Source organism: Sminthopsis crassicaudata, chromosome 3 (genome assembly GCF_048593235.1).
Source record: "Sminthopsis crassicaudata isolate SCR6 chromosome 3, ASM4859323v1, whole genome shotgun sequence".
Classification (NCBI taxonomy): domain Eukaryota; kingdom Metazoa; phylum Chordata; class Mammalia; order Dasyuromorphia; family Dasyuridae; genus Sminthopsis; species Sminthopsis crassicaudata.
This window is the reverse complement of record NC_133619.1, coordinates 200,180,175-200,252,263: the sequence shown is the minus strand read 5'-3', so window position 1 is coordinate 200,252,263 and position 72,089 is coordinate 200,180,175.

Genomic DNA, 72,089 nt, shown 5'->3' with positions numbered 1-72,089 from the left:
CTTGTTGCACAGGAAGAATTGGATTCAGAAGGTAAAAATAAGAGTTTACACTCATTTCCCAGTGTTCCTTTTCTGGATGTAGCTGATTCTGTCCATCATTAATCAATTGGAATTGGATTAGCTTTTCTCTATGTTCAAGATATCCACTTCCATCAGCATACATCCTCATACAGTATCATTGTTGAAGTGTATAATGATCCCCTAGTTCTACTCGTTTCACTTAGCATCAATTGATGTAAGTCTCTCCAAGCCTCTCTGTATTTCTCCTGTTGGTCATTTCTTACAGAACAATAATATTCCATAACATTCATATATCATAATTTACCCAACCATTCTCCAATTAATGGACATCCATTCATCTTCCATCTTCTAGCCATTATGAAAAGGGCTGCCACAAACATTTTGGCACATACAGGTCCCTTTCCCTTCTTTAGTATTTCTTTGGGATATAAGCCCAGTAGTAGCACTGCTGGGTCAAAGGGTATGCACATTTTGATAACTTTTTGGGCATAATTCCAGATTGCTCTCCAGAATGGTTGCATTCTTTCACAACTCCACCAACAATGCATCAGTGTCCCAGTTTTCCCACAGCTTCTCCAACATTCATCATTATTTGTTCCTGTCACCTTAGCCAATCTGACAGGTGTATAATGATATCTCAGAGTTGTCTTAATTTGCATTTCTCTGATCAATAGTGATTTGGAACAATCTTTCATATGAGCGGAAATAGTTTTAATTTCATCATCTGAAAATTGTTTGTTCATATCCTTTGACCATTTATCAATTGGAGAATGGCTTGATTTCTTATAAATTAAAGTCAATTCTCTGTATATTTTGGAGATGAGGCCTTTATCAGACCCTTTAATTGTAAAAATGTTTTCCCAATTTGTTACTTCCCTTCTAATCTTGTTTGCATTAGTTTTGTTTGTGCAGAAACTTTTTAATTTGGTATAATCAAAATTTTCTATTTTGTGATCAATAATGGTCTCTAGTTCTCCCTTGGACAAAAACTCCTTCCTTCTCCACAAGTCTGAGAGGTAAACCATCCCATGTTCCTCCAATTTATTTATGATTTCGTTCTTTATGCCTAAATCTTGGATCCATTTTGATCTAATCTTAGTATGTGGTGTTAAATGTGGGTCCATGCCTAGTTTCTGCCATACTAATTTCCAGTTTTCCCAGCAGTTTTTGTCAAATAATGAATCCCAAAATTTGGGATCTTTGGGTTTGTCAAACACTAGATTGCTATTTTTATTCACTATCTTGCCCTGTGAACCTAAACTATGCCACTGATCAACCAGTCTATTTCTTAGACAATACCAAATGGTTTTGGTGACTGTTGCTTTATAATATAGTTCTAGATCAGGTACAGTTAGACCACCTTTACTTATTTTTTTTTCATTACGCCTCTTGAAATTCTCGACCTTTTGTTGTTCCATATGAATTCTGTTGTTATTTTTTCTAAGTTATTTAAATAGTTTCTTGGAAGTCTGATTGGTATAGCACTAAATAAATAGATTACTTTAGGGAGTATTGTCATCTTAAATATATTCGCTCGGTCTTTCCAATTATTTAAATCTGACTTTATTTCTGTAGCAAGTATTTTGTAATTTTGCTCATATAATTCCTGACTCTCCTTTGGTAGATATATTCCCAAATATTTTATACTATCGACTGTTATTTTGAATGGAATTTCTCTTTGTATCTCTTGCTGTTGGATTGTCTTGGTAATGTATAAAAATGCTGAGGATTTTTGTGGATTTATTTTGTATCCTGCAACTTTGCTAAAATTCTGAATTATTTATAATAGCTTTTTAGCAGAGTCTTTGGGGTTCTCTAAGTATACCATCATGTCATCTGCGAAAAGTGATAATTTGATTTCCTCATTTCCTACTCTAATTCCTTGAATCTCTTTCTCGGCTCTTATTGCTGAGGCTAGAGTTTCTAGTACTATATTGAAAAGTAATAGTGATAGTAGGCAACCTTGTTTCACTCCTGATGTTACAGGGAAAGGTTCTAGTTTATTGCCATTACATATGATGTTTACTGAAGGTTTTAAATATATGCTCCTTATTATTTTAAGGAATAGTCCATTTATTCCTATATTCTCAAGCATTTTTAGTAGGAATGGATGTTGGATTTTATCAAATGCTTTTTCTGCATCTATTGAGATGATCATATGGTTTTTATTAATTTGGTTATTAATATGGTCAATTATACTAATAGTTTTCTCAATATTAAAACAGCCATGCATTCTTGGTATAAATCCCACTTGGTCATAGTGTATTATCCTGGGGATGATTTTCTGAAGTCTATTTGCTACTATCTTATTTAAGATTTTAGCATCAATATTCATTAAGGAAATTGGTCTATAGTTTTCTTTGTCCGTTTTCAATCTACCTGGTTTAGGTATCAGAACCATGTCTGTGTCATAGAAGGAATTTGGTAGGACTCCTTCAATCCCTCTCTTTTCAGATAGTTTACATAGCATTGGAGTTAGTTGTTCTTTAAATGTTTGGTAGAATTCACATGTAAATCCATCTGGTCCTGGGAACTTTTTCTTAGGAAGTTGGTTAATAGCTTGGTCTATTTCTTTTTCTGAGATGGGACTATTTAGACTACTTACTTCTTCCTCTGTTAATCTGGGAAAGCTATATTTTTGAAGGTATTCTTCCATTTCATTTAAGTTAGCGAATTTATTGGCATAAAGTTGAGCAAAGTAGCTCCTAACTGTTGTTCTAATTTCCTCTTCATTAGTGGTGAGTTCGCCCTTTTCATTTTCAAGACTCATAATTTGCTTTTGCTCTTTCCTTTTTTTAATCAGGTTTACTAAGGGTTTGTCTATTTTGTTGGTTTTTTCATAGAACCAACTCTTAGTTTTATTAATTAATTCAATAGTTTTTTTACTTTCAGTTTTATTAATATCACCTTTTATTTTTTGAATTTCAAGTTTTGTGTTTGTCTGGGGGTTTTTAATTTGTTCCTTTTCTAGCAATTTTAGTTGTAAGCCCAATTCGTTGGCCCTCTCTCTATTTTATGCAAGTAGGCCTGTAGAGATATAAAACTTCCCCTTATTACTGCTTTGGCTGTATCCCACACATTTTGGTATGATGTCTCATTATTGTCATTTTCTTGGGTGAAGTTATTAATCATGTCTATGATTTGCTGTTTTACCATGGAAATAGTTTCAATTTCATCATCTGAAAATTGTCTGTTCGTATCCTTTGCCCATTTATTAATTGGAGAATGGCTTGATTTCTTATAAATTAAAGTCAATTCTCTGTATATTTTGGAGATGAGGCCTTTATCAGAACCTTTAACTGGAAAAATGTTTTCCCAATTTGTTACTTTCCTTCTAATCTTGTTTGCATTAGTTTTGTTTGTGCAAAAGTTTTTAATTTGATGTAATCAAAATTTTCTATTTTATGATCAATAATAATCTCTAGTTTTCCTTTGGTCACAAATTCCTTACTCCTCCACAAGTCTGAGAGGTAAACTATCCTATGTTCCTCTAATTTATTTATGGTCTCATTCTTTATGCCTAAATCTTGGACCCCTTTTGATCCTATCTTAGTATGTGGTGTTAAATGTGGGTCCATGCTCAGTTTTTGCCATACTAATTTCTGATTTTCCCAGCAGTTTTTGTCAAATAATGAATTCATAACCAAGAAGTTGGGATCTTTGGGTTTGTCAAACACTAGATTGCTTTTTTTATTCACTATCTTGCCCTGTGAACCTAACCTGTTCGATCAACTAGTCTATTTCTTAGCCAATACCAAATGGTTTTGGTGACAGAAGCTTTATAATATAGTTCTAGATCAGATATAGCTAGACCACCTTCATTTGATTTTTTTTTTCATTACTTCCCATGAAATTCTCGACCTTTGTTCTTCCATCATGAATTTTGTTGTTATTTTTTCTAGGTCATTGAAATAGTTTCTTGGAAGTCTGATTGGTAGAGCACTAAATAAATAGATTAGTTTGGGGAGTATTGTCATCTTTATTATATTCACTCAGCCTATCCAAGAGCACTTAATGTCTTTCCAATTATGTAAATCTGATTTTATTTTTGTGACAAGTGTTTTGTAATTTTGCTCATATAATTCTTGACTTTCCTTTGGTATATATATTCCTAAATATTTTATACTATTGAAAGTTAATTTGAATGGAATTTCTCTTTGTATCTCTTGCTGTTGGATTGTGTTGGTAATGTATAAAAATGCTGAGGATATATGTGGATTTATTTTGTATCCTGCAACTTTGCTAAAGTTCTGAATTATTTCTAATAGCTTTTTAGGGTTCTCTAAGTATACCATCATATCATCTGCAAAGATATCAATTTGATTTCCTCATTACCTACTCTAATTCCTTGAATCTCTTTCAATGCTTTTATTGCTGAGGCTAGAATTTCTAGTACAATATTGAATAGTAATGGTGATAGTGGGCAACCGTGTTTCACTCCTGATGTTACTGGGAAAGGTTCCAGTTTATCACCATTATATATGATGTTTACTAATAGTTTTAAATATATGCTCCTTAATATTTTAAGGAATAGTCCATTTATTCCTATACTCTGAAGTGTTTTTTAGTAGGAATCAATGTTGGATTTTATCAAAAGCTTTTGCTGCATCTATTGAGATGATCATATATTTTTTGCTAATTTGGTTATTGATATAGTCATTTTATGCTAATAGTTTTTCTAATATTGAACCAGCCCTGCATTCCTGGTATAAATCCTACTTGGTCATAGTGTATTATCCTGGGGATGATCTTCTGTAGTCTTTTTGCTAATATATTATTTAAGATTTTAGCATCAATATTCATTAGGGTGCTTGGTCTATAATTTTCTTACTCAGTTTTCAACCTACCTAGTTTACGTATCAGTACCATGTCTGTGTCACATAAAAGGAATTTGGTAGGACTCTTTCAATCCCTATTTTTTCAAATAGTTTAAATAGTATTGGAGTTAGTTCTTCTTTAAATGTATGGTAGAATTCACATGTAAATCCATCTGGTCCTGCGGATTTTTTTTTTAATTGTATTATGATTTTAGGGTAAAGTTTGGATTCGCTCCTATAAATGACACTCTCAAACTCAATAAAAAGGTAAAAGTATAAAAGTTTTAATCAAACAAGATAAAATACGGACAAGTCAGACTTACATAAAAAGCAAATAATAATGAGAATAACTAAAATAACAACAATAATAGTTAATATAATAGATAGAGGAAGAGAATACATCACCAATTCAAGGGAACCTCAAAAACTCATGGCTGGGAGTCCCGTTTCAGCCTCAATTAGCTTGAATTGTGTAAAGATTTTTCCGCGCAAAGCGTCCTCCCCACGGATGAGACTCAGTGGAGATGTAAGATTTTTAATCTTATATACCTCTCTTAAACAAAGAGGGCTTTCAGCCAGGAAGTCTGGCATGTGTACATGTATAGAAATATGTGACCTTCTAGTGTTTTGACTTACTCCATATATCATCTTGACATAAGTGACCATCTGGTGTTTTGACCCATTCTATATTATCTATACTTTGATGTATTTCCTTATCAATTGTGTATGCTCAGGGAGGAAGCCAACCACCCTAAGCATAAACATTCCCAGGAATGGCTAGTTCCTGGTATCTATTGTCAAGGGCATATAGAGTTCATAGAATGGTCAAATTCCCATAATTTAGAAGCTCAGGCCTGTTAGATTTGAGTGAGCTTACAATTCTAATATGAAATTTTAATTTCTTATTCATTTTGCCTTAAGATCACGAAAATAATAAGAGGACTGAGCTAATGGGATAAAATTAGAATAAATTGTTTTCATCTTCCGATACATATAACAATTACACATACATAGTATTACAAAAAAGAATAATAATAATGATATGGGTATGGCCAAACTATTAAAATACATGGTAGCACTACCTAATCTGAATAAGAAGTCATACCAATGATGATTAGTATCTGACGTCACTAAATGAGAGGCCTCGATAAGCTGTCCTGCAGCTATATGAGTCTATATTCGATGTTCATTTAAAGTGCGCTGATTAGACTATAACAGTTTCTTCATAACTAAAAACTTGTTCAGGATATCCACAAGAGGTTGTAGTGACAGAGAGACATTGGGTAAAGGAAGAGGCTTGGGTACCCAGGTTATTAGAAGCTATGTTGCGAAGATACCTCATATATCATGGAGAAGTTATTCACAGGATACAGTGTTAAATCACACAAATTGGATGAATGTGAGAGAAGGCAGGGTTCCATCTGCCAAAACATCATCCCACAAACAATCCCCATATCAGTTGCAGTACAGTCAGACAAAGTGTGGGTTACATTATTCAGATCTATGCAGTTTCCATACAGTTTCCATATATATGAGTAAAGCAAAGTAATTAGATAAGACAAAAGGTAACACATGAAATTGACACATAACAGCCCAAATCTTAACTTGACAATACACAATAGTTCCAGTACACCAAAGAGAAGTACACATAGCATTTTCAGGTCATTCTTTTTTTTCCATGCTTCTGGTAAATTAAATATATAATTCCACATTGCAACAATCTTTGAGCATTTTCTTTTTGTATCAAGGTATACATATTTTGTAAAGGGCATTTGGTCCACTTAAATAATTTACTAATTTTCCAGTAAAACCCAAACTAGTAATAATACTATAATTAAAAAACTTGTAAGAATTGGCCTTGACATTTTAATGTATTTTGGTGGGGTAGGATCATTGTGGGCAACTAATTGAGCATTTACAGTCAAAGCTTGAGAAACATCTTGCCCAGCACTGCGCAGTCTGCTGGCCAGGGTCTCAAGGTCTATTGAATTAACTATACCCAAACCAGTTCCAGCACCACCAAATAGGGTATCATACCAGGTTCTTTTCTTTCTAACACAATTCATCAAAGGAGGAAAAGTTACATTATTGGTACAAGTTTTTAGGAACTCTTATGATTGATGGAGGATGTTTTGTAGGAGGGGGAGGTGTCAGTAATAGATATTTTATCTAATAGTGAGGCTTCAATACCGTTATCAAGATTTTACATGCACAGTTCATCAGTTGCTTTTCAATGTTGGTCTCAGCTTGTTCTCTGCATTCAGTTGGGAAGTCCACACCCTCGGAGTCCACCAGTCCTTTAATTTTGATGTGCTGAGTCCACTCTCTTTCCTGTGTAGCACTGCTATATCTGGATCAGGATCAGTCCTTTCCAGCTCGGGGTCAGCTTGTCCTCCTTCCATGTCCGAACCAGGACCCTGTCTCCAAGCTAGAACTCATGCACTGTTGAAATCCTAAGGGAGGAGTCTGAGCAATAAGCCTGTTTAGTTGCAAAGTTTTCAGATGTTACAGTAAAGACATAACATATTTCCTTAAAAACAAATCCTTGGTTTCAAATATTGGATACAAGGAAGAATTTTGAATCCCTTTTGGATAAGGGTGACCATACAATAATTCATAAGGTGACAATTCCACATCTTTTCAGGGTTTTTTTTTTTAATTCTTAATAAGGCAAGGGGAAGGCACTTGGTCCAGGGCAATTGTGTCTCTAACCCCAATTTAGTCAGTTGCTGTTTAATTTCCTTATCCCTCCTTTCCACTTTACATGATGAGGGAGGATGCTATGGGGCGTGTAAGTCCCATCATATTTCTAGAGCTTGGGCCACAGATTGGAGGATCTTAGCTGTGAAACAGGTGCTTTGGCCTAAATCTGCCTGCTCCACCATCCCATACCCTGGAATGATATGCTCAAGAAGTACTTTTACAATTACTGAGGCTGTTGCCCAGGCAAGGGGAATGGCCTCCACCCATAAGGTCAGATGGTCCACTACGACCAACAACTATTTGAGACACCCCACTGACAGCAGCTCGGTAAATCCACCTATATGCTTTGGAAAGGCCTGATACCAGGAGACCTTCTTCCTTTTAGACTTGTCATTGGGCCATCCTATTCATTCTCTGACAAACAGGACACCCGCTGACCAGTTGTCTGCCATTGTGTATAAGCCAGTGCCACAAACCTAGTCAGCACCACATCACACAGGTCTTGGACATCCCAATGACTGCCCTGTTGTAAATGTTGGAGTACATGTCTCATACCTGCTGTGGTCAGTACCTCTCTGCCATTAGGGAGGAGCCAGTGCCCCTCTTTTATCCTTCTGAGCGCCAAGGCTTTATATTTCCTGCTTCTCTCTTGGGGTAAGGGAAGGTGGAGGCATTAGAGGCAGAAATGCCAGAATTAGCACCATCATCTCCTCCATACTTATAGATTCCTCTTCTCCAGGCCGCTTTGCTTCCTCATCTGCAAAGCAGTTTCTCCTTATCTCAAATGAATTTCCTCTTTGGTGCCCCTGCACATGAATCACTGCAGCATTCTTAGGTAACAGAAGATTAGTCAAAATTTCAGTGACCAATGCCCTGTGTGCCAATCCCTTTCCTTTACTGTTTACCATTCCCCTTTCTTCCCATATTTCCCAAATATATGAACAATTCCCCAAGCATATTTTGAATCAGTCCTTCAAGCAATTTTAGAGCTTGATTTACTACATATAATTCACAAATTTTGAGCTGACCACTCTTTTGGCAAGAATCCAGCTTGAACCAGAGTCAAATCTTCCCATTAACAATAGCATAACCATTTTTCCCTTTTCCCATTAACTATTTGTGAAGAACCATCTATGAACTATTCAGTGCCTTTCAGCAAAGGGACTTCCTACAAATCTTCCCTAATCTTAGTTTGGTAATCAATCACATTTGGACAATCATGTTCAAGGGACACATGTTCCCCAGGGGAAGCGGATAAGAACATGGCTGGATTAAAGTTATGGTCTGGTGAGAGTGCCAAATTATCTCTTTCCAATAATATTGTTTCATATTTTAAAATCCTTGAATCAGTTAGCCACCTCCTGGCCTCTTTGATTCAGAATTGATTGAACCTGGTGCAGGACATTCACTATTAAACTATTCCCAAAGGTTAATTTCTGACTTTTCTTCTACCAAAAGTGCTGTGGCTAGCCTCGCTTTAATTGTGATAACACTCCTAAAGTCACATTGTTTACTGTATTTACATATTGAACTATATCAGGCTTCTCTTCCAACAAAAATAATGCATATTCATCAATCCAGATTCTACAATACTCCACCAATCCTAGATATCTCTGGAGACTCTTTTTAGTTTTAGGCTTAGTAATTTGAAGAATCCCCTCCACCTATACAGGATCTAGTTTCTTTTTTTCCTAAGCTTATAAAATGGCTTAAATATTTTACCTCATGTTTCACAAATTGCAATTTGTCTTAAGAAATTCTCAGTCCCTGTGCTCCTAAATAATTTAACAAACTGATAGTGACTTGGACAAGGTCACTCTTTTTCTTCCTGTCACAAAAAGATCATCTACATTTTGTAAGACTTTTAACAATAAGAAATTTATCCCAGAATGTTCACACAATTCTTATATACCCAAGTAGATGTTTCCTAAGTTGAACATTATACCAATTATTTTGCTTTTAAAATACCCAATACACAGAAAAATCCCAAATTACATATTGCCATACCAAAAACATTTTCAAAAGGACAAAGGCAAGAACTATTATACTTGGAGTCCCTTTAAATAATTGGAATCAATACAATTAATTAAAACTTCTATTTTCACATAAAAGAATCTGAAAAGTTCTTAAAAACATCAATTAAACTTTTTTTTTAATAAATAACCCTTTCAGACTATATATCACATTTCTGATCATATGCTTTAAACACAAAAACCATTATATATCTAAGGAAACAAATGTTCAATAAATTAACATCTTGTAAGAGCAGCTTGACCCCTTTATCAGTTTGCTTTCTTCAACCAAAAACAGCTGCAGCTTCCTACTGCTGTTCTCCCCCTGTAAAAATACATCCTGTCTCACAGTCATCTCTCCGTGACTCCCCTTTCCAACTAGTTCCTTGTTTTCCCCACTGATTTCTTCTTGAAATCTTTTGCTCCCACTAATCAATCCTTCTTAAATCACCTTCATTCTCCTGTCCCATGTCTCTGTCTCTCTCTTCCCAATGCTTACATACTTAAACCTAACACTTCCAAACCAATAACTCTTCTGACTTCATTTAAACTATTAATTGCTTTTGTAAATCAATCTCCCTTGTCCCTTTTCTTTAATCACCTTTTTTTTTAAACTTCAAGATTCATAACCCATAATGATAACAAATTACCCAATGTTTCAGAAGCAAACCAAATAGTTTTTTTTTTTTTCCTTTCTTTCTTCTGCCTGTGTATTTCAAGGTCACTAGTAAGAAGCTTCCCAGGTGGTATTAAGCAGATAAGATTGTATTGCCGTTACTCTTCTTTAGCAGACTTTGAAAATCTGCTTTTCAGAGAAAACTTCCCCACCAGTTTAAAATAGTCAAGTTTTTTTTTTTTTTTTACTTACAAATTGGTACAACAGATTAAAAAGTTTAAAATCACAAACAATTTTATATTAAGTAACATTAAAATAATCAATTCCCAAATTTCTTAATCATTGTTTTTAAAACTTAACAAAGCTCTTAAATCACCAAAGCAAACTAGAGGCTTTTCCTAGGGACCCCCGCTGCCAGAGAGAAGTTTGTTTCACCTTGAACATTCTTCCCTCCCAGAATCCAAACAGAGCTTCTCTAAACTTCCAAGCCCATTTTAATGCATTTCTCTGCCTTCACAGGGAATGCCTAGATATTCCATAATTTAAGACCACTCTGAAAGAATTACTATCCTGAATGGATTCCAATTTCCCCAATTCAGCCTGATATTTTTCTAAGCCTGTAACACAGAAGCTGTTCTTATCTTATGAGCTTGCTAACTTTTAACACAGAATAACAACAACAATAAAAAAAAAATTCAAAGCAGACAAACATACACAGACAGACACAGAGCTCGATTTTTCTTAAAGAGACGCATTTATACAGCGAATCCTGCCGACTATGCCAATTTATTTATTATTATTTTAGGGTAAAGTTCGGATTCGCTCCTATAAATGACGCTCTCAAACTCAATAAAAAGGTAAAAGTATAAAAGTTTTAATCAAACAAGATAAAATACGGACAAGTCAGACTTACATAAAAAGCAAATAATAATGAGAATAACTAAAATAACAACAATAATAGTTAATATAATAGATAGAGGAAGAGAATACATCACCAATTCAAGGGAACCTCAAAAACTCATGGCTGGGAGTCCCGTTTCAGCCTCAATTAGCTTGAATTGTGTAAAGATTTTTCCGCGCAAAGCGTCCTCCCCACGGATGAGACTCAGTGGAGATGTAAGATTTTTAATCTTATATACCTCTCTTAAACAAAGAGGGCTTTCAGCCAGGAAGTCTGGCATGTGTACATGTATAGAAATATGTGACCTTCTAGTGTTTTGACTTACTCCATATATCATCTTGACATAAGTGACCATCTGGTGTTTTGACCCATTCTATATTATCTATACTTTGATGTATTTCCTTATCAATTGTGTATGCTCAGGGAGGAAGCCAACCACCCTAAGCATAAACATTCCCAGGAATGGCTAGTTCCTGGTATCTATTGTCAAGGACATATAGAGTTCATAGAATGGTCAAATTCCCGTAATTTAGAAGTTCAGGCCTGTTAGATTTGAGTGAGCTTAAAATTCTAATATGAAATTTTAATTTCTTATTCATTAATAATTTTTATTATATATTTTTATAAGATTATCCCTTATATTAATTTTTCCAAATTATTCCCCCTCCGTCTACTCCCTCCCCCCGATGATAGGCAATCCCATACATTTTACATGTGTTACAATATAACCTAGATACCATACATGTGTGTAAATACCATTTTCTTGTTGCACAATAAGCATTAGATTCCGAAGGTACATGTAACCTGGCAGACAGATATTAGTGCTAACAATTTACATTCACTTCCCAGTGTTTCTTCTGTCCATCATTGATCAACTGGAAGTGAGTTGGCTCTTCTTTATGTTGAAGATTTCCACTTCCATCAGAATACATCCTCATACAGTATTGTTGTTGAAGTGTACAGTGATCTTCTGATTCTGCTCATTTCACTCAGCAACAGTTGATGTAAGTCTCTCCAAGCCTCTCTGTATTCCTCCTGCTGGTCATTTCTTACAGAGCAATAATATTCCATAACCTTCATATACCACAATTTACCCAACCATTCTCCAACTGATGGACATCCATTCATCTTCCAGTTTCTAGCTACAACAAAAAGAGCTGCCACAAACATTTTGGCACATATATGTCTCTTTCTGCTCTTTAGTATTTCATTGGGATATAAGCCCAGTAGTAACACTGCTGGGTCAAAGGGTATGCACAGTTTGATAACTTTTTGGGCATAGTTCCAAATTGCTCTCCAGAATGGCTGGATTCTTTCACAACTCCACCAGCAATGAATTAGTGTCCCAGTTTTCCCACATCCTCTCCAACATTCACCATTATTTGTTCCTGTCATCTTAACCAATGTGACAGGTGTGTAGTGGTATCTCAGAGTTGTCTTAATTTGCATTTCTCTAATCAGTAGTGATTTGGAACACTCTTTCATCTGAGTGGATATAGTTTCAATTTCTTCATCTGAGAATTGTCTGTTCATATCCTTTGACCATTTATCAATTGGAGAATGGTTCAGTTTCTTATAAATTAGGGTCAGTTCTCTATATATTTTGGAAATGAGACCTTTGTCAGAACCTTTGCTTTTAAAAATATTTTCCCAATTTGTTACTTCCCTTCTAATATTGTTTGCATTAGTATTGTTTGTACAGAAACTTTTTAGTTTGATGTAATCAAAATCTTCTATTTTGTGATCAATAATGATCTCTAGTTCTCCTCTGGTCATAAATTCCTTCCTTCTCCACAGGTCTGAGAGGTAGACTATCCTCTGTTCCTCTAATCTATTTATTATCTCCCTCTTTATGCCTAAATCATGGACCCATTTTGATCTTATTTTGGTATATGGTGTTAAGTGTGGATCCATATCTAATTTCTGCCATATTAATTTCCAGTTTTCCCAACAGTTTTTTCCAAATAATGAATTTTTATCCCTAATGTTGGTATCTTTGGGTTTGTCAAAGATTAGATTGCTATAGATGGACCCTTTTTTGTCCTTTGTATCTAATCTGTTCCACTGATCTACCGGTCTATTTCTTAGCCAATACCAAATGGTTTTGGTGACTGCTGCTATATAATATAGCTTTAGATCAGGTACACTTAGACCACCTTCCTCTGAGTTTTTTTTCATTAGATCCCTTGCAATTCTCCACCTTTTATTCTTCTATATGAATTTTGTTGTTATTTTTTCTAGGTCATTGAAATAGTTTCTTGGGAGTCTGATTGGTAGAGCACTAAATAAATAGATTAGTTTGGGGATTATTGTCATCTTTATTATATTCACTCAGCCTATCCAAGAGCACTTAATGTCTTTCCAATTATGTAAATCTGACTTTATTTTTGTGACAAGTGTTTTGTAATTTTGCTCATATAATTCTTGACTTTCCTTTGGTATATAAATTCCTAAATATTTTATACTATTGAAAGTTAATTTGAATGGAATTTCTCTTTGTATCTCTTGCTGTTGGATTGTGTTGGTAATGTATAAAAATGCTGAGGATATATGTGGATTTATTTTGTATCCTGCAACTTTGCTAAAGTTCTGAATTATTTCTAGTAGCTTTTTAGGGTTCTCTAAGTATACCATCATATCATCTGCAAAGATATCAATTTGATTTCCTCATTACCTACTCTAATTCCTTGAATCTCTTTCAATGCTCTTATTGCTGAGGCTAGAATTTCTAGTACAATATTGAATAGTAATGGTGATAGTGGGCAACCTTGTTTCACTCCTGATGTTACTGGGAAAGGTTCCAGTTTATCACCATTATATATGATGTTTATTAATAGTTTTAAATATATGCTCCTTAATATTTTAAGGAATAGTCCATTTATTCCTATACTCTGAAGTGTTTTTTAGTAGGAATCAATGTTGGATTTTATCAAAAGCTTTTGTTGCATCTATCGAGATGATCATATATTTTTTGCTAATTTGGTTATTGATATAGTCATTTTATGCTAATAGTTTTCCTAATATTGAACCAGCCCTGCATTTCTGGTATAAATCCTACTTGGTCATAGTGTATTATCCTGGGGATGATCTTCTGTAGTCTTTTTGCTAATATATTATTTAAGATTTTAGCATCAATATTCATTAGGGTGCTTGGTCTATAATTTTCTTACTCAGTTTTTAACCTACCTGGTTTACGTATCAGTACCATGTCTGTGTCACATAAAAGGAATTTGGTAGGACTCTTTCAATCCCTATTTTTTCAAATAGTTTATATAGTATTGGAGTTAGTTGTTCTTTAAATGTATGGTAGAATTCACATGTAAATCCATCTGGTCCTGCGGATTTTTCTTTGGGAGTTGGTTAATAACTTGTTCTATTTCTTTTTCTGAAATGGGACTATTTAGACTATTTGTTTCTTCCTCTAATAATCTGGGCAAGCTATATTTTTGAAGGTATTCTTCCATTTCATTTAAGTTATCGTATTTATTGACATAAAGTTGAGCAAAGTAGTTCCTATTGTTTTAATTTCCTCTTCATTAGTGGTGAGTTCTGCCTTTTCATTTTTAAGACTAATAATTTGCTTTTCCTCTTTCCTTTTTTTAATCAGATTTACTAAGGGTTTGTCTATTTTGTTGTTGTTTTCATAGAACCAACTCTTAGTTTTATTAATTAAATCAATAGTTTTTTTTTTTTACTTTCAATTTTATTAATCTCACCTTTTATTTTTGGAATTTCAAGTTTCATGTATATCTGGAGGTTTTTAATTTGTTCCTTTTCTAGTAATTTTAGTTGTAAGCCCAATTCGTTGGCCTTTCGTTCTCTATTTTATGTAAGTAGGCCTCTAGACACACAAAACTTCCCCTTATTCCTGCTTTGGCTGCATCCCATACATTCTGGTATGATGTCACATTATTATTGTTTTCTTGGGTAAAGTTATTAATTATGTCTATGATCTGCTGTTTTATCCAATCATTCTTTAGTATAAGATTATTTAGTTTCCATTCTTTTTGTCTATTTTCCCCTGGCTTTTTATTAAATGTAATTTTATATTTTATATATTATAAATGCATTGTGTTCTGAAAAGGATGCATTTACTATTTCTGCCTTACTGCATTTGATTTTGAGGTTTTTATGTCCTAGTATATGATCAATTTTTTTATAGGTTCTATGAACTGCTGAGAAGAAAGTATACTCCTTTCTGTTTCCATTTAGCTTTTGCCAAGGATCTATCATATCAAACTTTTCTAGTATTCCATTTACATCTTTGAGTTCATTCTTATTTATTTTGTGGTTTGATTTATCTAATTCTGAGAGTGCAAGGTTGAGATCTCCCATTATTATAGTTTTGCTGTCTATTTCTTCTTGCAGCTCCCTTATTTTCTCTTTTAAGAATTTAGATGCGGATCCACTTGGTGCATATATGTTTAATATTGATACTGCTTCATTATCTATGCTTCCCTTTAGCAGCATATATATATATATCTTTTAATTAGATCAATTTTTGTTTTTGCTTGATCTGAGATAATGATGGCTATTCCTGCTCTTTTGGTTTCACCTGAAGCATAGTAGATTCTGCCCCACCCTTTTACATTTATTTTGAATGTTTCACCTTGTTTCAGGTATGTTTCCTGTAAACAACATATGGTAGGATTCTTCCTTTTAATCCAATCTGCTAACTTCTTCCTTTTTATGGGGAACTTTACCCCATTGACATTTATGGTTAGAATTACTAATTCTATATTGCTTTCCTTCTTGTTAACCCCTGCTTATGCTTTTCTCCTTTCCTTCTCTCTTACCCCCCTAGCCAGTATTACACTTGTGAGCTGGTGTTTTTTTTTTTTTTTTTTTTTTTTTTTTTTTTTTTTTTGGTGCTTGCTTTTCACAGCCCTCCTTTTTTAGTATCCCTCCACCACCTTAAAGTTCCTTCCCTTATTTTACCCCTTTTCCTCATAATTTCTCTATTCCCTTCCCGTTAGCTTACTCCCTCCCTTTTCACTTTTTCCCTACCAATTTTCAATGAAGTGGAAGAAGTTTCACCATAAATCAAATATGTCTATTGATGCACACTATGTTCATCGCCGTCCTTTCTTTCTCTCAGATATAATAAGTTACGTTTGCCTCTTTATGAGATGTAGTACCACCACTTTACCCTTTTTTATGATATAATTTCCTTTCTACTTCTAGTTTCTAGGACAAATTATACATGTGTTCTTTACTTATCTCTTTGGCAGAAATATGGTTCTTTTTATCTTTTTAGAAATCTCTTGAGTTCTGTATTTTAAGATCAAACATTTTGTGTAGATCTGTTTTTTTTTGTGTTTTTTTTTTTTCATCAAGAATAGATGGAATTCATTTATTTCATTAAATGTCCATCTTCTTCCCTGAACAATGTTGCTCATTTTTGCTGGGGAAAAGAAAAAAAAAGAAAGAAAGAAAAAAAAAGTTATGCTAATTTTTTTTCTTCTTTTCCTTTTCCTTTAAAATATTATTTGTCATATGGGATTGTTCATTGTGATTCAGAGAAGGAGGAATAGTGGAGGATATTATTGTGCTATTTTAAATCAAAAGACATAGAAAATATTTAAAGATGCTAATGCAATAATATCTAATTTGGGGGTATAACTCATTTCTTTTTCTTAGACAATAATTCAGAACCTTTAAAATAATGGATTTATTATAAGGACTTCTACATTGTTACATTGTAGTAATTACATAATACTGCTTGATAAAAACAGAGAACAAACACATAGTCTTTGTATAAAATTTCAATTAAAACATATACATCCATGAAGATTGACATTAATAAATTGAGTTTATGATTGATTCTCAAAATTATCGCTACAGAATAAAATCATAATATATAAAGGTGGTCTCTTTTGAACCCAACTTTTAAATTTATTTTTATTATTATAACTTTTTATTTACAAGATATATCTATAGGTAATTTTTCAGCATTGACTAGTGCAAAACCTTTTTTTCCAACTTTTCCCCTCTTTTCCCCCACCCCTTTACCCAGATGGCAGGTTGACCAATACATGTTAAATATTGAACCCAAGTTTTTATAAACTTCTGAGGCATAAGCACAGGAAAAAAATGGGGACAACATATTAATTGCTTCTTTTACTTATCAGAATCTTTTCAAAGATAAGGAAAAGAGCAGCATTGTTTTCTATAGCTCAAAACTCTGAATATGGAATAAAGAAAGAAAGGGTGAGATATTAAATTGCTGATGTTCTCTTTTTCAGGAAGGGAGTTAAAAAATAGAGAGAAAAATATGAAAATTTCCAGTAAGATGACACAGTGAATATTAAGGACTAAGTCCAACTCTTCTACACCACCTCAAAATGAAAAATGGACTGAATAAAATAAAACAACAAAATGAGGAAAACTGGTATGTAAACTTAACCAGATAATCTTTTTTTTTATTATATATATATATATATATATATATATATATATATTTTATAATATTATCCCTTGTATTCATTTTTCCAAATTACCCCCCCTCCATCTATTCCCTCCCCCCGACGACAGGCAATACCATACATTTTACATGTGTTACAATATAGTCTAGGTACAATACATGTGTGCGAATATCATTTTCTTGTTGCACAATAAACATTAGAATCCGAAGGTACATGCAACCTGGGCAGACAGATATTAGTGCTAACAATTTTCATTCCCCTCCCAGTGTTTCTTCTCTGGGTGCAGCTACCCCTGTCCATCATTGATCAACTGGAAGTGAGTTGGATCTTCTTTATGTTGAAGATTTCCACTTCCATCAGAATACATCCCCATACAGTATTGTTGTTGAAGTGTACAGTGATCTTCTGGTTCTGCTCATTTCACTCAGCATCAGTTGATTTAAGTCTCTCCAGGTCTCTCTATATTCCTCCTGCTGGTCATTTCTTACCGAGCAATAATATTCCATAACCTTCATATACCACAATTTACCCAACCATTCTCCAACTGATGGACATCCATTCATCTTCCAGTTTCTAGCTACAACAAAAAGAGCTGCCACAAACATTTTGGCACATATATGTCTCTTTCCGCTCTTTAGTATTTCTTTGGGATATAATCCCAGTAGTAGCGCTGCTGGGTCAAAGGGTATGCACAGTTTGATAACTTTTTGGGCATAATTCCAGATTGCTCTCCAGAATGGCTGGATTCTTTCACAACTCCACCAGCAATGTATTAGTGTCCCAATTTCCCCACATCCCCTCCAACATTTGTCATTATTTGTTCCTGTCATCTTAGCCAATCTGACAGGTGTGTAGTGGTATCTCAGAGTGGTCTTAATTTGCATTTCTCTGATCAGTAGTGATTTGGAACACTCTTTCATGTGAGTGGATATAGTTTCAATTTCTTCCTCTGAGAATTGTCTGTTCATATCCTTTGACCATTTATCAATTGGAGAGTGGTTCGGTTTCTTATAAATTATGGTCAGTTCTCTATATATTTTGGAAATGAGACCTTTGTCAGAACCTTTGTTTTTAAAAATATTTTCCCAATTTGTTACTTCCCTTCTAATCTTGTTTGCATTAGTATTATTTGTACAGAAACTTTTTAGTTTGATGTAATCAAAATCTTCTATTTTGTGATCAATAATGATCTCTAGTTCTCCTCTGGTCATAAATTCCTTCCTCCTCCACAAGTCTGAGAGGTAGATTATCCTCTGTTCCTCTAATCTATTTATTATCTCCCTCTTTATGCCTAAATCATGGACCCATTTTGATCTTATCTTGGTATATGGTGTTAAGTGTGGATCCATATCTAATTTCTGCCATACTAATTTCCAGTTTTCCCAACAGTTTTTTCCGAATAATGAATTTTTATCCCTAATGTTGGTATCTTTGGGTTTGTCAAAGATTAGATTGCTATAGATGGACCCTTTTTTGTCCTTTGTATCTAATCTGTTCCACTGATCTACCGGTCTATTTCGTAGCCAATACCAAATGGTTTTGGTGACTGCTGCTATATAATATAGCTTTAGATCAGGTACATTTAGACCACCTTCCTCTGAGTTTTTTTTCATTAGTTCCCTTGCAATTCTTGACCTTTTATTCTTCCATATGAATTTTGTTGTTATTTTTTCTAGGTCATTAAAATAGTTTCTTGGTAGTCTGATTGGTATAGCACTAAATAAATAGATTAGTTTGGGGAGTATTGTCATCTTTATTATATTCACTCGGCCTATCCAAGAGCACTGAATGACTTTCCAATTATTTAAATTTGATTTTATTTTTGTGGCAAGTGTTTTGTAATTTTTCTCATATAATTCCTGACTTTTCTTTGGTAGATGGATTCCCAAATATTTTATACTCTCAACATTTGTTTGGAATGGAATTTCTCTTTGTATCTCTTGCTGTTGCATTTTGTTAGTGATATATAAAAATGCCGAGGATTTATGTGGATTTATTTTGTATCCTGCCACTTTGCTGAAATTTTGAATTATTTCTAGTAGCTTTTTAGCAGAGTCTTTGGGGTTCTCTAAGTATACCATCATGTCATCTGCAAAAAGTGATAATTTAATTTCCTCATTTCCTACTCTAATTCCTTGAATCTCTTTCTCGGCTCTTATTGCCGAGGCTAGCGTTTCTAGTACTATATTGAATAGTAATGGTGATAGTGGGCAAACTTGTTTCACTCCTGATCTTACTGGGAAAGGTTGCAGTTTATTTCTATTGCATATTATGCTTACTGATGGTCTTAAATATATACTCCTGATTATTCTAATGAATAATCCATTTATTCCTATACTCTCAAGAGTTTTTAGTAGGAATGGATGTTGGATTTTGTCAAATGCTTTTTCTGCATCTATTGAGATGATCATATGGTTCTTATTAATTTGATTATTAATATGGTCAATTATATTAATAGTTTTCCTAATATTAAACCAGCCCTGCATTCCTGGAATAAATCCTACTTGATCATAGTGTATTATCTTGGAGATGATTTTCTGAAGTCTTTTTGCTAATATCTTATTTAAGATTTTAGCATCAATATTCATTAAGGAGATTGGTCTATAATTTTCTTTCTCAGTTTTCAACCTACCTGGTTTAGGTATCAGTACCATGTCTGTGTCATAAAAGGAGTTTGGTAGGACTCCTTAATCCCCTATTTTTTCAAATAATTTATATAACATTGGGGCTAATTGTTCTTTAAATGTTTGGTAGAATTCACATGTGAATCCATCTGGCCCTGGGGATTTTTTCCTGGGGAGTTGATTAATAGCTTGTTCTATTTCTTTTTCTGAAATGGGACTATTTAAGCAATTTATCTCCTCCTCTGTTAATCTAGGGAGCCTATATTTTTGGAGAAAGTCATCCATTTCACTGAAGTTATCCAATTTATTGGCATAAAGTTGGGCAAAGTAACTCCTTATTATTTCTCTAATTTCCTCTTCATTGGTGGAAAGATCCCCCTTTTCATTTGTAAGACTATCAATTTGATTTTCCTCTTTCTTTTTTTTGATCAAATTTACCAAAGGTTTATCTATTTTATTGGCTTTTTCATAAAACCAACTCTTGGTTTTATTTATTAATTCAATAGTTTTTTTACTTTCAATTTTATTGATTTCTCCTTTTAATTTTTGTATTTCGAGTTTAATTTTTGGTTGGGGGTTTATAATTTGGTCTTTTTCTAGCCTTTTAAGTTGTAAGCCCAATTCATTAATCTTCTCTTTCTCAATTTTCTTCAAATAAGCCTCTAAAGATATAAAATTTCCCCTTATTACTGCTTTAGTTGCATCCCAAAGATTTTGATATGATGTCTCATCATTATCATTATCTTGGGTGAAATTGTTAATTGTTTCTATAATTTGCTCTTTCACCCAGTCATTCTTTAAGATGAGATTATTCAGTTTCCAATTACTTTTTGGTCTATTTACCCCTAACATTTTACTGAATGTAGCTTTTATTGCATTGTGGTCTGCGAAGAAGGCATTTATTATTTCTGCCTTCCTACATTTAATTTTGAGATCTTTATGTCCTAATATATGGTCAATTTTTTGTATAGGATCCATGAACTGCTGAGAAGAAAGTATATTCCTTCCTATTGCCATTCAGTTTTCTCCAAAGGTCTATCATACCTAGTTTTTCTAATGTTCTATTTGCTTTTTTAATTTCTTTCTTGTTTGTTTTGTGGTTTGATTTGTCTAAATCTGAGAGTGCAAGGTTGAGATCTCCCACTATTATAGTTTTACTGTCTATTTCTTCTTGCAGTTCTCTTAACTTTTCCTTTAGAAAGTTAGATGCTATACCACTTGGTGCATATATGTTTAGTATTGATATGGCTTCATTATTTATGCTACCTTTCAGCAGGATATAGTTTCCTTCCTTATCTTTTTTAACGAGATCTACTTCTGCTTTTGCTTGATCTGAGATAAGGATAGCTACCCCTGCTTTTTTGGCTTTACCTGAAGCATAATAGGCTCTGTTCCAACTTTTTACCTTTACTCTGTATGTATCTCCCTGCTTTAAGTGTGTTTCCTGTAGACAACATATTGTAGGGTTCTGTTTTTTGATCCAATCTGCTATCCGTCTCCGTTTGATGGGATCGTTCATCCCATTTACATTTACAGTTAAAATTACTAATTCTGTGTTTCCTGCCATCGTATTATCCCCAGATTATACTTTTTTCCCTTGACCCCCCTGATCCCCCTCCCCGATATTTAATTTACAGACCCCCCCCCTTGTGACGCGCAACCCTCCCTCTTTTTTTTTTTTTTTTTTTTTTTAGGATCCTTCCCCCCTTTCTCCAAGTCCCTTCACTTATTCTCCTTTTCCTTTCCCCTTTTCCTCTCCCCCCTTTTAATGAGGTGAGAGAAAATTCTCTGAAAAACAAATATGTTAATTATTTACTCTTTGAGCCTCTTCTGATGAGAGTAAGATTCACACAATGATTCTCCCCCTTACTAAGTTCCCTCAGATATGGTATATTTTCTATGTCTCTTCCTGGGATGTAGTTTCCCTCTTTTTATCACTCCTTCCCCTTTTTCTGAACCGACCTCCTTCCCTTTACCACACCCCCCTTTTTTTCTTTTATATCAGTAAAATCAAATTATCCTTGAGTATTTTTTATATACCCACAACAGAGTTACAGTTCTCAAGGGTTCTGTGTACCTTTTTCTGTTTCTCTTTAGTCTTGTGGATGTAGATCAAATTTTTTGTTTAAGTCTGGTTTTTTTCTTAGAAACATATAGAATTCCTCTGTTTCATTGAATGACCATCTTCTTCCATGGAAAAAGATGCTAAACTTAGCTGGGTACTTCATTCTTGGTTGCAGTCCTTGATCTTTTGCCTTACGGAATATCAGGTTCCAGGCCCTTCTATCTTTTAATGTGGAGGCAGCCAGATCTTGGCTGACCCTTATTGTGGCACCTTGGTATTTAAATTGTTTTTTTCTAGCTGCTTGCAGGATTTTCTCCTTTGTGTGGTAATTCTGCAGCTTAGCCACTATATTCCGTGGTGTTCTTTTTTTAGGGTCTATTTCAGAAGGAGTTCGATGAATTCTTTCCACATCTACTTTCCCTTCTGTTTCTATTATCTCTGGACAGTTCTCTTTGATAATTTCCTGTAAAATAGAATATAGGCTCTTTTTTTGGTCATAGTTTTCTGGAAGTCCAATAATCCGCAGATTATCTCTCCTAGATCTATTTTCCAGGTCTATAGATTTTCCCAGTTAGTATTTGACGTTGTTCTCCAGCTTCTCATTTTTTTTGTTTTGTTTGACTGATTCTTGGGTTCTCTGTGAATCATTCATTTCTATTTGTTCCATCCTGACTTTTAAGGAGTTATTTTCTTCTTTCACAGTTTTTAGTTCTTTTTGTAAATGCCCAATTTCGTTTTTAAATGAATTATTTTGCTCTATTGAGTTTTTTTCCATTACCCTAATTTTTTTTTTTGAGAATTATTTTCTTTTTCCAATTCAGAAATTCTATTTTCTTGAGACTTTTTTATCTTTTCCAATTCAGAAATCCTACTTTCCTGCGTTTTTTTAACCTTTTCTAATTCACTAATTTTGTTTCCCTGCATCTCCTGTGAATTCTTTATTTTTTCCAACTCCAATTTCAGGACGTTGTTATTCTCTATCATAACTTCCCTTTCTTTTCCCCATTTTTCTTCGATCTCCCTCAATTTTTTAAGAGCTTCTTCTAGGAGAGAGTTATGTGATGGGGGGCAGGAATCGTTCCCCTTTAGGTTGTTGTCTGTTGATTCTCTGCTGTCAACTTCCTCGGGGTTGGATACCCGCTCTTTCTCTGTATAGAAGGAATCTATGGTTTTTCTAGCTTTTTTGCTCATACTTAAAAAAATCTTTTGGGGTCTGTCTCTGGGGTAGGAAATTATTTACTTCTTTACCAGCTTCCTCCCAGACTGGATGGATGCAGCCGCTCCTGAGCCTGAGCTAAGAGAGAGCTCTGGGAGAGAGTTCCCCACCCCCTCCCTGGAAGTGCCTCAGAGGTGATTAGCACTACTGTGCTTCGAGGGCGTAGAATAGTGAAGACAGCAGGAAGCCCAGCCTATGTGTCCGGGTGAGGAGTGGATGTCTGCAGCAGGTGACGTGAGAAGCCCCTGTGCTCACACTGGAAGTGTCAGCCAGAAACCGCGGTCCCTAGTTCAAAGGTTCCGCTTCTCTGGGACTTCCTGGAGCTGAGTTCCACTCCCTCCAGCTAAGCTAGGCAGTGTGTGTTGCCTTGGGCCGTATCCACCCACTTGTCAATCTCTTAACTATTCTCAGGTGGTAGCTGAGGCCACACCCCCTGGTGCCGAGTCTGTTGAGTCACCCCCAGGGTCCGGGGAAAATCTAATCTGAGTTTTAAAATATTTTGGCTTTCTCTTCTGAACTGCTAAATAATTAGCAGAGAAGAGCTAACAGCCTGTGCCAGATTCCTTTACCTCAGTGGCTTCTCTGATCCCAGAGCCCTTCCCAGCGCAATGGGCGCAGTGTGCCCCTACCCCACCGTCTGTGCTGGTCTTTCTTATTCCTCCCCTGAGAACTGACCTTTCCTGTTGAAACTCCAGATTCTCTTCAGCTGGTAAGTCGTGCTTCCAGTCCTTGTGGTATCTATCAGTCCTGAGCTAATTTTGAGACTTAATTTATCTAATTGGTTGTGAGGGAGTGAGGATGTTCACTGAGTCGTGTGTTTCTTCTCCGCCATCTTGGCTCCGCCCTCTTAACCAGATAATCTTAAGACAAAACTAATAATGAAAAAAAATTAATTACTAAATTTAACTGCCAGAGGGTATACTTAGCCAATGACATGATTTTATATCAAAAATACCATATCTTGGGAAATCCCATGCTCCTCTTAGACGCTAAGCACTCTAGCCCATGCTGCATACTCTGTACAGTACTCTGTGGTCATCTTACAATGGGAAACCTCTCTCTTAGTGCTGTCCCTTTCCAGATAATCATATGCATAGATTAGAAGTAAGAAAAACTTAAGAAAAATTCAAGCTCCTTCCTTAAATTGTTATATTTCATTGAGCCCTTTTCATATGACTGAGTCAAGTAAGCCTGCTAAGTTATTTGAGTAAATGGACAGATTATCTAGATACTGTTTTTATTCATTTCATTCTTTTAAAATGACTCATGGCTTCTTCTAAAAATATTAGAAAGGAACCATCAGAATTCATACTGTCAACTGCTATGGAATTTTTGAATGTATGTAGGTGCCCAGAACACAGAGGAAATTAATGACTTACCCAAGTTAGTTTGTGTCAGTAGAGGGATTTGAACTCAGGTTTTTGTGAGTCTGATCCTGTCTTTCTAACCACTTTGTCATGCTCTTTTCACTCTTTTCATGAAATGAGTAAAAGGAGTAAGGCAATATTTTATAAATTATTTACCTCACAACATGAAAGTCTCCCCCAACAAATCCATATGCATTCTCTGAAGCCACAAGTTCAATTATTTCAGCTATGCCAGTGGATTTCTCCCTTCCAGGAAAGAGAAATTTCTCTCATTAAACCAATTATATCACATCATTTTTTTTCTAGCAGAAAACTTCATCCGCTATGTTACTTTTTAAAAATGGAGACCAATTAGCAGATATTGTCTCTTCTTCCCATTTCTATACATCAAATCTCCTACATGTTATCCCATATATTTTATTCCTTTACTCAAATTTTGAAGGAAGAGCTGGAATTTTCCTTACCAATACAAAACCATGATATTGTGCCCAAGACCATAATTCTTCCAAGTTTCCCCCCCCCAAGACCTTTGATAATTTCCATTTTCTTTGGCTTCACTTTTTTCCCCCTTTATGTGATGTCCTTTTACTAGTCTATACAACAATATATAAGGAAAGCTACTTTATCCTATCTATCTTTAAAAGATAAAACAAGCTTTAACTTGATCTTTCCATTCTCTAAAATTATTTTCCTATATTCCTCTTTCCTGTGCCTTGTAAAACAAATCAGAAAAAAAAAAAAAAAAAAAAAACTTATGCTCACTGCCTTACTTCATTTCCAACTCTTTTCAGCCAAATGATATGGTTTTCTCCAACCTTACTCTCTTAACTGACAAATTCAATAGCTTTTTCTTATTTTTTTTTAAATTTTTTCTTCTCTGCCCCACCAGTTTTGGCTGGAAAGTGACCGTCCTGCTGGAAGGTGACCTTGAGAAACAAGTGGGCTTGAATAAGAGCCCAACAGAGAAGCCCTTTCTACCTGTTTTAGGTTTCAGCCTCCCACATCCAGAAATTGCCAGCCCTGAAATATATACTACAGCTCAAGCATGCCTTGATATTTTTCAAATGCAGAAGAAATTAGATTATTCTGCTTCTTTCACAAAGCCATTTAAGAAAGGCATATTTCATTTCAACGTGAGAGGATATTATGAATTTAGAGTAAATTCTGAAGTGGATGGAATGTCCCAGAAAATAGTTTGCCTTATTGGAGGTCTTCAAAAATATACCACTTGGGAATATTTTAGAAAGCATGGTATCTGGAAAAATTTTGTAACAAGGGACCTAGGTCTGAATCCTGACTCTGCTATATCCTGCATGTGTGACCTAGAGTAAACTCTTTATTCTAAAAATACAAGCATGTACTAGATGACCTCTAAAGTTCCTTCCAGATTCAAATATAACAATTGGGGGGACTTCTGCCTTTTCCCTTGGCCTCTCAGCTTTTTCTTAATCTTGATCCTTCTTTTCTAAACCTCTTTTCTAGACCACTACTGCCTAGCCTCTTTTTCCTAAACTCTCTTCCTAGTTTTTTATGACAATGTTGTCTCTTGGTTCTCTTTTATTTTGGATAATTGAATCTCAGTCTTCTTTGCTGGAACATTATCCATAGCCCAGAATAAGTCCACCTTCTTTTTAATCATTTTCCTGATTAAAATGAGAAAAATTGTTTTGAGGGGATACAGTTAAAATGCATCTGTGATTTTCCATTAATTCTTTAGTAAATCAAGTTAATAAGAATTTATGGAGACTAGGACACTGCTGAATAAAGGGAGAACACAAGAACAATAAAATAAAATTAAATTAAATTAAACTGCTTTTGTCTGCAAAGACTTTACATTCTAGGTGGTCTGTTTTCACAAGATACACATAGAAAAAAATTAAACTTTGATATAAAGGAAAGGGCATTATTATCAACTTGAAAGAACAAAGTATCATAAGGCATCAGAATAGGTGATACCTGAAATGAAATTTGATGAAATATCTAATGACTGTTTTGAAATGAAAACAAAAATCATGGAACTATGTCTAATGTAGACTATAGATATTTTTCCTAAGCACACAGAAAGACCAAGATAGTGCTTACAAAATCCCTATCCTGTTAATACTTTGACAACAGTCTTAGTTATTTGTAATATTCTTATCTGCTCTGTGAAGGGAAATTTCTAAAGACTAAGAAATAATGGGTAAGAATGGATGGATGATGCTTGATCATAAGCATTCTGATGGAGGAGGTTGCTTTTTTTCTAATTTTCAGATATGGGACTTTCAAAAAGGTGTTAAACTAACTCTGTGTTTTCTACTTATGAATTTTGGAAACTCCCTTTTGCAAGTCAGCTTTTAGAAAATCTCTGTAGCAAATTATCTACAACAAGTCACTAAATACTGAAGAGTCTTGATTCTGGTTCGGTTTGCTTTTGTGTTTTTATACTGGCAAATTTTAGTCTTGTTAATAAATTAATCATACTTGACTCATTTTTTATTAATAATGTTTTATTATACATATATATATATATTTATAATATTATCCCTTGTATTCATTTTTCCAAATTATCCCCTCCTCCGTCTACTCCCTCCCCCCGATGACAGGCAATCCCATACATTTTACATGTGTTACAATATAACCTAGATACAATACATGCGTGTAAATACCATTTTCTTGTTGCACAATAAGCATTAGATTCCAAAGGTACATGTAACCTGGGCAGACAGATATTAGTGCTAACAATTTACATTCACTTCCCTGTGTTTCTTCTCTGGGTGTAGCTACCTCTGTCCACCATTGATCAACTGGAAGTGAGTTGGCTCTTCTTTATGTTGAAGATTTCCACTTCCATCAGAATACATCCTCATACACTATTGTTGTTGAAGTGTATAGTGATCTTCTGGTTCTGCTCATTTCACTCAGCATCAATTGATGTGAGTCTCTCCAGGCCTCTCTGTATTCCTCATGCTGGTCATTTCTTATAGAGCAATAATATTCCATAACCTTCATATACCATAATTTACCCAACCATTCTCCAACTGATGGACATCCATTCATCTTCCAGTTTCTAGCTACAACAAAAAGAGCTGCCACAAACATTTTGGCGCATATATGTCTCTTTCCGCTCTTTAGTATTTCTTTGGGATATAAGCCCAGTAGTAGCACTGCTGGGTCAAAGGGTATGCACAGTTTGATAGCTTTTTGGGCATAATTCCAGATTCCTCTCCAGAATGGCTGGATTCTTTCGCAACTCCACCAGCAATGTATTAGTAGTGTCCCAGTTTCCCCACATCCCCTCCAACATTCATCATTATTTGTTCCTGTCATCTTAGACAATCTGAAAGGTGTATAGTGGTATCTCAGAGTTGTCTTAATTTGCATTTCACTGATCAGTAGTGATTTGGAACACTCTTTCATGTGAGTGGATATAGTTTCAATTTCTTCCTCTGAGAATTGTCTGTTCATATCCTTTGACCATTTATCAATTGGAGAATGGTTCAGTTTCTTATAAATTAGGGTCAGTTCTCTATATATTTTGGAAATGAGACCTTTGTCAGAACCTTTGCTTTTAAAAATATTTTCCCATTTTCTTACTTCCCTTCTAATCTTGTTTGCATTAGTATTATTTGTACAGAAACTTTTCAGTTTGATGTAGTCAAAATCTTCTATTTTGTGATCAATAATGATCTCTAGTTCTCCTCTGGTCATAAATTCCTTCCTCCTCCACAGGTCTGAGAGGTAGACTATCCTCTGTTCCTCTAATCTATTTATTATCTCCCTCTATATGCCTAAATCATGTACCCATTTTTATTTTATCTTGGTCTATGGTGTTAAGTGTGGATCCATATCTAATTTCTGACATATTAATTTCCAGTTTTCCCAACAGTTTTTTTCCAAATAATGAATTTTTATCCCTAATGTTGGAATCTTTGGGTTTGTCAAAGATTAGATTGCTATAGATGTACCCTTTTTTGTCCTTTGTATCTAATCTGTTCCACTGATCTACCGGTCTATTTCTTAGCCAATACCAAATGGTTTTGGTGACTGCTGCTATATAATATAGCTTTAGATCAGGTACACTTAGACCACCTACCTCTGAGTTTTTTTTCATTAGTTCCCTTGCAATTTTTGACCTTTTATTCTTCCATATGAATTTTGCTGTTATTTTTTCTAGGTCATTGAAATAGTTTCTTGGGAGTCTGATTGGTAGAGCACGAAATAAATAGATTTGTTTGGGGAGTATTGTCATCTTTATTATATTCGCTTGGCCTATCCAAGAGCACTGAATGACTTTCCAATTATTTAAATCTAACTTTATTTTTGTGGAAAGTGTTTTGTAATTTTTCTCATATAATTCCTGACTTTTCTTTGGTAGATGGATTCCCAAATACTTTATGCTCTCAACATTTCTTTGGAATGGAATTTCTCTTTGTATCTCTTGCTGTTGCATTTTGTTAGTGATATATAAAAATGCTGAGGATTTATGTGGATTTATTTTGTATCCTGCCACTTTGCTGAAATTTTGAATTATTTCTAGTAGCTTTTCAGCAGAATCTTTGGGGTTCTCTAAGTATACCATCATGTCATCTGCAAAAAGTGACAGTTTAATTTCCTCATTTCCTACTCTAATTCCTTGAATCTCTTTCTCGGCTCTTATTGCCGAGGCTAGTGTTTCTAGTACTATAACTGAATAGTAATGGTGATAGTGGGCAACCTTGTTTCACTCCTGATCTTACTGTGAAAGGTTGTAGTTTATTTCTATTGCATACTATGCTTACTGACGGTCTTAAATATATGCACCTGGTTATTCTAAGGAATAGTCCATTTATTCCTATACTCTCAAGAGTTTTTAGTAGGAATGGATGTTGGATTTTGTCAAATGCTTTTTCTGCATCTATTGAGATGATAATATGGTTCTTATTAATTTGATTATTAATATGGTCAATTATAATAATAGTTTTCCTAATATTAAACCAGCCCTGCATTCCTGGAATAAATCCTACTTGATCATAGTGTATTATCCTGGAGATGATTTTCTGAAGTCTTTTTGCTAATCTCTTATTTAAGATTTTAGCATCAATATTCATTAAGGAAATTGGTCTATAATTTTCTTTCTCAGTTTTCGATCGACTTGGTTTAGGTATCAGTACCATGTCTGTGTCATAAAAGGAGTTTGGTAGGACTCCTTCATTCCCTATTTTTTCAAATAATTTAAATAATATTGGGGCTAATTGTTCTTTAAATGTTTGGTAGAATTCACATGTGAATCCATCTGGCCCTGGGAATTTTTTCCTGGGGAGTTGATTAATAGCTTGTTCTATTTCTTTTTCTGAAATGGGACTATTTAAGCAATTTATCTCCTCCTCTGTTAATCTAGGGAGCCTATATTTTTGGAGGAAGTCATCCATTTCACTTAAGTTATCTAATTTATTGGCATAAAGTTGGGCAAAGAAACTCCTTATTATTTCTCTAATTTCCTCTTCATTGGTGGACAGATCCCCCTTTTCATTTGTAAAACTAACAACTTGATTTTCCTCTTTCTTTTTTCTGATCAAATTTACCAAAAGTTTATCTATTTTATTGGCTTTTTCATAAAACCAACTCTTGGTTTTATTTATTAATTCAATAGTTTTTTTACTTTCATTATTATTGATTTCTCCTTTTAATTTTTGTATTTCAAGTTTAGTATTTTGTTGGGGGTTTTTAATTTGGTCTTTTTCTAGCCTTTTAAGTTGTAAGCCCAATTCGTTAATCTTCTCTTTCTCTATTTTCTTCAAATAAGCCTCTAAAGATATAAAATTTCCCCTTATTACTGCTTTAGCTGCCTCCCACAGATTTTGGTATGATGTCTAATCATTGTCATTATCTTGGGTGAAATTATTAATTGTTTCTATAATTTGCTCTTTCACCCAGTCATTCTTTAAGATGAGATTATTCAGTTTCCAATTACTTTTTGCTCTATTTACCCCTAACTTTTTACTGAATGTAGCTTTTATTGCATTGTGGTCTGAGAAGAAGGCATTTATTATTTCTTTCTTCCTACATTTAATTTTGAGATCTTTATGTCCTAATATATGGTCTATTTTTGTATAGGATCCATGAACTGCTGAGAAGAAAGTATATTCCTTTCTATTGCCATTCAGTTTTCTCCAAAGGTCTATCATACCTAGTTTTTCTAATGTTCTATTTACATTTTTAATTTCTTTCTTGTTTGTTTTGTGGTTTGATTTGTCTAAATCTGAGAGTGCAAGGTTGAGATCTCCCACTATTATAGTTTTACTGTCTATTTCTTCTTGCAGTTCTCTTAACTTTTCCTTTAGAAAATTAGATACTATACCACTTGGTGCATATATGTTTAGGATCGATATGGCTTCATTATTTATGCTACCTTTCAGCTGGATATAATTTCCTTCCTTATCTTTTTTAACTAGATCTACTTCTGCTTTTGCTTGATCTGAGATAAGGATAGCTACCCCTGCTTTTTTGGCTTTACCTGAAGCATAATAGGCTCTGTTCCAACCTTTTACCTTTACTCTGTATGTATCTCCCTTCTTTAAGTGTGTTTCCTGCAGACAACATATTGTAGGGTTCTGATTTTTGATCCAATCTGCTATCCGTCTCCGTTTGATGGGATCGTTCATCCCATTCATATTTACAGTTAAAATTACTAATTCTGTATTTCCTGCCATCATATTATCCCCATATTATGCTTTTTCCCTTGACCCCCATGGTCCCCCTCCCCGATATTTAATTTACCGACCCCCCTTGTGACGCACAACCCTCCCTTTTTTTTTAGTATCCCTCCCCCCTCCCTCCAAGTCCCTTCACTTATTCTCCTTTTCCTTTTCCCTTTTCCTCTCCCCCCTTTTAATGAGGTGAGAGAAAATTCTCTGAAAAACAAATATGTTAATTATTTACTCTTTGAGCCTCTCCTGATGAGAGTAAGATTTACACAATGATTGTCCCCCTCACTAAATTCCCTCAGATATGGTGTATTTTCTATGCCTCTTCCTGGGATGTAGTTTCCCTCTTTTTATCATTCCTTCCTCTTTTTCTGAAACGACCTCCTTCCCTTTACTACACCCCCCTTTTTTTCTTTTATATCAGTAAAATCAAATTATCCTTGAGTACTTTTTATATACCCACAACAGAGTTACAGTTCTCAAGGGTTCTGTGTACCTTTTTCTGTTTCTCTTCAGTCTTCTGGATGTAGATCAATTTTTTTGTTTAAGTCTGGTTTTTTTCTTAGAAACATATAGAATTCCTCTATTTCATTGAATGACCATCTTCTTCCATGGAGAAAGATGCTAAACTTAGCTGGGTAGTTCATTCTTGGTTGCAGTCCTTGATCTTTTGCCTTACGGAATATCATGTTCCACGCCCTTCTATCAATTAATGTGGAGGCAGCCAGATCTTGAGTGACCCTTATTGTGGCACCTTGGTATTTAAATTTTTTTTTTCTAGCTCCTTTGCAATATTTTTTTCCTTTTATTTGGTACTTCTGAAGCTTAGCCACCATGTTCCGTGGTGTTCTTTTTTTAGGGTCTATTTCAGAAGGAGTTCGATGAATTCTTTCCACATCTACTTTCCCTTCTGTTTCTATTATCTCTGGACAGTTCTCTTTGATAATTTCCTGTAAAATAGAATCTAGGCTCTTTTTTTGGTTGTAATTTTCGGGAAGTCCAATGATCCGCAGATTATCTCTCCTAGATCTATTTTCCAGGTCTATAGATTTTCCCAGTAAGTATTTGACGTTGTTCTCCAGCTTCTCATTTTTTTTTTTTTTTTTGTTTTGTTTGACTGATTCTTGGGTTCTCTGTAAATCACTCATTTCTATTTGTTCCATCCTGACTTTTAAGGAGTTATTTTCTTCTTTCACAATTTTTAGTTCTTTTTGTAAATGCCCAATTTCGTTTTTAATTGAATTATTTTGCTCTATTGAATTTTTTTCCATTTCCCTAATTTTTTTTGAGAATTATTTTCTTTTTCCAATTCAGAAATTCTATTTTCTTGAGACTTTTTTTATCTTTTCCAATTCAGAAATCCTACTTTCCTGTGATTTTTTAACCTTTTCTAATTCACAAATTTTGTTTCCCTGCATCTCCTGTGAATTCTTTATTCTTTCCAACTCCAATTTCAGGATGTTGTTATTCTCTATCATAGCTTCCCTTTTCTTTCCCCATTTTCCTTCAAACTCTCTTAACTTTTTAATAGTCTCTTCTAGGAGAGAGTTATGTGATGGGGGGCAGGAATCGTTCCCCTTTAGGTTATTATTTGCTGTCTCTCAGCTGTTAACTTCCTCAGGGTTGGATACCCGCTCTGTCTATGTGTAGAAGGAGTCTATGGTTTTTCTGGCTATTTTGTTCATACTTAAAAAATCTTTTGGGGTCTGTCCCTGGGGTAGGAATTTATTTATTTACTTCTTTACCAGCTTCCTCCCAGACCAGATGGATGCAGTGGCTCTTGGGCCTGAGCTAAAATAGAGCTCTGGGAGAGAGTTTCCCCACCCCCTCCCTGGAAGTGCCTTAGAGGTGACTAGCAATGCTGTGCCTTGAGGGCGTTGTGTTCTAGCTGCTTCCCTGAGGTTTGAGATTGAACAGTAAAGAAGGCACAAAGCCCAGCCTATGCTTCCCGGTGGGGCGTGGATGTCTGCAGCAGGTGATGTGAAAAGCCCCTGCACTCAAACTGGAAGTGTCTGCCAGAAACCGTGGTCCCTAGTTCAAAGGTTTTGCTTCTCTGGGACTTCTGGAACTTAGTTCCACTCCCTCCAGCTAAGCTAGACAGTGTGTGTTGCCTTGGGCCGTATCCACCCACTTGTCAATCTCTTAACTATTCTCAGCTGGGAGCTGAGGCCACACCCGCTGGTGCGGAGATCTGCTGAGTCACCACCAGGGTCCTGCAAAATCTAATCTATCTGAATTTTTTAAAGTATTTTAGCTTTCTCTTCTGAATTGCTATATTATAAGCAGAGAAGAGCTAACAGCCTGTGCCAGATTCCTTTATCTCAGTGGCTTCTCTGATCCCAGAGCCCTTCCCAGCTTGATCGGCACAGTATGCTAGCACCCAGCCGTCTGTGCTGGCCTCTCTTCTTCCTCCCCTGGGAACTGACCTTTTCTGTTGAAACTCCAGATTCTCTTCAGCTGGTAAGTCGTGCTTCCAGTCCTTGTTGTATCTATCAGTCCAGTGCTATTTCTGAGGCTGATTTATCTAATTGGTTGTGAGGGAGTGAGGACGTTCACAGAGTCGTGTGTTTCTTCTACGCCATCTTGGCTCCGCCCGACTCATTTGTAATAGAACAATAATTATCATAATATTATTGGTACTTTGTTCAGGAAACTGACATTGAAGGATGAATGGAAGGTTTTCCCCACAGTTGCATAACTATTCTTGACTCATGGTATTCAGGTAAGTTAAGTCAAGGGCCACAACCACCTTCAATGCAATCAAAAGGTGAAATCCTTCTGAGGAAGACTTAGCTGGTCTTGACATATCGATCAAGGACTAGAGGAAAAGATGATTTTAAAGACGGCCACTACCTCTAGGGACTTGCTTCTGGTTCCCACCTTCCTAATCCACTTCTCCTTTTGGCAACACAGATCCATCCATACTTAATTGGTTTATTTTCTTTATTATTTTTAGTGGTAATAGCACTATTCCCTACCTTTTCCCTTTCTCCTATTATTATTTAGGACTGCTTTTGTCCCATAAGTACATATTCTTTCTTATAGATCTAGAATTTATTAGTTCTTTTTTAACCAAAAATTAAAAAAAAAAAAGGATTAATCAGTTAAAACAAATTAATTCATTGGACATAGTTTAAAAGAAAATATAATGTTTTGCCTTGTGTCTACTACCTTTCTGCTTATATTTTTAAACACACATGAAAAACTTGAGTCTTCAAACTATGGGTCTATAGTTTTCAATATAATTCTTGGGAAAATTCTCAATTTCATTCTTAATAGATTTGTTTGAAATACTAAGAAATGAACTGGTGATCTCTAAGGTGGCCAATTATGGGTAATTAAAAAGAGGTCGCGATTCATCTTAATTTCTTTTTTTGACAACATCAGGGAAATATTACAAATATAGGTGACCAAGAATTCATCTCAGTATTGATCAATGTTTTGAACAATTGAAAAATAATTCTTCTTGAGGACAATGTAAGAGGATTAGACAATATAGAAGCAATTGAATGATTGGACCCATAGAATGGTAATAATTGGCAAAAATGAAAATTGGCAAAAATAAATGACAGTCTGGAGGGTCATGGAGCTTACTCCCTGATCCCTTTCTATTGTACATTTTTCATGTCAATGGTCTGGATTAAGACATAGGTAGCCTGATAATCAAATTCATGCTTAATATTAATTAGGGAGAAGTAGCTAATAATGTGAAAGTTAGGACTAAAGTTCTTATGAAAACAATATTATAATTTTACTGCACACTCATATATGTATATTGTAAAGTTCTGTTGTCTCCAGAAACTGTCCCTGTTCAGGTGCCAATATGTAAAGTTCTTGAATTGTGAGGGTCCAGTCGTCTGCTCAATTATAATCCTTCTCTGGGAGGAGATCTGTAAAATCTTTTCCTCTATGCGGAGGTTTCTTGGGAGCTCTGAATCTCCTCCAACTCTTGTCCTTCCCCAAATCAGACTGGTCTCATTTCAGCCTGCCTGGCACAACTCTATCCAGAGTAGATTCTCTCAGACCCAATGCTGTACTACTTTTATCCTCCCAAAGAATAGGCATGTGAAAACTCAATGGGACATGGGGAATACTTCCACCAATGAACTTGCTCCTCTTAGAATTCCTAAGATGTAAACTCCCTTTAAAAGCCCGAACCAAAGGTCTGAGCCAGACAACTGTCAAGTCAACCTGAGTTCTCACCCTGTAATCCAGACAACCTGAGTTCTCACCTTGTCGCTGTCCAGACAACCTGAGTTCTCACCTTGTAATCCTAACATCATATGTAAACATAATATCCAGAAATGAGGAAGATGATGGAGATTATACAATGAAACAGAATATTCTAGATATATTCTTGGAGCAGAAGGCAATGGGGCCATAATCTCCCCATTCATTGCCTTCTACTCAAAGAGTTTATCTAAAATACTTTATTTCATTATAATAGATACATTTTAGAAAAGATGAGAACTTTAGTTTCTTTAAGTTATTAAATTTAATTTTTTGACCCTGTAATCTTGAGATGATGTAACCCAAAGTATGATGCTTAAGGATTCTTTGGAACATCTAAGAATCTTTAGCTCGAGAAAACATATAATAGATATCTTCAAGAAAAGCTGCTATGTTAAAGATACTCTTTTTTTGATTTACCCTGAATGGAAGAAATAAGACCAATGGATGGGGCAGAGAGGAAGGTTTCAAATGATATAAGAAAAATAACTATCTAATAATTATACTTGCACAAAATTAAACCATGCTTTTTTTTCCAAATAAGGAGTTCTCCAACTCTGTGGCTGACAGACCACAGACTCAAAATTAGAAATGACTTTTGAAACATTTGGTCTAATAGAGGTCACACATATACATTCTTGAAATTCTTTGGATGCATGATTCTATTTAGGTGTAATTGGGCCACACAATAATAGTTTATAAGTTCATTCATTCAAATAAGAGATCATTAGTTCATGAATTTAAACTTTGCAAAATGCTTTACACAGGTTATTTTATTTATTTCTCAGCAAAGCTAAAGGGGATAGAGTACCAGCCCTGAAGTCAGGAGGACCTGAGTTCAAATTTGACCTCAAACACTTAACACTTCCCAGCTATGTGACCTTGGGTTAGTCACTTAATCTCAGTTGCCTAAGCAAAAAAAAAATATTGAAGGGAGAAAAAGATATGTGTCATAAATAATATTTTTCCCATTTTACATGTGAAGAAGCTTCAGAGGTTCAGAGAGATTAAAAGGCTTGTCTATGTTCAACATGTTGTCTATGTTCAACAACTAGGAAATACAGGATTCTCACCTCTTTCTAGAATCCCCCTGGTGACTTGAAAAGAAACAATCTTGAGGTTCTTAAAAAGGTAACCAAATATTATATATATATATATATATATATATATATATATATATATATATATGCCCCATTTTACACTTGAAGAAACTGAAGCAAACATGTTAAGTGACTCATCGAAAGTCACAGAGCAAACAAGTATATGAGACTGTCTTTGCCCTACTCCAAATCCAGTGTTCTATTCACTATACCACTTAGCTACTCTGATGATAACTAATAATTATGATAATAACCACATTATAATTTTGCATTTTTCAATTTGCCATGAATCCTCTAAAATATTTTTTTAAATTTTATGTTAAAGAATAAGTACTGAGGGTTATTATTTATTCATTTTTGTTTTTCTAAAGAAAATGATCATGCAAATGTGTTGTGCTACTGGGAGCCACCTAACAATGGCTGCTGGAGATCTAACCCAGACCTGTAGAATGGATGTCCTCATGTGAGAGGAATATTCAATGGGACTGAGAGGCAGTTGTGGTTCTCTGACCTCTCTTACTGAGAGGTCGTTGCTTTGTCTGATGTCTCTCCTCTTCCTTTTGCCACCAATTTATTTCATTCCCAGACTGCAACATCTATGTCAGCAAAGGCTGCCCTGCAACTCCTTCACATGCTATGATCCACAGCTGTGGATGCTCTTGGAGAATTGACCTAACCCTTAACAATTCCCCAGTTTTTTTGTTTTTTTGCTGTTAGTTTCCTCTCACAGCATGGTTTCACACTGAAGAATGCTAGCAGCACCTCTGGATGGTTGTAGCAAGTGTTGATCTTGTGAGATATCATGGAGGCAAACTTTCTTTCTTTCTTTTTTTTTCTTTTTTTCTTATTGGCAGAACATATGCATGGGTACTTTTTCAACATTGTCCCTGCAGTCACTTCTGTTCCAATTTTTCCCTTCCCTCTCTCCACTCCCTCCTCTAGATGGCAGTCAGTCTCATACATGTCAAACATGTTAAAAGTATATCTTAAATACAATATACATGTACACATCCATGCAGTTCTCTTGTTGCACACAAAAATAAGATTCAGAAAGGTAAAAATAACCTGGGAAGAAAAACAAAAAATGCAAGTAGTTCACATTCATTTTCCAATGTTCTTTCTCTGGGTTTAGCTAGTCTGTCCATCATTAATCAATTGGAACTGAATTGGATCTTTGTATTGTCGAAGATATGCACTTCCATTAGAATATATCCTCATATACTATAGTTGTTGAAATGTATAATGATCTGGATCTGTTCATTTCATCAGTTAATGTAAGTCTCTCCAAGCCTCGCTGTATTCACCCTGCTGGTCATTTCTTACAGAACAATAATATTCCATAACATTCATATACCATAACTTAGTCAGCCATTCACCAATTTATGGGCATCTATTCAATTTCCAGTTTCTAGCCACTACAAAAAGGGCTGCCAGAAACATTTTGGCACATTGTCCTTCTTTAATATATCTTTGGTATACAAACCCAGTAGTAGCACTGCTGGATCAAAGGATATGCATAATTTGATAACTTTTTGAGCATAGTTCCTAATTGCTCTCCAGAATGGTTGGATCCATTCACAACTCCACCAACTGTGTCCCATCAGTATCCCAGTTTTCTCACATCCCCTCCAACATTCATTAGTATCTTTTCCTGTCATCTTAGCCAATCTGACAGGTGTGTAGTGGTATCTCAGAGCTGTCTTTGCATTTCTCTGATCAACATTTCATGTGAATAGAAATAGTTTCAATTTCATCGTCTGAAAATTGTCTGTTCATATCCTTTGACCATTTATCCATTGGAGCATAGCTTGATTTCTTATAAATTACAGTCAAATCTCTATATATTTTGGAAATGAGGCCTTTATCAGAACTGTAAAAACATTTTCCCAGTTTATTGCTTCCCTTCTAATCTTGTTTGCATTAATTTTGTTTGTACAAAAGCTTTTTAACTTGATATAATCAAAATTTTCTATTGTGTGATCAATAATGATCTCTAGTTCTTCTTTTGTCACAAATTCCTTTCCCCTCCACAAGTTTGAGAGGTAAACTATCCTATTTTCTTCTAATTTATATATAATCTCATTTTTTATGCTTAAATCATGAACCCATTTTGATCTTATCGCTGCTTTAAATGTGTTTCCTGTAAACAACATATTGTAAGATTCTGGCTTTTGATCCAGTCTCCTATCCACCTCTGCTGTATGGAAGAGTACATCCCATTCAATTTATGGTTAAAACTAGTAATTCTGTATTTCCTGCCATTTTATTATCCCCAGATTATGCTTTTACTTTTCTTTCCCCCTTTACCCTCCTCCCCAGTATTAAATACTCACCCTCTTTAAGAATCCCTCCCGCTCCCTTTGAGTCCCTTCCCCTTTCTTATGCCTTTCCCTTATTACTCTTTTCTTTTTCCCTTTTCTTCTCCCACTTTTTAATGAGGTGAGAGAAGTTTCTCTGTAAACCAAATATGTCTATTATTTTCTCTTAGAGCCAAATCTGTTGAGAGCAAGATTCATACAATGTTCTTCCCCCTCCCTAAATTCCCTCAGATATTATAGGTTTCCTTTTCCTCTTTGTGGCATATAATTTCTCTCTTTTTATCTCCCTTTTTCCTTTTTCTGATACTATATCCTTTCCACTTGTACTTCCCTTTTTATATTATATCAGTAAAATCCAATTATATATGCACTCTTTATGTATATCCATAACAGAAATACAGTACTCATGAGCTATGTTTATCTTTTTCTGCTTCTCTTGAGTCCTATAGTTGGAGGTCAATTTTTTTATTTACCTCTGGTTTTTTCATTAGAAACAAATGGAATTCACCTGTTTCATTAAATGTCCATTTTCTTCCCTGGAAGAAAATGCTCAGATTAGCTGGGTAGTTTATTCTTGGCTGCATTCTAAGTTCTTCTGCCTTCCAGAATTTCAAATTCCAGGTCCTTCAATCTTTTAATGAGGAAGCAGCTAGATCCTGAGTGATCCTTATTGTGGATCTTCAGTAATTATTTATTTATTTATTTATTTTCTGGCTCCTTGTAATTTTTTTTTTTTTTTCATTAGTCTGATAGATTTGAAATTTAGCCACAATATTCCTTGAGTTTTTATTTTGGGTTCTCTCTCAGAAGGTGTTTGATAAATTCTTTCAATGTCTTTTTTGCCTTCTGATTCTATTATATCTGGGCAGTTGTCTTTGATGTTTTCCCGTAAAATAGTATCTAGGCTTCTTTTTCATCATAAGTTTCAGGAAGTCCAATCAAATCATCCTCATATTATCTCTCCTTGATCTATTTTCCAGGTCTGTTGTTTTTGCAAGTAGATATTTACCTTTTTTTTTTCTTCTATTTTTTCTTTTTTTTTTTTTTTTTGGTTTTTCTTGACTGATTCTTGATGTCTCAATCAATCATTCATTTCTATTTGTTCAGTTCTTATTTTAATGAGTTATTGTCTTCATTAGCTTTTTTATTTCTTTTTGTATATGCCCAATTGAGTTTTAAATGAGTTGATGTTCTCTATGGAATTTTTTCCAATTTCATTATTATTATTATTATTATTATTTTTATTATTATTATTATTTTTTTTTACTGAGTTATTTTCTTTTTTGAATTTACAAATCCTCCTTTCCTGGGAGTTCTTTATCTTTTCCAATTCACAAATTCTGTTTCCCTGGGAGTTCTTTACCTTTTCCAATTCACGTATCAGGAAGTTGTTTTCTTTTTCCACTTTATTAAATTTTTATTTTAGAGAGTTATATGCCTTTTCTGTACTCTCTTGCAGAGTTTCTCTTTCCTTTCCCCATTTTTCTTCTAGCTCTCTTTTAAGATCTTTTATAATTTTTTCTAGCAGAGCCTTGTGTGATGGGGACCAGGGTACATCCTCCTTTGGGGTTTTGTCTGGAGACTGTCTACTAAGAGTCTCCTCAGGGTTGGAAATATGCTGTCTTTCTGTATGGAAGCTTTCCATAGTTAGAGTTCCTTTGGCTTTTCTACTCTTTTTTTAGAAGCCTTTAGGGTCTGCCTTCGGGGCAAGGAGGTTACTAGCTTCCTGCACAGAACAGGGATAGATGTATGGACAGTAGCTGTCCTGCAGAGAGTGGCTGAGCTGCGGAAGTATCCTGAGAATACCCCAGCAGTGGAAATGTTTCTGCCCTTGCAAGCATGGCTGTGCTGTGGAAGTTCTACTGCCGGAGACAGAGCCCTCTCTCTCCCCTCCCCCAGCAGAATTGTGAGTGCCCCTGGCAGAAACCGTCCTACCCACACCCATGTAAATTTGTCACTGCCCCAGGCAGAGCCTCCCTGGTGTGCAGAAGTATGGTTGATCTGGGCAATAGGACTGAGATGCAGAATGTGGCTGCACAGCTATGCTGTGGTCTCTGCTGAGTCACTTCTGGTGCTGGGTAGGGGTAGCCAGGTCCTGTTAAATTCTGGCATTTTTTGGAGTGTTTGTGTAACTTCTTTGCTGCTTTGCAACCAAAGCAAGCAGCACAGCCAAGCTGTGCTAGTTCTCCACTTGAGAAGACTTCCCCCCACCATGGTCCACTCAGTGTGCTACGTTCCATATTCTGCCTCCCTGACTGTGCTGGCCTTCTCCCGCCAATCAGAACAAACTTTTTCTAGAAATCTTCCAGATTATCTTCTGCTGGTAATTTGTTGTACTCCCAGTATTGGTGGATTTTTTTAAAATTCATTTTTCCAAATTATCCCCTCCCTCCCTCCACTCCCTCTCCCCAATGACAGGAAATCCCATACATTTTACATGTGTTACAATATAACATAGATACAATATATGTGTGTAAATACCATTTTCTTCTTGCACATTAATTATTAGCTACCGAAGGTATAAGTAACCTGGGTAGATAGACAGTAGTGTTAACAATTTACATTCGCTTCCCAGTTCCTTCTATGGGTGTAGTTATTTCTGTCCATCATTGATCAACTGGAAGTGAGTTGGATCTTCTTTATGTTGAAGATTTCCATTTCCATCAGAATACATCCTCATACAGTATTGTTGTTGAAGTGTATAGTGATCTTCTGGTTCTGCTCATTTCACTCAGCAACAGTTGATGTAAGTCTCTCCATGCCTCTCTGTATTCCTCCTGCTGGTCATTTCTTACAGAGCAATAATATTCCATAACCTTCATATACCACAATTTACCCAACCATTCTCCAATTGATGGACATCCATTCAACTTCCAGTTTCTAGCTACAACAAAAAGAGCTGCCACAAACATCTTGGCACATACAGGTCCCTTTCCACTCTTTAGTATTTCTTTGGGATATAATCCCAATAACACCAATGCTGGGTCAAAAGGTATGCACAGTTTGATAACTTTTTGGGCATAGTTCCAAATTGTTCTCCAGAATGGCTGGATTCTTTCACAAGTCCACCAGCAATGTATTAGTGTCCCAGTTTCCCCACATCCCCTCCAACTTTCATCATTATTTGTTCCTGTCATCTTAGACAATCTGAAAGGTGTATAGTGGTATCTCAGAGTTGTCTTAATTTGCATTTCTCTGATCAGTAGTGATTTGGAACACCCTTTCATATGAGTGGAAATAGTTTCAATTTCATCATCTGAGAATTGTCTGTTCATATCCCTTGACCATTTATCAATTGGAGAATGGTTTGGTTTCCTATAAATTAGGGTCAGTTCTCTATATATTTTGGAAATGAGACCTTTGTCAGAACCTTTGTTTTTAAAAATATTTTCCCAATTTGTTACTTCCCTTCTAATCTTGTTTGCATTAGTATTATTTGTACAGAAACTTTTTAGTTTGATGTAATCAAAATCTTCTATTTTGTGATCAATAATGATCTCTAGTTCTCCTCTGGTCATAAATTCCTTCCTCCTCCACAGGTCTGAGAGGTAGACTATTCTCGGTTCCTCTAATCTATTTATGATCTCATTCTTTATGCCTAAATCATGGACCCATTTTGATCTTATCTTGGCATATGGTGTTAAGTATGGGTCCATATATAATTTCTGCCATACTAATTTCCAGTTTTCCCAACAGTTTCTTCCAAATAATGAATTTTTGTCCCTAATGTTTGGGGAGTATTGTCATTATTATATTCACTCGGCCTATCCAAGAGTACTGAATGTCTTTCCAATTATTTAAATCTGACTATTTTTGTGGCAAGTGTTTTGTAATTTTTCTCATATAATTCCTGACTTTTCTTTGGTAGATAGATTCCCAAATACTTTATATTATCAACATTTGTTTCACTCCTGATCTTACTGGGAAAGGTTGCACTTTATTTCTATTGCATATTAGGCTTACTGAAGGTCTTAAATATATACTCCTGATTATTCTAAGGAATAATCCAATTATTCCTATACTCTCAAGAGTTTTTTTATTAGGAATGGATGTTGGATTTTGTCAAATGCTTTTTTCTCCACCTATTGAGATGATCATATGGTTTTTATTAATTTGATTATTAATATGGTCAATTATACTAATAGTTTTGCTAATATTAAACCAGCCCTGCATTCCTGGTATGAATCCTACTCAATCATAGTGCATTATCCTGGGGATGATTTTCTGAAGTCTTTTTGCTAATCTCTTATTTAAGATTTTAGCATCAATATTCATTAAGGAAATTGGTCTATAATTTTCTTTCTCAGTTTTCAATCGACCTGGTTTAGGTATCAGTACCATGTCTGTGTCATAAAAGGAGTTTGGTAGGACTCCTTCATTCCCTATTTTTTCAAATAGTTTATATATCATTGGGGTTAATTGTTCTTTAAATATTTGGTAGAATTCACATGTGAATCCATCTGGTCCAGGGGATTTTTTCCTGGGGAGTTGATTAATAGCTTGTTCTATTTCTTTTTCTGAAATGGGACTATTTAAGCAATTTATTTCCTCCTCTGTTAATCTAGGAAGCCTATATTTTTGGAGGAAGTCATCCATTTCATTTAAGTTATCAAATTTAATGGCATAAAGTTGGGCAAAATAACTCCTTATTATTTCTCTAATTTCCTCTTCATTGGTGGAAAGATCCCCCTTTTCATTTGTAAGACTAACAATTTGATTTTCCTCTTTCTTTTTTCTGATCAGATTTACCAAATGTTTATCTATTTTATTGGCTTTTTCATGAAACCAACTTTTGGTTTTATTTATTACTTAAATAGTTTTTTTACTTTCAATATTATTGATTTCTCCTTTTAATTTTTGTATTTCAAGTTTAATTTTTGGTTGGGGGTTTTTAATTTGGTCTTTTTCTAGCCTTTTAAATTGCAAGCCCAATTCGTTAATCTTCTCTTTCTCTATTTTCTTCAAATAAGCCTCTAAAGATATAAAATTTCCCCTTATTACTGCTTTAGCTGCCTCCCACAGATTTTGATATGATGTCTCATCATTGTCATTATCTTGGGTGAAATTATTAATTGTTTCTATAATTTGCTCTTTCACCCAGTCATTCTTTAAGATGAGATTATTCAGTTTCCAATTACTTTTTGGTCTATTTACCCCTAACTTTTTACTGAATGTAGCTTTTATTGCATTGTGGTCTGAGAAGAAGACATTTATTATTTCTGCCTTCCTACATTTAATTTTGAGATCTTTATGTCCTAATATATGGTCTATTTTTGTATAGGATCCATGAACTGCTGAGAAGAAAGTATATTCCTTTCTATTGCCATTCAGTTTTCTCCAAAGGTCTATCATACCTAGTTTTTCTAATGTTCTATTTAGTTTTTTAATTTCCTTCTTGTTTGTTTTGTGGTTTGATTTGTCTAAATCTGAGAGTGCAAGGTTGCGATTTCCCACTATTGTAGTTTTACTGTCTATTTCTTCTTGCAACTCTCTTAACTTTTCCTTTAGGAAGTTAGATGCTATACCACTTGGTGCATATATGTTTAGTATCAATATGGCTTCATTATTTATGCTACCTTTCTGCAGGATATACTTTCTTTCCTTATCTCTTTTAATTAGATCAACTTCTGCTTTTGCTTGATCTGAGATAAGGATAGCTACCCCTCCTTTTTTGGCTTTACCTGAAGCATAATAGGCTCTGTTCCAACCTTTTACCTTTACTCTGTATGTATCTCCCTGCTTTAAGTGTGTTTCCTGTAAACAACATATTGTAGGGTTCTGATTTTTGATCCATTCTGCTATCCGTCTCCTTTTGATGGGAGCATTCATCCCATTCACATTTACAGTTAAAATTACTAATTCTGTATTTCCTGCCATCATATTATCCCCAGATTGTGCTTTTTCCCTTCACCCCCCATAACCCCTTCTCCAATATTTAATTTATGGACACCCCTTGTGACACACAGCCCTGCCTTTTTTTTTTAGTATCCCTCCCCCCTCCCTCCAAGTCCCTTCCCTTATTCTCCTTTTCCTTTTCCCTTTTCCTCTACCCCCTTTTAAGAAGGTGATAGAGAATTCTCTGAAAAACAAATATGACAATTATTTACTCTTTGAGCCTCTTCTGATGAGAGTAAGATTTACACAATGATTCTCCCCATCTCTAAATTCCCTCAGATATGGTGTATTTTCTATGCCTCTTCCTGGTATGTAGTTTCCCTCTTTTTAACATACCCTCCCCTTTTTCTGGTACTACCCCCTTACCTTTACTACATCCCCTCCTTTTTTTTTTCTTTTATATCAATAAAATCAAATTATCCATGCGCACTTTCTATATACCCACAACAGAGATATAGTTCTCAAGGGTTCTGTGTACCTTTTTCTGTTTCTCTTCAGTCTTGTGGATGTAGATCAAATTTTTTGTTTAAGTCTGTTTTTTTTCTTAGGAACATATGGAATTCCTCTATTTCCTTGAATGACCATCTTCTTCCATGGAAAAAGATGCTAAACTTAGCTGGGTAGTTCATTCTTGGTTGCAATCCTTGATCTTTTGCCTTTCGGAATATCAGGTTCCAGGCCCTTCTGTCTTTTAATGTGGAGGCAGCCAGATCTTGTGTGACCCTTATTGTGGCACCTTGGTATTTAAACTGTTTTTTTCTAGCTGCTTGCAGGATTTTCTCCTTTGTGTGGTAATTCTGCAGCTTAGCCACAATATTCCGTGATGTTCTTTTTTTAGGGTCTATTTCAGAAGGAGTTCGATGAATTCTTTCAACATCTACTTTCCCCTCTGTTTCTATTATCTCTGGACAGTTCTCTTTGATAATTTCCTGTAAAATAGAATCTAGGCTCTTTTTTTTGGTCATAGTTTTCGGGAAGTCCAATGATCCACAGATTATCTCTCCTAGATCTATTTTTCACGTCTATAGATTTTCCCAGTAAGAATTTGACGTTGTTCTCCAGCTTCTCATTTTTTTTTGTTTTGTTTGACTGATTCTTGGGTTCTCTGTGAATCATTCATTTCTATTTGTTGCATCCTGACTTTTAAGGAGTTATTTTCTTCATTCACAGTTTGTAGTTCTTTTTGTAAATGCCCAATTTCATTTTTAAATGAGTTATTTGCTCTATTGAATTTTTTTCCATTTCCCTAATTTTTTTTTTGAGAATTATTTTCTTTTTCCAATTCAGAAATCCTATTTTCTTGGGACTTTTTTATCTTCTCCAATTCAGAAATCCTATTTTCTTGAGACTTTTTTATCTTCTCCAATTGAGAAATCCTACTTTCCTGTGATTTTTTTACCTTTTCTAATTCACTAAATTTGTTTCCCTGCATCTCCTGTGAATTCTTTATTTTTTCCAACTCCAATTTCAGAACGTTGTTATTCTCTATCATAGCTTCTCTTTCCTTTCCCCATTTTTCTTCAAACTCTCTTAACTTTTTAATAGTCTCTTCATGGAGAGAGTTATATGATGGGGGGGCAGGAATTGTTCCCCTTTAGGTTGTAATCTGCTGACTCTCTGCTGTTAACTTCCTCGTGGTTGGATACCTGCTCTTTCTCTGTGTAGAAGGAATCTATTTTTTTTCTTTTTTTGGTCTTCTTGCTCATACTTAAAAAATCTTTTGGGGTCTGTCCCTGGGATAGGAAATTATTTATTTATTTCTTTACCAGCTTCCTCCCAGACTGCATGGATGCAGCAGCCCCTGAGCCTGAGCTAAGAGAGGGCTCTGGGAGAGAGTTCCCCACCCCCTCCCTGGAAGTGCCTCAGAGGTGACTAGCACTGCTGTGCTTTGAGGGCGCTGTGTTTTAGTGGCTTCCCTGAGGTTGAGACTGAACAGTAAAGGCAACTCAAAGCCTAGCCTATGCGTCCCGGTGGGGCGAGGGTGTCAGCAGCAGGTGACGTGAAAAGCCTCTGTGCTCAAACTGGAAGTGTCTGCCAGAAACCGCGGTCCCTAGTTCAAAGGTTCCGCTTCTCTGGGACTTCCGTTCCACAGCCTACAGCCAGGTGAGCCAGGCACTATGTGTTACCGCCCCGCCCACTTTTCAATCTGTTAACTACCCCCAGGTGAAAGCCTGTATTGCCTATGTCGGCCACACCCACAGTGCCGAGATCTGCTGAGTCACCCCCGGGATCTGGGAAGATCCAATCTGGTTTTGAATTAAGTTGGCTTGATTTCTCTTCTGAACTGCTGTTTTATAAGCAGAGAAGAGCAAACAGCTTGTGCCAGATTCCTTTATCTCAGTGGCTTCTCTGATCCCAGAGCCCTCCCCAGCGCTACCGGCGCAGTGTGCCACTACCCCACCATCTGCACTGGCCTCTCTTCTTCCTTCCCTGGGAGCTGACCTTTCCTGCTGAAACTCCTGAAACTCCAGATTCTCTTCAGCTGGTAAGTCGTGCTTCCAGTCCTTGTGGATTCTATCAGTCCAGCGTTACTTCTGAGGCTGATTATATCTAGTTGGTTGTGAGGGAAGAAAGGAGCTTACACAGTTGCGTGTATCTTCTCCGCCATCTTGGCTCCGCCCCCCAGTATTGGTGGATTTTACCAGTCAAGCACTATTTCTGAGGCTGAATTTGGTAATTAGTAGTGACGCTAGAAGGGGAGCTTATAATGATGTGTGTCTTCTTTACCATTTTCCCAAGTATTATTTTTTAAACATTTTTTTCTATTTTTTTCATTTTTGGGGTGTTCCTTGACTTTTTTGACTTTTTTTCATTTTTGGGGTGTTGCTTGGTGTCTCTTCGAGTCATTCATTTCCATTTGTTCAATTCTGATTTTAACGTATTATTTTCTTCATTTGCTTTTTATTTTATTTTATTTTATTATTATTATTATTATTATTATTATTTTGTAGTTGTCCAATTCAGTTTTTAAATGAGTTGTTTTGTTCTATGGATTTTTTTTTTCATTTTGCCAGTTTTATTTTTAGAGAGCTCTTTTCTTTTTTTAATTCACTAATTCTGTTTTTCAGGGTTTTGGTTTCTTTATCCACTGTATCTTTTAATGAGTAGGATGACTTATCCAGACCCTCTTGCCAAGCTTCCCTTTCCTTTTCCCATTTTTCTTCTACATCTCTTGTAAGAGCCATTTTAATTTCTTCTGTGAGAGACTTGTGTAGTGAGGACAAGATTATATTCTGGGTTTTCATCTAGAAACTATTTGTTTTTAGTCTCCTCAGGGTTTGAAGTATGCTCTCTATCAGTAGAGAAGCTATCTATAGTTAGCTTTATTTATTTTGACAAAAAAGAAACAGAAGAAACAAAACAAAACAAAACAAAATAAAAAATGTTTGGTCTGCTTTTTGGGCAATATGGTATTACCAAGCAGTAACAGTGAAGCAGTGGTGGGGAAGCAATGGCTGCACTGAATCTGCAAAGTGGTTGTGCTCTGAGATCATGCTGAGTCACTTCTGGTGCTGAGTTGGTATGGCCATGTTCTAAGACACTCTAGTATTTTGGGGTTATAGTCATGAAAGAAGTAGTCTGAGGGCAAAGAAGAGGTTAGATAGATGTGTATGTCCTCTCTGCCATCTTGGCTCTGCCCTAAGCCAAACTTTCAAAGTGAGAAGAGGACTATAGTCAGACAGGCATTTATGTCTCTTATCAGTGTCCTGGCTTTGTCCTTTGGTATACTGGCCCACTTAATTACCCCGAGTAAAAAAGTCTTACCACGTCTCTTCTTTCTTTCCTTCCCTGTGGGTTACCAAAGGAATTCTGGAAGGATTCTACTCACAAACAGCTCTTGAATGCTGCTACTTCTTCTTGTAATCTTTATGCTTCTTAAACAGCACATTCCGGCACCATATGTTATGCTACTGGGACCTGCAGAATGAATCTCCTAGTGTGAGAGAATGGTACAAGGAGACCGAGAGACAGTTGCTGTTCTCTGACTGAGAGTCCATTGCATTGTCTAACCTTTCTCCTCTTCTCTCTCCCTCCAGTTTATTTAATTCCCGGTCTGTAACACCTGTGTCATCAAAGGCTGCCCTGCAACTCCTTTAGATACTATGATGTCAGCTATGAAGGCTCTCAGAGAATTGACCTGCCCCTTAACATAAATGAATGATTGTTGAAGTATAGTTTAAATTATTATTTGATACCACTATTGCTATTGTGTGCTGTCTTGAGAAAAAGGCACTTAAGATAAGATGAGCTCTTTTTGAAAGACAAACGAATTTTGGACTTGAAGTCACTTAAGGAAGATCTGAGAACAAATTCCTCACTGTTACTATTGGCTGGTTATCACTGTAGAAGCTATGTTTGTAAGCAAGAAATTTAAGTATTATGAGTCTTAGCCTTCTCATTTGTAAGATAGAGAAAGCAATCCCTATAGTCTTTCCTTTCCAAAACTGCTATTTTGCTTTAACATAGCCATTTTTCAATGTAAACCTTAACTTAGTAAACATAGTAACTTGTTTTGGATGACTCTGAATGATTATTATGAACATCAGTAATGATATTCTTTTGGTAATACATATCTGTCCTCAGAGGCTATTGAATTGTGTGTATTTGTCTGTTCCTACACTAAATGTCCCCAGATTGCTATATTATCCTAGTTGGCAGTTCTGATGTATCATTCAGTATTACCATTTTTGTTCTCTGTTTTCATTTCCTGGAACTGTCAGTATGCCTGTTTCTGCCAGTTTCCTCTATACTTTCTAACCATTGCTTGCAATCTTAGCTTTTCATCTTCCTTCTCTCAGATTATTACTTAAATCAGAACCGAAGGCTGTCAGAGGAAATTAGACAATCAAGTAGCATGTATAAAATTAGGTAAAATATGATCTATCTGAAAATGGAGTAAAGTATGGAGACCACATTTTCTAAATCAGAACACCTACATCAAATCCAATAATATTTATTGGTAAGTCTCTGTGGGGTAGAAAAATTCTGGCACCCATTTAAGACCTATAAATTTCTCAAAAGAGAAATCCTGAAGAAGTTTCATACTGAAACCTCCTGTTTCTTTTACGCAGAGTATCTCTAAAACTCTTGCCACATTCCACACTCTAGCAGCCTTGAGAAATTATCTATAAGTATGAAGTAGCGACAAAGCACTTGTATCTTGTGATAATGATGGCCAATTATGTAATAAAAAGCAACGAAGTACCTTTTGAGGACTGGCTCATCATTTGAATAGATCACTAAAGAAACGATTAACAACAAATACCACTTATAATGGCACGACTCAATAACAATAAAAATGTTTAAAATGTCCCACAGTCTTCTTCAGATTATTCAGTAATGATATATTAGAATATTAAATCTGTTAAAAGTTTTAGTAAGGGTGAATTGGGTTTAAACTGAACTTTCACTAGAGAAGTCTACAAAAGTGATGGGGAGTGGGAATGGGAGGGAGATATTTGGCACATGATTAAGCTTTCCATGCCATTTGCAAAGGATAATTACATATATCTTTGTTGTGTGTGTTTGATGAAATGGTCTTTTTTATTACAAAAGAATTTCTGGGCATAAGTAGTGAGTATAAATTAATATACATATACATATACATATATATATATATAATGCATATTAATTACAACATACCAATTTCTGAGAAATATGTTTCTAAATAGAGAATGATAATATTTGTTTAAGCCTAAGGCTTCTAACCAACTCCTAGTTATATTACTGAGAACTTAAAAATGACAGAGATACAGCATGTCATATTTGAAGTAAGAACTAATTCCAGTTTAATCTTGTTTCTAGAGAATCCTCTCCCTAAGGACATGTTCATACAAGCATTCTAAAAGCAAAAGTTTTTTTTTTAAATGTGACTGAAATTCCTTTAAACTTTCACAGAGAAGAAATTCAAATGCAGTATAAAATGACAAAATCTTGTATAATTCTGTGTTAACTGTGATTCACATGCAAGACTTGGTACCTAGTATTGCTCACACAAAGCAAACATTAATTTTCTATTAACTTGAAATAAATATAGGTTATCTGTAAATGAAAAGGTTAGATCATATTATCTGTCATGTTCATTCCCACTCTAAATAGATAGGTTATCCTATCATAAGCCACAACCTGCTCAGTTACTCACACTGTTTAAAGATTAAGATGAATTTTTTTTAATTAAACAGAATCACATAATATCAAATTTTAAAAGAACCTCAGAGCCCATCTATCGCAGTCTTCATCTGAAATAAATAAAAAACACATTTATAACTTTCCTGATGAGTGGACATCCAACATTTTATTTAAGGCTCCTAATGAAGGGTTTCTAACAGCTGCAGAGGCAGCTCATTCTTCTTCTGAATAATTCTGTTAGGAAGTCATTCATTTTTTTTTTTTTGCCATTTCTCAAATAAAGTTATAATTTACTTCTCAGAAGGTTCTAACCATTGTTATTTGCCCCTCCATTTTGAGAAAAATACTTTATTTAATAAATATTTATTGTCAATGTACAAGGGATTATTCTGGGCCCCCACTGAGGGAGGGAGAGAAGGAAAGATGGAAGGAAGGAAGGAAGGAAGGAAGGAAGGAAGGAAGGAAGGAAGGAAGGAAGGAAGGAAGGAAGGAAGGAAGGAAGGAAGGAAGGAAGGAAGGAAAGAAGGAAAAGAAAGAAGGAAAAGAAAGAAAGGAAAGAATTAGAGAAAGTGAGGAACAGAAGAAACAGTCCTTGACTTTCAGTGCATACATTTTCCTGAGGACTAAAAAAGGCAGAATATGTACAAATGTACATAAACAAATAAATATAAAATAATCTCAGGAGATGACAGTCTCTCTTCTGAATTTGATACTCCACATCACCAATTAACTACTAGATAATTGGAACTAGTTGTCCTGAAGTTATCTTAATTTCATGTCTGAAACAGAGCTACTTATCTTTCTTCCTTTCCTGAATTTCCCTGTTACTGCTAAGTGATGCCATCATCCTTCTAGTCATGTAAGTTGGATATCATCTTTCTCTTAAATCAACATATCCAATCATTTACTAAATCTTAAAATACCTTTCTCTACAGAACCTCATACCTTACCTCACCTCTCCCCATTCACACAGTTACTACTCTATTTCAAGCCGTCATTACTTCTCTGCTAGACTATAAGATTGACCTTTTATTCTTTTTCTTTTGAGGCTGGGTCTCTCTGTCTCCTAAGTGGTAGACAGAATAATGACTGTTAGAGAATGATGACTACATACCATTATGCAGAAAGAGTCAAGCCAAAGGCTTTAGAGAGGAGTGACTTTCTTATTAATAACTAAGCCCAGGTTACAAAGGGATTCTGAGCATAGAAGGTTGGGAGGCAGGTCAACCCTAACCTGAGGAATATATATTACAAATATTCAAGACCAGAGGGTAAATACGTGAGAAATAGCAAATAGGAAAGTATGGCTATGTTTTAGAGTTCATAGATGAGAGTAGAGTGTAAAAAATCTAATAAAAGGTGGGCAAGAGGCCAGATTGTTAAGAACTTTAGATTCCAAACACAAGGCTGTCTATTTGATATTGGAAATAAGAAGAAGCCATTGGAATTTGTTTTTAATAGGGAGGGTGATAAGTGCAAACCACCTTATAGAAAATTTACTTTGGCACCTGTATGGAGGGTGGATTAAAATAGAGAGAGATATGAGGCAGGCAAACATTTTAGGAGCCTATTAGCAGGGCACAATGGAGCATATCTGTAATCTTTACTATTCAGAAAATAGAGGCTTATGGATCTTAAGCTCAGAAGTTCTAAGTGGCAAAAGAACTTAAATTGATCCATCGCCCACCCAATCCAACAACAAAATTGTGACTTACTGGGAATTGGAGTCTACCAGGCTGAATAAGGCACAGCAAACTAGGAAATTAAGCTAATCAAAACTTCCATGCTGATCATCATTGGGTTCAGTGTCATGACATGCAAGTGGAGGAGAAAAACAATTGCTATTTACACTTACTCTGAACTTTCAAAACCCATTCAATGACTAATAGAATCTTGAGCTAGGACTTGACCAATCAGCAAGAGACATAGTGATTGAAGGCATAGTCAAATAGCTCCATTTGAATTTAAAGGGTTCTATCAGAGCCTAGTTTACGGAAGCTTCATTTCAAGAAATTTATAAGGTACATAGTAATTGTTAGAGGCACTATTTGAATTCAATTCTTCCTGACTGCATGCCCTGGGCACTTGGTACTGTGTAAAAGTTATTTATTTATTTATCTATCTATCTATTTATTTATTTATTTTATTTTTTAATAATTGTGGCACCGAATGAAGCTTCTGAGTAGCATATATACCTTTGTAGGTTTTTTTTTTTTTATTTCTTAAAATTTAACCTTTTTTTTTTTTTTTTTTTTTTTTTTTTTTTTTTTGGTTATGCTTTTTATCAGCACTGGGTATCTTGTTGCCCCTGTCCCCTACCTTTTATTTTTAGAAATGTAATTAAATCATTTACCATCCTTTCTACCCTATTATCCTATAGATTTGTTAATCGACTTTTCCATGGCAACACTCAATTATTATCTCTTGGTTTCATATATTGTGTCAACATTAGAACTGATGTGGTTCATTTCTATAAATTCATCAATTCATTGCTCATTCACTGAGGCAGCTAGATTGGCAAATCGTGTAGAGTCAAGATTTTCATTGTCTGTGTGGCCCTGAGCAAGTAACTTAATCTCTCTCAGCCTCAGTTTTGTAATCCATAAAATGAAGAAATTGGACTCATTTACTTCAAATGTCCCTTCCAACTTTAAATCTATGATCCTGTGGTCATTATAAAATTAAAAATCCTAAAAGTTAGTTAATGTTTGTAAGTAGTTTAAAAACATTATCATTCTTAGGATTCTTCTCTGCTTTCCACCACTCCACTCCACAACTCATTAGTTGAATCCTAACTCTGCTATTTACCATATTACCTTCAGCAAGTCACTTATATGTATGTGAATTTTTGTGAATTCCATATTCAGTTATGAAATCAGATATGGGGTTGTGATCCACAGTTTAGGAAGCTGGGTTGTAGAGGATGTTAGAACCTGGATCTGGGGTTTCATTAGCATAGATTAATTCCAGATCACAAACTTTCTTAACCAATGCAAATCGGCATTTTCTCTGAAGGTCTTAGAGAATTGTCTAGAACACAAAGAGGGGTTAAATGACTTGCCCAATAAGTACACAGCTAATATGTACCTGAGGTAGGTTTTGAACTCAAGTGTTTCTGGATTCAATGCTATCTCTAACCATTATGTCATACTAAATTTTGGATAAATTCCATGTCACATAATTAAAAAAAAACAATAGAACTGAATACTGATACATGAAATGTATAATATCTCTACTTAGATGAAATCCTGGCATTTTAAATATTGTAGACAGTGACTGCAGCTATGAAATTAAGACATTTCCTCTTTGCAAGGAAAGCTATGGCAAATCTGTACAGCATATGAAAAAGGAGAGTTACTGACTTGCAAACAAAGATCAAATAGTTATAACTATGGTTTTTCTAGTAGAAATGTATGGCTGTAAGAGTTAAGACTAATAAGGAAAGTGGAGTGCCAAAGAAGTGACACACTGAAATTGTGGTGCTGGAGAAAATGAAGTCTGTCAATACTTTAAGAAATTAATTCAGGTTCTTCACTGGAAGGTCAAATACTAAAGCTGAAGCTTAAATACTTTGGTCACATAATAAGATGGGATTCATTGGAAAAAAATGAAGGCTAAAGGAAAAGGGGACATTAGAGGATGAGATGGACTGATAGTATCATGGAAACAATATGCATAAACTTGTTCAAGCTTTGTGAGAATGTAGAAGATAGAAGGGTTAACTATGGTCAACTGGGTCATGTTGAGGTTAGCTCATCTGAATGGCTGACAAATGATTTCTTATTTTTAGCTACAGATCTTCAGAGAAAAATATTTTCTAATCTTAGTGATACATTCTAGTGCTTTTGGTAATTTTTTCTGAGTAAGTGAGCATAGTTCAAATTATTTCTTTTTTGTTTTAATTTATTTTTATTTTGAACTTACAATCATAAACATCATCAAATTATTTCCAATAGAAATAAAAAAGTATATCATTATAATAATAGCAATCTTTTATATGCTAGACCGTTTCTGGTTGACATTTCAATCTTGCCTTCTAGTTCTTATCCTTTAATTTCCCAAGCAGTTACTTATTTAAGTAATTTTTTTTCTGATTAAATTCTTACAAAATGAATGAAAAAAATTCATAATCTCTGTTTTAAACCTATTTCTTCCAGTCTGTTGCAATTCTTCATTTCAATGTCCACACACCAAATTATTTTTCATTGTATAGTTTTAAAATGGAAAAAAATGCATAAAAACAAATGGCTATGAAGCAAACTTTTCAATGTTTGAGACTGGTTTCCCTTAAGTTACATATTCTTTTAATCAATTTTCTGAGAAGTGCATCAACCTTATGTGGACAAAAGAAAAACACCTCCAGCATTCTTGACTCTTTCCTTATTATGTAATTCATGTTCTCTTATGTGCATGCCTTTCTAAACAGCCTATCATTGGAAATATTGTTTTGTTTTGTTTTGCTTTGAAACCAGGCGCTGAACCAGGAAGAATAAATCAAATGACTCAATAGGACACTAGAGAATCTTAAAGATACTTCTCCATTCTCTTTCCTAGGAAAGGATCAATGACACTGGTCTGCAACTTGTGTCTCCCACACAGATTCCATCTGAAGTGCCACTTTAGCATTCCTACTGTATTAAATTATTAAAAATTATCAACAGACAAATCTTTCAATAAGAAGATGGCAATTAATAAGCAATGAACACAACAAGTGACATTTAATATTTTATTCTGAATAATGTACAGTAATGGTAAAGGTTGCATTATTTATGAAATAAAATCTAATTATATTGAAAATATAAATCAGGAACAAAAACTAACATAAGTGCAATAAGAACAGTAAATTTGCCAGTTGTTTAGAGTGTTTTATTTAATGCTCACATATTTGTTAAATTCTTTTTGATAAATTATTTATGTGGTTGGCTTCCTCCTTTTTAAAAAAGCAGACAGCACAATTGATTTTTTAGTGCCAAGTTGGCAGGTTTTTGGTTTTTACATGAGTCTGTCTCCTTAGCAAAGTTAAATGCATTTTCAAATTGGAAAATAAGTTATTTCATGAACTCAAAAGAAAATTCCTGAACTAGATTTTTTTTCCAGGGGAGAGAACAAATTAAGAATATATATTAAAATGTACTAAAGGTCAAAGCAATAAAACTGGACTTTTCCATTTTCCCCAGAATATTTTAATGCATCAACCTCAATGATGTGCCCGATGTATTTACATATTCTATGAAGGATTTACTACATTTACTTATGGTATTAATTTATAAGAATCACTTAAAATCTCATTTTCCTGGCAAATTGTTCCACATTAGCAGGGACCACTATTACTGCAAACATCATCATAAGCATATATTTTTAAAGAAAAATATAACCTTGAGGGTTTCTCAGGAAAGGAGGGGGGAAAAGTGGAAATAAGGATGTATACTGAGACGTTGAGACTGCCTACAAGATACTAACAAAGGCAGTCTGGGAAAGCCTTGTTTCCATCAGAGATATCTTAAAAATACTACTCAATGCAATCTGGGTATGGTATGGTTGCTTTAACTATGGTGACAAGAAAGTCTGGAAAACAAAGTTCCCATAAAAAAGCATTTTAACAGTTCCTGATAAAGGGAGAAAATAAGCTGGCTATAAGGATTCACATCACATGCAATAAATAAAATAGGAGACTAAATCTTATTGGTATAATAGAAAAATATAATCAGTCTAATAATTCAGTGTGAAATTTAAAAACTATTGTTTGGACATGAACATAGTTTTAAAGCTATTATTTCATATAATATCTAGTTTTGTTTTCTTATTCATTTCCTCTAGTCAGACTGCAAATTGCCTCTAAAAATATTATTTCTTAAACACACACATAGTATCCATCTGTCCAGATTTATCTGTCCAGAAGAATGCACAGTGTTGCTCATTTTACTCTCCAACAACCATCTTCTTTGTTTGTAGTTTTTTAGCCAGATTTTAGTAATATTCACTTCTAAAAGTAATTTTGCTATACTTCAAGAAAATTATGTAAATATTGTGAAAAGATTAATCTATTAAATATCAATTGAAAAATGAATTCAACTCAATTTGTTTTATTCGACTAATTTTGCAATTCTTAAATTGCAATACTTAAATACTACTGGTTAAACTTTAATTATTTGAAGATCTTTCTATTCTTTTTTGTAACTATTGGTATCTGAATCATACAATAGTAAATTCTAGAAATTTCTTTTGTTTTCATTTTTGTTTGGGCTTTCTAACAAATATATTTTCTTCAATAGTTTTTCTTATAAAACTTAAGCATGCTTTCATTTCTTTTCAATGTGAATTCACTGAAATTTGATTGGGATGTTAATATTATATTATATTTATATATTATTATATTATTTTTATTATATTTACATATATTTATGTCATATATTCCATTATAATTCATAAAATATTCTTTTATGTTTAAGTTTTAAAGGAACCACAAATCCATTAATGAAAAATATTACATAAGAAATATTTTAATTACTTAACTTACTAAAAACTTATAGAGTCTGCAAAGATTTAATCTCTTAAAAATGCTAGTTCTAAAAATACATAAAAATGATGAGGTAGTAGCAGTGGTTTCATCTACTCAAAGGGCTTTACTAATGACACTGACACCAAATATCCTCCCAAAAACAACAATTCTACTTAAATGAATTCACAAAATCCAAGCAAATGGTCAAAAAATTATTTTATAAAATTTGGCAAAATACTAAAATTAATTTTAAGGAATACAGTAATGGTTCTCAAGGGAAATGTAATGAAAATAAATAGAAAGTAAGAGAACTAGGCAGTATTAGATTTTACATTTTACTACTATTACTGTCTCATCATCAAAACTATTTCATACAAGTTAAAAATAAATTCATATCTTTCTTCTATTTAACAGAAACTCTGGGAAAAGAATTTTAATGTAACAAGCTTATTCAAACAACTCCACCCATTACAAAAATAAATTTCTAATGACTACTTGCCTCAGTATAAAAGGAGATATCTCTCTGAACCACAGATAATGGAAAAGCTCTTGAGCAAACAAGGAATAGAGAGTCACAAGAGGTAAAACTGGCAATTTAAATTTCAAATAACTGAATCATTTATGCACACAAAAATAAGAAATAATCCAATTAAAATAAGAAGACAATAGCAAGTAAGAATTTTTGGTTAAAGTATTTCCAATAAATGTAATTGATAAAATTTTGATACCTAAGATATATGAGTAGTTGAAAATAAAGAACAAGAGACATTCCTTAATAATAAAATGTAATGAACAGTTTTCAAAAGGAAAATAGCCAATTTATTAACAATTAAATGAAAAAAAAAACAAATAATAATAAGAAAAAATGCAAAAAAACTTTTAAGTTGACAAAGATAGAAAAACATAAAGAATAAGAAATATTGGTTGGGTTTTAGGAGATCAGGTATCTTAATGAACTGCTAATGGCACTGTGAATTGGTCTAACCATTCCAGAAAGAAATGTAGAACTTTATATACACTAAATTTTGTAATTGGTTCAGCAATTCCATTATTGTTAGATCTATATTCAAAAAAATAAAAGAAATTGAGAAAGAGCCATATAAGTTATATTAGATTGTTTGTTTGTTTTTCCAGAAAAATCTTTAAAATCAAGGTGATGTCTATCAACTTAGGAATGACTAAACAATTATAAAATATGAATCTATTTACAATTCTATAAGGAATTACAACATTTGTTGCATTACAAAAACCTGGGAGGACTTGCATGAAATGACACAAACTCAATTAGGCTGAACTAGAGAACTCCATAAAATATCAATATTATAAAGACAAGCTATGAAAGACTTAAGAATTATAATCAATCCTAGAACAATAACTCCAGAAAACTAATGATAAATTATGCTTTCCACTTCTTAGCAGAGAAAACATAACTTGGCAACAAATGAAGAATGTAACATTCCACTTTCAGACATAGCCAATTTTTCATTTGTTTAATTTGACTACATTTTCTTACAAAGTAAGGCTCCTTCCTTCCTTCCTTCTTCTCTTCCTTACATAGGATACTATTGGAGAGGGGAGAATGCAGTTTTTATAATGGTGACAAAAAAAGGAAAAGTGTTAATTAAGCACATTTTAAAAAAGAGGAAAGTTATTCATTATAATTATTAAAAGGGTACCAAGGAAACTCCTGCATTAAATTAAATATTTATTTAAAAATAAGCCTACTTTGCCATTCTTTTTACAGGGAAATATTTATGTTTATTAATGTTTTTAAATTCATAGTAATGAACATTTTGTTGATAAAAACACACATCAATCCAATAATTGGAATATACCTGAAAGAATAATAAAAAGGTAAAATATGAACTCTTTGTATAAGATTTTTATGGTATTATTATTTGTAATTGCCAAACATTGGAAGGTACATCAATGTCTAATAACAGGGTAATAATATGAAATAAATGGTGTTGCAATAGTGGGATAAAGTATTCTAATACAATCAAGACAAATAATTATCAGAAATGTGAGGAAATATAAAAGTTCATGTATGAGATAATAAAAAAGGAGAATTTGAAGAACAGAATATTCATTAACAATGATTGTATATAAAGTGAATCAGAACATCAGAACAGCTGAACAAAGTAAATTTGTAGAGACATTAAGGGAATGACTAAAATTTTTGCATGATTTATTTCTCTGAAAATAATTTCTTAAATTAATTACAAAGTAGTTTTAATGAGATGTAATGATGTTTAATATTTAATTTATATTACTTATTTCAATGGAATGTCATGTTACAATTATTGTGACTAGTAATGATTGGATATTTAACAAATATCTAAATCTACAAACATTGATTAAAAATAATCTAATCTGGGTGCAATGTATTAATCACGTAGATTTATTATTATTGTATTGTATTATTGTATTATTGTATTAATCACATTGATTTACTCATCACCCTTTAGTGGTGCAAATATATAATGAAAATATGAATAAATTCCAAGTTACATAAAATATTAAGAATAATATGTATGCTTTTAGGCATACTCCAATTTTGTGTTGCAAACAAGGAAAAAAGATAATATGACAAATCTCTCAAAGCTAATCTCAGTGTAATGTAAACTATTTTATATAAGAGAGATAATCAAAACTTGAAGATCTAGCAAAATTCCTCCTTTTACAGAAGACAAATTAGAGCTCCCAGTGGCAGATATATTATCTGAAACTAGGTTTCTTAGGTTTCGTCCAAAGCTCTTTTCATCTCTCCACAGAGTTGATTATTGTATTCAGTCAGTGAGGGAAGCAGATTTTCATCCAGCAAGTGTACTGTCTATATTTTCATTTATAGTTTTTAGTCTCTATAACCAAATATCAATAACTTAAAGAAGTTTACATAACAATTTCCTTTCTACTCTCCTATAACATTTTCTTATTTTTTTTTAATTTTATTGATTTTTACAAAATAATCCCCTCCCTCCCTCAACTGCCTCCCCCCGATGGCAGGTAATCCCATACATTTTACATATGTTACAATATAACCTAGATAAAATATATGTGTGTAAATACCATTTTCTTGTTGCACATTAATTATTAGCTTCCGAAGGTATAAGTAACCTGGGTAGATAGACAGTAGTGCTAACAATTTACATTCGCTTCCCAGTGTTCCTTCTCTGGGTATAGTTATTTCTGTCCATCACTGATCAACTGGAAGTGAGTTGGATCTTCTTTATGTTGAAGATTTCCACTTCCATCAGAATACATCCTCATACAGTATTGTTGTTGAAGTGTATAGTGATCTTCTGGTTCTGCTCATTTCACTCAGCAACAGTTGATTTAAGTCTCTCCAAGTCTCTCTGTATTCCTCCTGCTGGTCATTTCTTACAGAGCAATAATATTCCATAAACTTCATATACCACAATTTACCCAACCATTCTCCAATTGATGGACATCCATTCAACTTCCAGTTTCTATCTACAACAAAAAGAGCTGCCACAAACATCTTGGCACATACAGGTCCCTTTCCGCTCTTTAGTATTTCTTTGGGATATAATCCTAATAACAGCAATGCTGGGTCAAAGGGTATGCACAGTTTGACAACTTTTTGGGCATAGTTCCAAATTGCTCTCCAGAATGGCTGGATTCTTTCACAACTCCACCAACAATGTATTAGTGTCCAAATTTTCCCACATCCCCTCCAACATTCATCATTATTTGTTCCTGTCATCTTAAACAATCTGACAGGTGTATAGTGGTATCTCAGAGTTTTCTTAATTTGCATTTCTCTGATCAGTAGTGATTTGGAACACTCTTTCATATGAGTGGAAATAGTTTCAATTTCATCATCTGAGAATTGTCTGTTCATATCCCTTGACCATTTATCAATTGGAGAATGGTTCGGTTTCTTATAAATTAGGGTCAGTTCTCCATATATTTTGGAAATGAGACCTTTGTCAGAACCTTTGCTTTTAAAAATATTTTTCCCAATTTGTTACTTCCCTTCTAATCTTGTTTGCATTAGTATTGTTTGTACAGAAACTTTTTAGTTTGATGTAATCAAACTCTTCTATTTTGTGATCAATAATGATCTCTAATTCTCCTCTGGTCATAAATTCCTCCCTCCTCCACAGGTCTGAGAGGTAGACTATTCTCGGTTCCTCTAATCTATTTATGATCTCATTCTTCATGATTAAATCATAGACCCATTTTGATATTATCTTGGTATATGGTGTTAAGTATGGGTCCATATAAAATTTCTGCCATACTAATTTCCAGTTTTCCCAACAGTTTCTTCCAAATAATGAATTTTTGTCCCTAATGTTGGTATAGTTTGGTTTGTCAAAGATTAGATTGCTATAGATGGACCCTTTTTTGTCCTTTGTATCTAATCTGTTCCATTGATCTACCGTTCTATTTCTTAGCCAGTACCAAATGGTTTCGGTGACTGCTGCTACATAATATAGCTTTAGATCAGGTACACTTAGACCACCTTCCTCTGACTTTTTTTTCATTAGTTCCCTTGCAATTCTCGAACTTTTATTCTTCCATATGAATTTTGTTGTTATTTTTTCTAGGTCATTAAAATAGTTTATTGGGAGTCTGATTGATATAGCACTAAATAAATAGATTCGTTTGGGGAGTATTGTCATCTTTATTATATTCGCTTGGCCTATCCAAGAGCACTGAATGTCTTTCCAATTATTTAAATCTAATTTTATTTTTGTGGCAAGTGTTTTGTAATTTTTCTCATATAATTCCTGACTATTCTTTTGTAAATGGATTCCCAAATACTTTATACTCTCAACATTTGTTTGGAATGGAATTTCTCTTTGTATCACTTGCTGTTGCATTTTGTTGGTGATATATAAGAATGCTGAGGATTTATGTGGATTTCTTTTGTATCCTGCCACTTTGCTAAAATTCTGAATTATTTCTAATAGCTTTTTAGCAGAGTCTTTGGGGTTCTCTAAGTATACCATCATGTCATCTGCAAAGAGTGATAGTTTGATTTCCTCATTTCCTACTCTAATTCCTTGAATCTCTTTCTCGGCTCTTATTGCCGAGGCTAGCGTTTCTAGTACTATATTGAATAGTAATGGTGATAGTGGGCAACCTTGTTTCACTCCTGATCTTACTGGGAAAGGTTGCAGTTTATTTCTATTGCATATTATGCTTACTGAAGGTCTAAGGATTATTCTAAGGAATAATCCATTTATTGCTATACTCTCAAAAATTTTTAGTAGGAATGGATGTTGGATTTTGGCAAATGCTTTTTTCTGCATCTATTGAGATTATCATATGGTTTTTATTAATTTGATTATTAATATGGTCAATTATACTAATAGTTTTCCTAATATTAAACAAGCCCTGCATTCCTGGTATGAATCCTACTTAATCATAGTGCATTATCCTGGGGATGATTTTCTGAAGTCTTTTTGCTAATATCTTATATAAGATTTTAGCATCAATATTCATTAAGGAGATTGGTCTATAATTTTCTTTCTCAGTTTTCAATCGACCTGGTTTAGGTATCAGTACCATGTCTGTGTCATAAAAGGAGTTTGGTAGGACTCCTTCATTCCCTATTTTATCAAATAGTGTATATAGCATTGGGGCTAATTGTTCTTTAAATGTTTGGTAGAATTCACATGTAAATCCATCTGGTCCAGGGGATTTTTTCCTGGGGAGTTGATCAATAGCTGATTCTATTTCTTTTTCTGAGATGGGACTATTTAAGCAATTTATTTCCTCCTCTGTTAATCTAGGAAGCCTATATTTTTGGAGGAAGTCATCCATTTAAATTAAGTTATCAAATTTATTGGCATAAAGTTGGGTAAAGTAACTCCTTATTATTTCTCTAATTTCCTCTTCATTGGTGGAAAGATCCCCCTTTTCATTTGTAAGACTAACAATTTGATTTTCCTCTTTCTTTTTTCTGATCAGATTTACCAAAGGTTTATCTATTTTATTGGCTTTTTCATAAAACCAACTCTTGGTTTTATTTATTAATTCAATAGTTTTTTTACTTTCAATATTATTGATTTCTCCTTTTAATTTTTGTATTTCAAGTTTAATTTTTGGTTGGGGGTTTTTAATTTGGTCTTTTTCTAGCCTTTTAAATTGCAAGCACAATTCGTTAATCTTCTCTTTCTCTATTTTCTTCAAATAAGCCTCTAAAGATATAAAATTTCCTCTTATTACTGCTTTAGCTGCATCCCACAGATTTTGGTATGATGTCTCATCATTGTCATTATCTTGGGTGAAATTATTAATTGTTTCTATAATTTGCTCTTTCACCCAGTCATTCTTTAAGATGAGATTATTCAGTTTCCAATTACTTTTTGGTCTATTTATCAATAACTTTTTCACTGAATGTAGCTTTTATTGCATTGTGGTCTGACAAGAAGACATTTATTATTTCTGCCAGCCTACATTTAATTTTGAGATCTTTATGTCCTAATATATGGTCAATTTTTGTATAGGATCCATGAACTGCTGAGAAGAAAGTATATTCCTTTCTATTGCCATTCAGTTTTCTCCAAAGGTCTATCATACCTAGTTTTTCTAATGTTCTATTTAGTTTTTTAATTTCTTTCTTGTTTGTTTTGTGGTTTGTTTTGTCTAAATCTGAGAGTGCAAGGTTGAGATCTCCCACTATTGTAGTTTTACTGTCTATTTCTTCTTGCAACTCTCTTAACTTTTCCTTTAGGAAGTTAGATGCTATACCACTTGGTGCATATATGTTTAGTATCAATATGGCTTCATTATTTATGCTACCTTTCTGCAGGATATACTTTCCTTCCTTATCTCTTTTAATTAGATCAACTTCTGCTTTTGCTTGATCTGAGATAAGGATAGCTACCCCTGCTTTTTTGGCTTGACCTGAAGCATAATAGATTCTGCTCCAACCTTTTACCTTTACTCTATATGTATCTCCCTGCTTTAAGTGTGTTTCCTGTAAACAACATATTGTAGGGTTCTGATTTTTGATCCAGTCTGCTATCCCTCTCCTTTTGATGGCAGCATTCATCCCATTCACATTTACAGTGAAAATTACTAATTCTATATTTCCTGCCATCATATTATCCCCAGATTGTGCTTTTTTCCTTGACCCCCCTGAACCCCTTCCCCAATATTTAATTTATAGACACCCCTTGTGACGCACAGCCCTCCTTTTTTTTTAGTATCCTTCCTCCCTCCCTCCACATCCCTTCCCTTATTGTCCTTTTCCTTTTCCCTTTTCCTCTCCCCCCTTTTAATGAGGTGATAGAGAATTCTCTGAAAAACAAATATGACAATTATTTACTCTTTGAGCCTCTTCTGATGAGAGTAAGATTTACACAATGATTCTCCCCATCTCTAAATTCCCTCAGATATGGTGTATTTTCTATGCCTCTTCCTGGGATGTAGTTTCCCTCTTTTTATCATACCCTCCCCTTTTTCTGATACTACCCCCTTCCCTTTACTACACCCCCCCTTTTTTTTCTTTTATATCAGTAAAATCAAATTATCCATGCGCACTTTCTATATATCCACAACAGAGATATAGTTCTCAAGCGTTTTGTGTACCTTTTTCTGTTTCTCTTCAGTCTTGTGGATGTAGATCAAATTTTTTGTTTAAGTCTGGTTTTTTTCTTAGGAACATATGGAATTCCTCTATTTCATTGAATGACCATCTTCTTCCATGGAAAAAGATGCTAAACTTAGCTGGGTAGTTCATTCGTGGTTGCAGTCCTTGATCTTTTGCCTTACGGAATATCAGGTTCCAGGCCCTTCTATCTTTTAATGTGGAGGCAGCCAGATCTTGGGTGACCCTTATTGTGGCACCTTGGTATTTAAATTATTTTTTTTCTAACTGCTTGCAGGATTTTCTCCTTTGTGTGGTAATTCTGCAGCTTAGCCACAATATTCCGTGGTATTCTTTTTTTAGGGTCTATTTCAGAAGGAGTTCGATGAATTCTTTCCACATCTACTTCCCCTCTGTTTCTATTATCTCTGGACAGTTCTCTTTGATAATTTCCTGTAAAATAGAATCTAGGGTCTTTTTTTGGTCATAGTTTTCGGGAAGTCCAAGGATCCGCAGATTATCTCTCCTAGATCTATTTTCCAGGTCTATAGATTTTCCCAGTAAGTATTTGACGTTGTTCTCCAGCTTCTCATTTTTTTTTTTTGTTTTTTTTTGACTGATTCTTGGGTTCTCTGTGAATCATTCATTTCTATTTGTTGCATCCTGACTTTTAAGGAGTTATTTTCTTCGTTCACAGTTTGTAGTTCTTTTTGTAAATGCCCAATTTCATTTTTAAATGAGTTATTTTGCTCTATTGAATTTTTTTCCATTTCCCTAATTTTTTTTTTGAGAATTATTTTCTTTTTCCAATTCAGAAATCCTATTTTCTTGGGACTTTTTTTATCTTCTCCAATTCAGAAATCCTATTTTCTTGAGACTTTTTTATCTTCTCCAATTCAGAAATGCTACTAATTCACTAAATTTGTTTCCCTGCATCTCCTGTGAATTCTTTATTTTTTCCAACTCCAATTTCAGAACGTTGTTATTCTCTATCATAGCTTCTCTTTCCTTTCCCCATTTTTCTTCAAACTCTCTTAACTTTTTAATAGTCTCTTCATGGAGAGAGTTATGTGATGGGGGGGCAGGAATTGTTCCCCTTTAGGTTGTTATCTGCTGACTCTCTGCTGTTAACTTCCTCGGGGTTGGATACCCGCTCTTTCTCTGTGTAGAAGGAATCTATGGTTTTTTGGGGCTTTTTACTCATACTTAAAAAATCTTTTGGGGTCTGTCCCTGGGGTATGAAATTATTTATTTATTTATTTACCAGCTTCCTCCCAGACCTGATGGATGCAGCGGCCCCTGCACCTGAGCTAAGAGAGAGCTCTGGGAGAGAGTTCCCCACCCCTTCCCTGGAAGTGCCTCAGAGGTGACTAGCACTGCTGTGCTCTGAGGACACTGTGTTTTAGCGGCTTCCCTGATGTTGACACTGAACAGTAAAGGCGACTCAAAGCCTAGCCTATGCATCCAGGTGGGGCGTGGATTTCTGCTGCAGGTGATGTGAAAAGCCCCTGTGCTCAAACTGCGAAGTGTCTGCCAGAAACCGCGGTCCCTTGTTCAAATGTTCTGCTTCTCTGTGACTTCCTTTCCACAGCCTACAGCAGGGTGAGCCAGGCACTTTGATTTACTGCCCCACCCACTCTTCAACCTCTTAAATACCCCAAGGTAAAAGCCTGGATTGCCTATGTCGGCCACACCCCCGGTGCTGAAATCTGCTGAGTCACCCCAGGGATCCAGGAAGATCCAATCTAGTTTTAAATTTTAAAGTGGCCTATATTTCTCTTCTGAACTGCTGCACCATAAGCAGAGAAGCGCTTACAGCCTGTGCCAGACTCCTTTATATCGGTGGACTCTCTGATCCCAGAGCCCTCCCCAGTGCGATCGGCGCCGTGTGCCACTACCCCACCGCTTGCACTGGCCTCTCTTCTTCCTCCCCTGGGAGCTGACCTTTCCTGCTGAAACTCCAGATTCTCTTCAGCTGGTAAGTCGTGCTTCCAGCCCTTGTGGATTCTATCAGTCCAATGCTATTTCTGAGGCTGATTAAATCTAGTTGGTTGTAAGGGAAGAAAGGAGCTTACACAGTGGCGTTTATCTTCTCCGCCATCTTGTCTCCGCCCTCCTATCACATTTACTAACATAGGATTGCTCTTTTCCTTACCTCTTAAGGATTTTTAAAATTGTTTTGACCCGACTTTATTTATCATATGCAAATTTTCAGCAAGATGTTCTCAGTGTACATCTAGTAATGACAGCATTATTCACAAGCAATTTTGAGGTTTTAAGGAATCTGGGGTATGGTAGTAGGTAGTAGGAGATGAATAATTTATATTCATCTTTCATAATGGTTGTCCCTTATAATAATGCCTAACAGGAGAATGTTTGCCCCATCCACCCTTTTTATGGTGGTCCTTATGATATGATATCTTAAATCACTCCTAGAACAGGGAATAATCTTCGTTTTGAGGGGTTTAATATAGATCCATTTTTTCCATTTTCCTTATTTTGCCCATTGCTTAGCCTTCTCAAATACATACACATACACACGCACACACACACACACACACACACACACACACACACACACACACACACACACATACCAATTTAAATTTTCTAGAATAAGCAGAAAATTTGAAGTTGTTTTTGTTGTTTTTGTTTTTTGGAATGATGAATGAATTCCCTAATAATATCACTCTCCAGTAATAGCCTAGAGTTAGGAGACTTACTACTTGATTTTTAGATAGATAGGTGAGGCAGAAACAGAGAAAGAGGAAGGAAAGGAAGGAAGGAAAGATAGAGAGACAGAAAAAAAAAATCTGAGCTTAAAAGCCCTGGATTTACTTCTTTTCATTTGCTTATTATCCTATTCTAACTTTTTTTTTTTTAATTTTCCTGTAAGGATTATGTAATTTTAAAAATTCAGTTTTTGAGGACTTCTGGCCAAAATGGCAACTAGGAGGCACACAGCTGCTTGAGCTCCGCATTTTCTCTCAGAATTTACTTCATCACAAGCCTCGGAATTAGTGCTTGACTGGGAAAAAAACCGAACAAATAATTACCAACAAAAGACATCCTTGAAATTCGCCAGAAAAGGTCTGTGTTTGCTTAGGGGAGGGGACAAACGCACTGGGTGCAGGCTGAGGGCAAGCAGTGAGAGAAAGGCAGGCAGCTCACACTGCTCAGACCAGAGTGGGGAGGGGTGTGGGGTACAATTCTGCAGAACGACCTTTACCCCAATGTGGATATTCCACATTGGCAGCAAACTAGGATCAGCAGAGAGGGTGTAAACACCTGAGGTAAAGAATAAAACCCTGGAAAGCTAGTATCTCTCCAGACCTGGCTACACCCTCCCCCACCCGGAGCGACTCAGCGGTTCTTAGAGCCTCAGAGCTCAGACACAGGGTACAGCCATCGCTGTCTTGCTAGTGACTCACTGCTGTTTCCTGCAGTCTGTAGAGGAAGACCTGAAACACCATCCAACCCCAGCACCCCCTCCCCGAAACAGACCAATTGTTTCTCTTGTCAATTTGTTTTCTTCAATTCCCCCTCTGACAAAATGAACAAAAAAATTTAAAAGAGGCAAAGGTAACCTATTATATCTGAGATAAAGAAAGGAGGGGGATGAAAATAGTGTGCATCAATAGACATATTAGATTTATGGTGAAACTTCTTCCACTTCACTGAAAAGTGGGAGGGAAGGAGTAAGCTAAGGGGAAGGTTATACAGAAATTGTGAGGAAAAGGGGTAAAATAGGGGGAGGAACTTTAAGATGGGGGAGGGATACTAAAAAGGGAGGGCTGTGAAAAGCAAGTAGTGCTCATAAGTTTAATACTGGAGAGGGGGTTAAGAGGAAGGAAAGGAGAAAAGCATAAGCAGGGGTTAACAGGATGGCAAGCAATATAGAATTAGTCATTCTAACCATAAATGTGAATAGGGTAAACTTGCCCATGAAGAGGAAACAGTTAGCAGACTGGATGAAAAGGAAGAATCCTACTATATGTTGTTTACAGGAAACACACCTGAAACAAGGTGATACATTCCGAATAAAAGTGAAAGGTTGGAGCAGAATCTACTATGCTTCAGGTGAAGCCAAAAAAGCAGGGGTAGCCATCCTCATCTCAGATCAAGCAAAAACAAAAATTGATCTAATAAAAAGAGATAAGGAAGGGCATTATATCTTGCTAAAGGGAAGCATAGATAATGAAGCAGTATCAATATTAAACATATATGCACCAAGTGGTGCAGCATCTAAATTCTTAAAAGAGAAATTAAGAGAGCTGCAAGAAGAAATAGACAGCAAAACTATAATAGTGGGAGATCTGAACCTTGCACTCTCAGAATTAGATAAATCAAACCTCAAAATAAATAAGAAAGAAGTCAAAGAGGTAAATAGAATACTAGAAAAGTTTGATATGATAGATCTTTGGCGAAAGCTAAATGGAGACAGAAAGGAGTATACTTTCTTCTCAGCAGTTCATGGAACCTATACAAAAATTGATCATATACTAGGACATAAAAACCTCAAAATCAAATGCAGTAAGGCAGAAATAGTAAATGTATTCTTTTTAGACCCCAATGCAATAAAAATTACATTCAATAAAAAGCCAGGGGAAAATAGAACAAAAAATAAATGGAAACTAAATAATCTCATATTAAACAATGACTGGATGAAACAGCAAATCATAGACATAATTAATAACTTCACCCAAGAAAATGACAATAATGAGACATCATACCAAAACGTGTGGGATACAGCAAAAGCAGTAATAAAGGGAAGTTTTATATCTCTAGAGGCCTACTTGCATAAAATAGAGAAAGAGGTCAATGAATTGGGCTTACAACTAAAAATGCTAGAAAAGGAACAAATTAAAAACCCCTAGACAATCACGAAACTTGAAATTCTAAAAATAAAAGGTGAGGTTAATAAAATTGAAAGTTTAAAAAAAAAAACTATTGAATTAATTAATAAAACTAAGAGTTGGTTCTATGAAAAAAACAACAAAATAAACAAACCCTTAGTAAATCTGATTTTAAAAAGGAAAGAGGAAAAGCAAATTGTTAGTATTAAAAATGAAAAGGGAGAACTCACCACTAATGAAGAGGAAACTAGAACAATAGTTAGGAGCTACTTTGCCCAACTTTATGGCAATAAATTTGATAACCTAAATTAAATGGAAAACATTTAATTCAAAAACAAAGCTTGCCCAGATTATTAGAGGAAGAAGTAAAAAGTCTAAGTAGTTCCATTTCAGAAAAAGAAATAGAACAAGTTATTAACCAACTCCGTAAGAAAAAATCCCCAAGACCAGATGGATTTACATGTGAATTCTACCAAACATTTAAACAACAACTAACTCCAATGCTATATAAACTATTTGAAAAAATAGGGATTGAAGGAGTCCTACCAAATTCTTTTTATGACACAGACATAGTACTGATACCTAAACAAGGTAGGCTGAAAACAGAGAAAGAAAATTATAGACCAATTTCCTTAATGAATATTGATGCTAAAATCTTAATAAAATATTAGCAAAAAGACTTCAGAAAATCATCCCCAGGATAATACACTATGACCAAGTAGGATTTATACCAGGAATGCTGGGCTGGTTCAATATTAGGAAAACTATTAGCATAAACGACTATATCAATAACCACATTAACAAAAACCATATGATCCTCTCAATAGATGCAGAAAAATCATTTGATAAAATACAAAATCCATTCCTACTAAAAACACTTGAGAGTACAGGAATAAATGGACTATTCCTTAGAATAATAAGGAGCATATATTTAAAACCGTCAATAAACATCATATGTAATAGCAATAAACTGTAACCTTTCCCAGTAAAATCAGGAGTGAAAAAAGGTTGCCCATTATCACCATTACTATTCAACATTGTACTAGAAACACTAGCCTCATCAATAACAGCCGGGAAAGAGATTAAAGAATTAGAGTAGTTAATGAGGAAATCAAACTATCACTCTTTGCAGATGATATTATGGTATACTTAGAGAACCCCAAAGACTCTGTTAAAAAGCTATTAGAAATAATTCAGAATTTTAGCAAAGTTGCAGAATACAAAATAAATCCACATAAATCCTCAGCATTTTTATACATTACCAACACAAACCAATAGTAAGAGATACAAAGAGAAATTCCATTCAAAATAAATGTCAATAGTATAAAATATTTGGGAATATTTCTACCAAAGGAAAGTCAGGAATTATATGAGCAAAATTACAAAACACTTGCCACAAAAATAAAGTCAGATTTAAATAATTGGAAAAACATTAAGTGCTCTTGGATAGGCTGAGTGAACATAATCAAGATGACAATACTCCCTAAACTATTTATTTAGTGCTATATCAATTATGCTCCCAAGAAACTATTTTAATGACCTAGAAAAAAATAACAACAAAATTCATATGGAAGAACAAAAAGTCGAGAATTTCAAGGGAATTAATGAAAAAAAATCAAATGAAGGTGGCCTAGCTATACCTGATATAGAACTATATTTTAAAGCAGCAGTAACCAAAAACATTTGATATTGGCTAAAAAATAGACTAGTTGATCAGTGCAATAGGTTAGGTTCACAGGACAAGATAGTGAATAAAATAGCAATCTTGTGTTTGCCAAACCCAAAGATCCCAACTTTTGGGATAAGAATTCATTATTAGACAAAAATTGCTGGAAAAACTGGAAATTAGTATGGCAGAAATTAGGCATGGACTCACATTTAACACCACATACTAAGATAAGATTAAAATGAGTCCATGATTTAGGCATAAAGAACGAGATCATAAATAAATTAGAGGAACAGAGGATAGTTTACCTCTCAGACTTGTGGAGGAGGAAGGAATTTGTGACCAAAGGAGAATCTTTATTGATCACAAAATAGAAAATTTTGATTACATCAAATTA